This window comes from Sapajus apella, unplaced genomic scaffold (genome assembly GCF_009761245.1).
Source record: "Sapajus apella isolate SASKATOON/1434 unplaced genomic scaffold, GSC_monkey_1.0 scaffold271, whole genome shotgun sequence".
In the NCBI taxonomy this organism is placed as follows: domain Eukaryota; kingdom Metazoa; phylum Chordata; class Mammalia; order Primates; family Cebidae; genus Sapajus; species Sapajus apella.
The window spans coordinates 1-52633 of record NW_022437211.1 but is presented as its reverse complement, the minus strand read 5'-3'; the positions used below and the strand labels follow the sequence as shown (position 1 = coordinate 52633).

The 52633-nt window shown below is 42.6% G+C and overlaps 1 protein-coding gene and 1 pseudogene across 1 annotated transcript; both read right to left on the bottom strand.

Moving 5' to 3' along the window:
* Window positions 1-12672: 12672 nt before the first annotated feature.
* On the bottom strand, window positions 12673-32601 carry REG4 (regenerating family member 4). The gene is made up of 6 exons (XM_032271996.1): window positions 32418-32601; window positions 28777-28937; window positions 22273-22370; window positions 19057-19194; window positions 17848-17953; window positions 12673-13908 (listed from the first exon to the last, which is right to left on the bottom strand). The coding sequence occupies exons 2-6, from the start codon at window positions 28841-28843 to the stop codon at window positions 13847-13849; spliced, it is 471 nt and encodes a 156-aa protein (XP_032127887.1). The 5' UTR covers window positions 28844-28937; window positions 32418-32601; the 3' UTR covers window positions 12673-13846.
* Window positions 32602-46138: 13537 nt separating this feature from the next.
* On the bottom strand, window positions 46139-47042 carry LOC116545456 (annotated as a pseudogene).
* Window positions 47043-52633: the final 5591 nt, after the last annotated feature.

Sequence of the window (52633 nt, the reverse complement as noted above, 5' to 3'; positions counted from 1 at the left end):
AAAATTACACTATAAAAAAAAAAAAAAAAAAAAAAAAAAGAAACTACCCATCAACAATAAAATAAACAATTAAAATGTGTTATTTGCAGAATGAAGCATTATATGGCATAAAAATGAATGCTCTACAACTATACAATGACGTGGGTGATTCACAAACAATACTGCTGAACAAAAACGAGTATATGCTATATGATTCCACGTATATGAAAACACATATTGTTCACATTGGGCTGAGTCGGGGTAGTGGTTGCCTCTATCTATAGAAAGGGGCACAAAGCCAGCTTTTGGGGTGCTGCTGAGGTTCTGCTTCTTGATCTGGGTCTGGTTCCATGGGTGTGTCCTGTCTGTGAAAATTCATTCAGGCGTGTACTTATGATATGTGCACATTTCTGTTTGCGTATTATATACTCAATAAAAAGTTAAAGCAACTTTGACAGTCCTGCTCTTCCTACAGTGCCTCCTTATCTGTCAGGCCAATCAGGGATGCTTCTGCTGTCATCTGTCACCTGCTTCCCCGCTGCACCCCGCAAGCCCAGGGGTCCTGCTGCAAACATGTGCCCATCTCTGTTCTGCAGGGCTTCATGGAAGGTGCAGTCTTCTGCTATAACTGCTTCTCTCTGGGAGGGCAGCCCTACCTAACATTCTGGCTTCCCTGGTTCTTCTGCGGTTTTGTAAGTGAAATGTCCTTCATCTCATGGTGTTTTCAACCTGAGGAAAATATTGGAAAATATTTGGAATTTTGGAATCCAAAATTCTCTCCCTATGGGATAGACTAGAAGAGACCTAGTAGTCCACTGACTTACAATCCAAACCTATTTCTTCTCCTTCTTTCTCTCAAGGAAGTTACATGCTAAGTACGATGGGTGCTTGTCTAGTGATTGCCTTTGTGATATTTGTGCTCACGAAGTTGCCCTCAGGTCTTTGCCTGTATTTTCTCAGTTCCTGCTGTTTTCAGCACCTGCTGCTGGTGGGTAAACACTGCAGTCCCCAGCCCTCAGGTAACACTCTGACGCATGTGTCTTGTGTGGGCTTCTTGAGTTCCCAGAGGGATGAAATCTCAGGAAGTCCGCAGTTTATAATTTATTAACACGTCTTTTCTTAGCTGCCTCTCTCCTCTATCTCAGTTCCCCATTCCACTGCAGCCCTCCAGGCATTTCCTAGGATCAGCTCCCAAAAAGACCAGCTCCACTTGAATCCCTGCCTTAGAGTCTGAACCAGGGAAACTCAACCAAGGCAGTGATCTGCCTTTGCCATAAACATACACATGTGCCCCTGTGCACCTGTACACGTGCACACACAATGAATTTTATTGGTGTTGTGTGGCAGACACACCCTAACATTACCCCCAGTGAGTCATGCCCTTTGTTTAATTCCCTCCCCCTGAGAGTGGATGGAACCGGTGACTTAATTGTAGCCAAGTGAATATATGATCGCTCCTGTGATTATGTTACATTACAGCAGGCTAGAGAAAGATTCCCTCCCGTTTTGAAGAAGCCGGCTGCTATGTTTGAGTAGTCTATGAAGGTGACGGGACGAGAGCTGTGGCTGGCCTTGAGGAGCAGGGTCTGGTCTCTAGACAACAGCCAGCAGGAAACAGGGGCCTCTGTCCCACAGCTACCAGGAGAGGAATTCTGTCAACAACCCAAGTCTGGAGCAGATTCTTAAAGCCTCTGATGAAAACATAGGTGACTGACACCCTGACACCCTGACTGAGGTCTCTTTATGAGACCTCAAACAAGAGGACCCAGGTAGGTTATTTGTACACTTTGGATGAGAAATTCAGAGATAATAAATATGTGTTGCTTGAAGCTGCTACGTTTGTGGTAATTTGTTATGCAGCAATAGAAAACTAGCATGTTCTCTATGTGAACTTCTGACCAGACTTGGGGCATTGTTTGTCTCCACGCTTTAGGACTCTGTTGGCAGGGATCAGACCTCAAGATGACTTTAGTGCCTTTCTCTCTTTCTTCCATTCTTCCCTCCTTCCCTCCTTCCTTCCTTCCTTCCTTTCTTTTTGTTTCTTTCCTTCTTTCTTTCTCTCTTTCTTTCTTTCTTCTTTCATCTTTCTTTCTTTCTCTCTCTCTCTCTCTTTCTTTCTCTTTCTTTTCCCTCCCTCCCTCCCTTCCTCCCTTCATTCCTTCCTTCCTGAGATGGGGCCTCACTCTGTTGCTCAGGCTAGAGTGCAGTGGCATGATTGTAGCTCACTGCAGCCTTGAACTCCTGGGCTCCAACAACCCTCCTGCCTCAGCCTCCCAAGAAGCTGGGACTACAGGTGCCAGTCACCAGGGCTGACCAGTAGGCCCAGGTCACTTTGCTCTTTGATTTGTTTTGAGAGCAGCCAATATTGCCACCCTTTCTTATTCCTCCGGAACGATCTTTACTGAAAGTACGTATTAGGATGGCCCAGTAATTCTCTGATGAATATGAATTTTTTTAATAAGGCTTCTCCGTAATTGTTCCTGTATGGCTTGCCAGCACGGCCTGATAATTCCAATGTCAGGACCAGGTCAAGGCTCACAGGACCTTGTTCCGTGGCTCATTTCAAAAGTCTGTTGGGTAAAGTTCTGTCCTTCCTGAACACAAATGACAGATATTTAGCTTATGAATCTGCGCAACCCTCTAAAATGCTGTAAGGCTGAAGCCCTCTCGTCTGCTATGAGAAATTTACCAGCATTATTTGGCAGCTGTAGTTACAAACACTGTTTTAGACAGGTTTCCAAGTACTTCCCTGCAGCGGCGCAGACATTTTCTGGAGTGGGACCACGTTGCCTGTTCTTGTTCTTCCTTTCTGATATCTGCACGCTTTCCAGTCAAGATTCGAGCATTTCTTCCTTGGGGGAGTGATGGGGAAAGCTGCTTCTGGCATGTTGGCATTTCAGTCTGGCCAAGTAGAGCTGCCCCTGGCTGTCCCACACGCCAGCCTTGATCTCTCTGTGGACTGACTGTCCTCAGCTTGAGCAATAGGCACGTCTCTGTAACCCTGGCCAGGGTGGGGCCTCATATCGGCAGGTTCCACATCTGCGGATTCAACCAAATGTGATTGAAAATATTGAATATTACCTTGTTTATAAAAATAAGAATATAGCAATAAAAATTAATACAAATTTAAAAGCCATACAGCATAACAGTTATTTATACAGCGTTTACATTGTGTTAGGTATTGTAAGTAATCTAGAGATGATTTAAAGCATTTGGAAGGATGTACGAAGGTTATATGCAAATACTACACCATTTTCTATAAGGGACTCAGGTATCTGAGGATTTCGATATCTGATGAGGATACCGGAACCAATTACCCACAGATGCTGAGGGATGACTCTACTGGCCTCAAGATTTGTCCTTTGAGAAATTTAGACAAAGTTAGGATCTTTAAAAATTACTTTCTAGTTATTTCCCTTCTCTATTATCACACTGGAAGTCAGAAAAAATAATATCCTATGAAACTTGTAGTTACTTTGTCGTCTCTTGTGAATAATTTTCAAACCATATTATATTTGCACTCATTTTTTAAAAGTCTGAAAGTAGGATCCTTTCAAACTTGGGCTCATCACAGTCCATGGATATTTCTAATATCTGAATGTTCACACTAACCACAGACCCTTCACAAGGGCAGGCTGCTCTCTCTAGTGCTGGACTGTTGCTGCTGTCACTCTTGATTCTGATGATCTGAGTCTGGTCAAGTGCATTCACTTGATGCCTTTGTTCACTGACACAGGAGGGGCGCATCTGGTCAAGGTGTTGGCCCATGCTTGGGCTCTAAGCTCATCGCCACTTCAGGTCCCCCTTTCATGCTCAGCCAGTATTCCCTGAAGCCCAGCTACTGTGCTGGGAGAGCTTGTTCCTGGTAGTTTGTCCCAGCCACGGGCTGGGCTGACAGCACGGCACCCTCACACTCTCCAGAGAGCAGGGTGCTCCTCCTGCTCTGGAGCTCCTGAGGCACAGGACCCATGTCTCCCTGTCACAGCTTTGCTCACCGTGACTCTCAGGCATTCTAATCAAGCCTCAAAACTTTCTGTTAAATCCTTATCCCAAAACAATGACTGCCTGGGACAATACATAGTTGTCATAGATTGAGAGCAGCCATTCAATTGTTCTTTCTTTTTTTTTTTTTATTGCATTTTAGGTTTGGGGGTACATGTGAAGAACATGCAAGATTGATGCATAGGTACACACATGGCAGTGTGGTTTGCTGCCTTCCTCCCCATCACCTATATCTGGCATTTCTCCCCATGTTATCCCCCCCAACTCCCCATCCCCTGCTGTCCCTCCCCTATTTCCCCCCCCCACAGACCCCAGTGTGTGATGCTCCCCTCCCTGTATCCATGTGTTCTCATTGTTCAACACCCACCTATGAGTGAGAACATGCAGTGTTTGATTTTCTGTTCTTTCTTTAAACAGCAGACTCGCTACAGGGGTCTAGGGACACATGTTACTCTGCTCCTAATTTAATGCCTGTGCTGACACACGATTGTTCCACAATCATAAAAACGTCATTCTGCTCACCACCCCCCTCCACTTTTTTAGGTGGGAAAACAGCCTCAGAGAGGTTAGTGAGCTGTTTAAAGTCACAGAGCTATTAGTTGCCGGGCCTGGGATTGCATTCGACAACAAATCCCCTGCTTTTTCCCTGTTTAGAATATAAAGTCTTGCCACATGCACCTAAACATCTCAAACTGGAGCCTGCACACCCCCTGTGCTCTGTAGAAACCTGCTGGGGAGTTTGCTTTGCTACTGGTTCTCTGGAAAAAATAATTAAAAATTAAAAAAAAAACTTTTGTGGGTACATAGGTATATATATTTATGGGGTGTATGAGATATTTTGGTACAGACATACAACACGTAATAATTACATCATGGAAAACTGGGATATCATCCCCCTCGAGCACTTATCCTTTGTGTTACAAACAAATCAATTACACTTTTGTTTTAAAATGTACAATTAAATCATTATCGACTATAGTCTCCCCATTATGCTATCAGATATTGTCTTATTTATTCTTGCTAAGTGAAAAAAATCTTAAAATGTATTTTCTTTCTTTCTTTTTCTTTCTCTTTCTTTTTCTCTCTCTCCCTCCTTCCCTCCCTCCCTTCCTTCCCTCCTTCCTTCCTTCCTTTCTTTTTTTCTCTCTCTCCCTCCCTCCCTTCCTCCCTCCCCCCTTCCTTTCTTCCTTCCTTTCCTCCTTCCTTCCTTCCCTCCTTCCTTCTTTCCTTTCTTTCTTTCCTTCGCTCCCTCCCTCCCTTTCTTTCTCCCTCCCTCCCTCCTCCCTTCCTTCCTTCCATTCTTTCTTTCTTTTCTTTCTCTCTCTCTCTCTCTCCCTCCCTTCCTTCCCTCCATCCTTCCTTCCCTCCTTCCTTCCTTCTTTTCTTTCTTCTGACAGGTTCTGGCCTGTCGTCCACGCTGGTGCAGAGTTGTGATCATAGCTCACTGCAACCTCCAGCTCCTGTGCTCTAGTGATCCTCCCACCTGAGTCTCCCAAAATGCTGGGATTACATGGACACACCTCCACGCCCAGCCTGTATTTTTGTAAACCATTTTATTGAGGTATTACTGATATTTAAAAGCTATAGATATTTAATGTATACAAATTAATGCGTTTGGAGAAAACTATACACCTGTGAAAACATCATCACATACATTCAATAAACTTAGCCATCACCTCCTGCCCCCTTTGTTTTTTAAAAGTGTATTTTCATTTGGATGATAATATGTATTTCAAAACTGAGTTTTCTAGATAACATGCTTGATTACTTCCTGAGGAATGCCTTGGGATTTTCATGCTGCATTTTGCAATAATGTTAGAGGTCATTGCCATCAAGTTGTACAGTAAGTGAGATAATGGGAGACAGGGCAGGCTGACCTCCTTGGGAACAGGGTGTGCAGCAGAGGCCAAGTGCTACAGCGTTCTCAAAGAACAAAGATCTTGCATTAACTCATCTTTAAATAAAGAAAAGTAAAGTAATATTTCAGCCAAAAAGTGACTGTTAAACCCCATGAGAACCTGAATCATGGCAAGGCATTCCAGGCTTGTTTTGTAAGCCAAGTTTAGTTGCAACAAAACCACATCATCGGTTAAATCAAACTTACTTGACTTTGAAGTTTAGTAGATGTATAGTTTATTTCCATTTAACATGTCAGTTTCTTGGTTTTATAAGAGCTACAAGCACAAAAGACATATACTTACTTAAAGATTTGTATGAATTTAACATAAGAAGATAATTTTCTTAAACAGTGGGGAGCCACAAGAATTTTTCTCTGTAAAAAATATGATCATTACTCATGTTTGAACGCAATATTTTTATTAAACTATAATAGCTTTTTTTTTTTTTTAGAAACAAAATATCCATGTTAAAGGAGTTGACTCCAAAAAATGCAAAGAGTAGGCTGGGCGCGGTGGCTCATGCCTGTAATCCCAGCACTTTTGGAGACCAAGGTGGGCAGATCATGAGGTCAGGAGTTCGAGACCAGTCTGGCCAACATGGCAAAACTCCGTCTCTACTAAAAATACAAAAATCAGTTGGGCGTGGTGGCATGCACCTGTAATTCCAGTTACTCAGGAGCCTGAGGCAGGAGAATCGCTTGAACCCGGGAGACGGAAGTTGTGGTGACCTGAGATCCCGCCACTGCACTCCAGCCTGGGTGACAGAGCAAGACTCCATCTCAAAAAAAAAAAAAAAATGCAAAGAATAAATAAAAGAGGGGATCTCAATCCCACCACTGCAAAAATAAACGTCGTTAACAGCTGTGACTTAGCTATCTACATATATGCAAATAGAAGAAGAGATAAAAATAATTTTAGATACAGGGATATACCAGATGCAGCATTTTAAGATAAAAGTATCAGCTTTGCTTTTTATTTGAAATAGGTACCTGTTGTGAAACTAAAGGAATTGCCTGTCTTCAGATAAATGTTGTTTGCAGCAGAAAATATTAGTATCTGAAGAAGCATTTTTTAATCTTAAAAAGTCAGCTATTTTTATTATAATAAGTAATACATGTTTCAGCTTTAGAGAGTATCTATTACTACGTTACTTCAAGATTAGAAAATTCATGTATTTATACTTTATTCTATCTTCTTCTCCTTTGTATTTCCAATATTATTGTAATTTTTTTATATTGTCAAACTTTAGAACATTGCATTCTATTGCCATAAATTTCAGTTACTCAGCCTTGGCTCTATAATTAATTAGCCACCAATAATTTTAATTTTAATTAATTCCTACTGTAATTTTAATTATGTTTTTTCCATGCCACACAATTTTCTTAGTAATATGATTTCTCCATTTAATTATTTTTATTGGCTCATCTCAATGCTAATTTCTTTCTTTCTTTTTCTTTCTGCAGTTCTGCCAGATCCCCTTATTATTTCTTCTCTGAGCTCTTTTTCGGAGTGGGGGACGGAGTAGATATCATATTATCTGTAATTTATTTGAATGAATGGAGAACGATTTTTCTGATCTCACCGCCTTGTTCCTTGAGCTTTTCTTGTTGAGCTGTTGATCTGCTTTTCTTTTTTCTGTGTTAATCCTCCCCTTATTTTTGCTATGTTTATTCATAGGTTTTGTGATGATTCCATTTTAATTCATAATACAAAAATATCTGTTTCACGAAAATCAATGGAATGTTTCCTCTTTCTCTTGCTCTTTCTTTCCTTCCTACCTCCCTGTCTCTTTCTTTTCTTTCTTTCCTTCTTTCTTTCTTTCTCTTTCTTTCCCTCTCTCCCTTTCTCTTTCTTTCTTTCTTTCTCTCTCTTTCTTTCTCTTTCTGTCTTTCTTTCAACAGAGTCTCTGTCACCCAGGCTGGACTTGGAGTCCATTCATGCCATCTGGGCTCACTGCAACCTCTGCCTCTCAGGTTCCAGCAATTCTCGTGTCTCAGCCTCCTGAGTAGTTGGGATTACAAGACACCCACCACCACACCCGGCTAACTTTTGTATTTTTAGTAAACACGAGGTTTCACCATGTTGGCCAGGTTGGTCTCGAACTCCTGATATCAGGTGATCCGCCTGCCTCAGCCTCCCAAAGTGCTGGGATTACAGACATGAGCCACCATGCCTAGCCACCTGCTTCTAGGTTGTCAGATTCTAGACCTGTTCATTGGCTTAATTTCTGTCTTCTTAATTTTTTGGAAGTAATAATACTTTTAAATAAGATATGATCAATCACTAAGGGACAAATTTATTGTGACACAATACTACATTCTAGAACCTTAAAAAGATTTAAAGTCAAAGTCATTACTCCTAAATCCAAGCTTCCACCTGCAGATTCCTGTTTGCTCCTCTTTGTCCCTAAAATTTCCTCTCCAGCCGTCTTCATGGGATCCTTGGGCTGCAGGGTGGAGCCTTTAGGTTGTTCATAAACTTGTATTTTCATAACCTGCTCATATGTCTATACAGTCTGTTCCTTGGTTCCAACATAGCCTGAAATGACTGTCCTCACGTAGGATACATATCTAATCCATTATTACTGTGCATATTCTTTTGTTTCATATTCACTTACTTTTGTCAAAGTTCTCACTGACTTTGGAGACTGATTCTTGACTGAGGGGAGTATATGATCCAGATATAAACAGAACAAAATAATGCTGGAGCTGGAAGGGATTGTTTGTTCCAGGGTTGTCAACTGGCCCCATGGGCAAAGGTCAACAGACCTGTTTTGCTTGACTCACACGTGTTTGAAAGAAATTGATTTCGTGCTCATTTCCCAGTTCAAATGGCCCTACACGAGACCACTTCACTTGTTCACATCTAACTAAACCCTATAAGCACTGGAATTTAGCTTAAGGCCCCCATTTTATAGATAAATAAACTGATTTGGAAGAGAGACATGTATTTGAGATCACAAACTTGTAAAATGGTAACAGTAACATGTGCTAAGCACTTACAGCAGGCCCCATTCCAAATGCTTCACATATCTTATTTAATCCTCAAATCCTGGAGAAAAGAAAACAAAGGCTCAGACACTGTAGGCTCAATGACACAGCCAGTCTGAGGCAGGGTCAGTCAGTTCCAGTGTGGCTTAACTTTTTTTTTCTCCTAATGCTATCCCTCCCCAATCCCCCCCCCCCCCTACAATTCCCCGCCTAGCCCCCTGCCCCCCAAACCCCAGTGTGTGATGTTCCCCTCCCTTTGTCCATTTGTTCTCATTGTTCAGCTTCCACTTATGAGTGAGAACATGTGGTGTTTGATTTTCTGTTCTTGTGTCAGTTTGCTGAGAATGATGGCTTCCCGTTTCATCCATGTTCCTGCAAAGGACATGAACTCATCTTTTTTATAGCTGCATAGTATTCCATGGTGTATATGTGCCACATTTTCTTTCTTTTTTTTTTTTTAATTGTATTTGGGCTCTGGGGTACATGTGCACATCCTGCATCCTGCAGGATTGTTGCATAGGCACATACATGCCATGGTGGTTTGCTGTCTCCATCCCCATGCCGCTCCCCCACCACCCCACATCGCCTACATCAGGCATTTCTCCAGGTGCTATCCCTCCCCATCCTCCCCGCCCCCCTTTGCTGTCCCTCCCCTCCCCTCCCCTCCACCCCCCACCTCACCCTGTTAGTGTTGTTCCCTTCCCTGTACCCGAGTGTTCTCATTGTTTATCACCCACCTATGAGTAAAAATATGTGCTGTCTGGTTTTCTGTTCTTGTGTCAGTTTGGTGAGAATGATGGTTTCTAGAGTCATCCATGTCTCTACAAAGGACACAAATTCATTGTTTTTTATGGCTGCATAGTATTCCATGGTGTATATGTGCCACTATTTTTTGTCTAGTCTGTCATTGATGGGCATTTGGGTTGGTTGCAGGTCTTTGCTGTCGTAAACAGTGCCACAATGAACATACATGTGCATAGGTCTTTATAATAGAATGATTTACAATCCTTTGGGTATATACCCAGTAATGGGATTGCTGGGTCAAATGAAATTTCTATTTCTAGATCCTTGAGGAATCGCCACCCAGTGTGGCTTAACTCTTAAAGCGTTGCCCTCCCCATCATAATAAACTGCCATGGGCTGCAGCTGGAGTCATATAAATGGACACAGCTCAGGAAACAACGCCTACCTGAATTTTCTCTTTCTCGCATCAGGTGCTTCTCCAGTCTCAGCTGGGACTGACTCCTGTTTCTTAATTCTTGCAGTAGGGCCTTAGGATAAAATTTCCCAGAGCATGGTCCTTGGTCTCCTGGATTGAGAACCACTCTGCCCTAGTTCCCTTCCATGTACAGTGGGCCACAGAATAGGATGCACACTATACAAGAGTACACAACTCAGAGGGCGAGAAGGGGCTACGTTCCAGCCTGTCTTCATTCTGTGAGTCCACTGGGCCACGTCTTCTTAAGAAGAAGGGGCACCTTTTTTTTTTTTTTTTTCAATTTCTACAAAGGCACCATATGGATGAGAAGGGTCCTGTCCTTCAGGTGAAGCTGTGTAAACTCCTGGGCTTTAAAACAGTTGTTACAGTTGATTACTTAGCTAAGTTAATCATCATATCCCATCCTGCTCGCTACTTTAATTGGTTGGAGAATGAGCACATAGCTCATGTAGGGTTTTTGCTGGCCAATGAGGCTTAATTTGGAGGCTCTCGTTTAGGGGTTGTGGACCTGTTTCCTGATAGAGAAGAGATGGCTTCAGCCATCTTGCACTAGATGTGGCCAGATAATGAAGCTAATCCCCAGCAAAAAAGGCCACAAAATAGAGAAAAACTCCCATCTGGTAACTCTGTTGACCTGTTGGTCAAGTTATACCTGAAGCTCAAATAGACTTAGGGACCGTGGAGTGACATAAACCAATACATTCTTTTTATGCTGAAACAGTCTGGCTGTCAGTTGTGACCAAAGAAGTGGGGGAATCACAGCACATATTCCATACACACGCCAGCACACGCCTGCTCCCTCTGTGCCTCCTGGCTTTGTGTTTGCACCACAGGTCTTGTCATCACCTCACAGTATGTCCTCTCCTTATTTAGTTTGCTGTTTGTCTACATCCCCTCCCCATCCCTGATGAAATGGATACTCTACCATTGCAAGGAATTTTACTTGTTTTGCTCACTGATGGATTCTCAGCTTCTAAAATGAGTTCTTGGCTCACAGCATACATTCAAAGAGAATGTATTGAATGATATGTCCACTCAGTGAATTATTGAGGATTACTACCATTTTACATATATAAACAAAAATCATGAGAGTTCTATCCCAGATTTCCAGACTATCCCAACCTTCCAGTAAGGTGGGTGACTGCTTATCCACGCCTTTCCCAGCATATGTGCACATGCAGACTGTCAGCATTTCAGCAATTTCAGGGAGGGAGCCTTGTTATTATAATATCACCAAGATGGTCTTAAGTTGTTGATGCTTTTCAGTTGGAACTATTTTTAAATATATTGTAAATATTTTTATATATTTACAGAATGACTGTTAGATTTTACTTTATCTTAGTAGATTTGCTATCTATAATTTTTTGAATTTTTATTTTGTTCATCTCTACTTATTTGCTATCATGAGGTATTTTTCCTCTTGAAAAAACAAATAAACCAGGAGAGGGAGGTGGGCCATGGTGTTTTTTTTTTTTAACTTTCACATGTGCCACAGTCAGAAAAAACTGAGAGCTTCTACCTTTATGAAATATTCTCAGCCATGTTTCCTTTGCATTTTTTTTCCAATTCCTACAGGTAATCTATAGAATCTGGCACTTGTTCCAACAGGATTCTACTGTTGTTCTCAACGGTCTGGCGTTCCCAATTCATCTATCATCTCTATCATGCAGTCTGACACTTTTGTCTGTTTCTCTGACAGTGACTTACCCAGAACCCTCTTGGGCGTTGGTGGTTGCAGTTTTGCTGAAGCTAACTATATGCTTTGAAAGAATGAGCCTTTTCCTTTCGCCTGTCACTTGGTCTGAAATAGCACTATTAGGAGATTTATCTTTTGGGTTGACTAGACTTTTTATGCTTGAGAGGAGCAACACATTTTTTTCTGGTGTTTTCCTCTTTGACAACCAAAAGAATGACAAGGGTGTGATGGAGGAAGGAAGAAGAAAGGAAAGGAGAGTGAAAGGTTAAGTGATTAGGGCCGAGGCTCCATGTCTTCCACTTCGCCTTTCTTTCTACTTTTCTTTTAGCCAGTACTCAATTGCTGGTCTTAGCCTGCTAGGATGAGAGAGGAGTGTTCTGAGACTAAGGAATAAGACTTGTTGTGCTTGCCAGCTGGCAGTACATCGTGAATGAAGCAAGTGGCCATTCCCATAGCCTGAACTGCACGTCTGAACTGCATGATCTCTCCCTTTGGTGGTATTTTCCTTTAAGGAATGTGAATGTGATCATACCACAGTCATATGCTATAATCATTGAGTCCATATTTGTTTCTTTTTACATGACAATTCAGATTCGTGACCTAGGGTGTCCTATATCTGTTTGCCAGCAAAATTACCTCCTCATGATTGAAGTAACTACAACATAAGCCATTACGAGCCTCACAGAGCACAGAGAGTCACACGAGGCACACAGGTTATCAGTGGCAGTGGGGGAGATGAGTGTCCAGAATCCAGGTCAGCTCTATTATACCTGCTGTGACTGTTATCCCCCTCATAAGCCAAGAAGCACTCACAATTAAATAGCACCCACTCACCCAACCCCGCTCAGAAATTGGCAGGCATGTCACCTGCAGCTCTCCTCCCCTTGAACCAGTGCGACAGCAGGGATAGAGGAGGCAGAGACTCAGATGAAGGAGATGAAGAAGCACTTGGCTGTATTTCTTGGTCTTATTTCACTTTTCCACTTCTACCACTACTGAACTGGAACACAGCAACCCCTTATTTATAAGACAGTTTATTAAATGAATGTATAGCCCACATCAGTCTAGCAAGGATTCTACTGGCAAACCTTCCCATGGCCAAAAGAAAAACGAGCAGGAATTGACTGGGCATGTGCAGGCAATGGAGAGAGAGCAGAGGGGTGTAGAAGCGGAAAGGGGCTAGAAGCTTACTCCTGAGTTTCTTCCTCCTGCCTTCAAGTCTTTACTTCTTATGGCCAAAGACCCAGCTGTTTCACTGCCTGGAGAAGCACTTTTCTAACTGCTCGAGACAGCCAGAGATAGGGGAGGAGGGAAGAAGTGTCAGGTCTGACCCACAGACACTGACCCAGCAATGGATGAACAAATGCAGATGCACTCAGACACAAATAACCAGCGGAAGAGTGGGTCAGGGGTCTGGGCAGCTTACAGACACCCAGAGAAGGGTCTGGTCACGAGTTAGCAGCCATGACCCTGACTAGTCAGTGAAGTTCACGCTTATTTAGTACAGATTAAATGACAAATGTCTTGACCAAACACCGCTAATGGGTAATTAATTTTGCCAACTCCCTGAGTAGAGAGCAGTTCCTTGCACATAAGATCAAAGGTTGGCCCACCTGAGTAAACAAGCTATTTAGATAAACTCCTTTACATTCCTATGTATTAACACCATAAGCTTTTAAAGAATTCAGCTGCCTTTGGCCAAACCTTTTATTGAAGCTATGCAACCCCACCCCCCTGGCCTTCCAAGAAGGTTTGTGACTATTTCCTATAACTACCTTTATAATGTTTCCTCTAAAATTTTTCCCACCACCCTGACTCAACTCCCACAAAGAAGGATACTCTGGAAAGGGATGGCAGGGTGAACATTTAGAGCTAGAAGTCACTACTGTGCCAATGCTAAAGTTTCTGTCTCTAAACCTAAAAAAGTCAGTGCAATAGGGGCCTTAACGTTCTTATTTTGCTTGGTTTCCTCTCTTAGATAATGAGCAGATTAGCCCAGCTAGCAGAAAGAAAGAGGACGCGCTGTGCAGGAGTTAGCAGAATCTTGATTCTTGCTCTATGGTCAGTATTTGCACAGGAAGTGTTGGCGCTTGTCGCATTCGTTGCTGTTCCAAGTTAAAAAGTGTGTAAGAAAATAAACAGACATTTAAATCCATTTCGTTTTGTGCTGAGCTTGCCAGAGTTATCTGGACATTTTTTTGGAGTCACAGATAAGACGATTATGACAGTTGACTTAATGTGTCAACTTGACTAGGCTATGGTGTATAGTTGTTTGATTGCTGTGAAGGTGTTTTTTAGATGTGATTAACATTTAGAACTCAGTAGACTGAGTAAAGCGGATGACCCTCCATCACGTGGCTGGGCCTCCTCCAATTAACCTAAGGCCTTAACAGAAAAGACCGGTCTCCCAAAGAGGAAGAAATTCTGCCTCCAGACCATCTCTGGACTCAAAACCACACATTAACTCCTGCAAGAATTTCCAGGTTGCTGGCCTGCCCTGTGGATTTCAGACTTGACAGCCCCCACAATTGCATGAGCCAATTCCTCAGAGTAAATCTCTGTCTCTCTATATATACATTCAATTACTTCTGTTTCCTTGGAGAAACTTAATACAGATACTAACTTTGCCAGTGAGAGAAAAACACTTTAAATGTCATACACCATGGCAAAAGCTCCACTCCAGCACTGCTTTTGAGGGAAGGCAGGGGTTGACATGAATCAAATGAGAATGAGGGGCTCTTGTGTTTAAGCAGGATGCAGTGAGGACCTGAGGGTAGCCTTTCCTCAAGTCCACAGCTGAGGCTCTAAGAAGCTCCTGTTCCATGTTCAATGAACTGAAAGCTTCTAAAGCCAGCCACATCCCAACAGGCCATCTGCTTATGAAAAAAGGCTGAGCGCAAGGCGGAGGTGGCATTTTGAAGGACTGAAGTATTTTTGAGGTGAGATCCGACTATTTCCCTCCCAGAAACCAAGCTCCACGGCGTCACTTGACATCCTCGGGTGTCTGCAGCAGAGTGAAGAGTTGTTTCCTGGCTGGGTGTCTGCTTGGGCCCTGACCTGCAGATCTGGCACTGTTCCCAGTGTGTGTTGGATGGGTGAGAGCCCTGGGGAGAGGAGGGGGTGAGGTGTGCCCCTCCCACTCCTTGTTCTTGGGAGGCACAGAGAATGGGGCCTGCTCATGCCTGCCTCCATAGGGCTCGGCACAGTGACCACAGAGTGTAAATGACACGGGGCCTGCAAGCTTGTGAGTATTTTCACGGTGTGGGGCAAAACGAATACAACACAAGGCCATGGGCCAGGAGCCAGGTTGGGGAGTCTGCCTGCATAGGGTGCTGCTTGAGACTGACTCTCTTATTAGTGGGTTTTTTTGAAGTTGCCCCCAATGAGCCTGTGGATAAGCTAGAACGGCAGCTTCAGACAATTAAGCACAACACAGCTCACCACAGTCACTACGCAAGAGAGGTTACTGTTTAACTCTGCTCCTCCCTCCTCACCAGAGGCGGGGTGCAAGGAAGGGTGAGTGAGAGACTGTCCTGCATTCCCTCTCCTCCAGGCCACAGGAGCTGCGAGCCCAGCTTGCACGTGATAAGCATGCTACAGGTATTCGGATGATTAGGGCGATTATGTTCTCCTTTTCCTAAGGAGGCATTTGAGGCACAGAGAAGTCAGAGATGTGCACAGGGTCACACAGCTTGGTTGGGAGGAGCTGGGATTCTACACTGGGCATTCAGAATGCAGAACCCATGCTCTTCACCACAATGGATACTGAATATACAATTTCTTTTCAAATTGCAAAACCCCAGTTATCATGATTAAACGTCTCCAAGTGGACCAGCAAAAAGTCAGGAAACAGTGCAAGCTGCAATTTTCCAGAGTCACAGAACACATTTTGACATAAAGGGGAGAGTCAGAAAGGGTAAGAGAGGGACACACATAGTACAATGCTCTGGAGTTCTTTCTAAAGAGATATAAAAAAGGAACAAGCCCTGTCACAGAGAGAGAACAGGAATGTGTGCGTGGCTGTGTATTGAGGCATTAATATTCTACATTTTGAATTAAAAAAAATTAGAAGCTGAGTGGGGCGCAAAATCCATTACATTGATGTGGCCGAGGGGGATGTGCTTTTAAATTCTACCTTCCACCAGTTCTTCTCAAATCCTTGCTTCATTCCTTGTGCTTTTCTGCCTTGAGAGCCTGCGTTCTGAGAGCCAGGAACTGGGTGAGTAACCATGGGAGAGGAAGGGACCCAAAGATATGCCGTTCTCAGAGAGCTTCAGGCTTCTGGTTCCCATCCATGTAACACAGGCAGCTTCGCTCCTGAGCCTTGCTGATGTGATCACTGACTCACAGGGAAAGGACTTTTGTTTGGGAACTTTGTCCAGTGGGAATGTCAGAATCTGGGGAATGAAAGGGATTTACGGAGGCATCTGGTCTACTGCTCCCAGAAGCAGGTCCAGCCACCTGCCCCAGAGATTCTGATACTGTAAGTCTGAAAAGGTAATCGCTGATATCGGTATTTTTACAACGTTCCTCATTTGATTCTTTTGTGACATGGAGGCTCTCTGCTAACACTTTCAAAGTGTCAACTGCAATAAAAACAACCACGTCCACATTTGCTTGGCTAACTTCAGTGACAGATTTCTCACTGCTTCCTGGGGTAGCTCATTCTGTGTTTGAACAGTGTAACGGTTCAAATGTTTTCCTTGATCTGAGTAAAAATCCAGTTGTTGGTAGCCTCTACGTATTGGTTTGAGTTGTGTTCTTTCCAGCTGAGCCCACTTCGGCTGTGCTCTCACTGGTCTGTGACAGTCCCTCTCTGACTGTTTAACTCTGAGGGTTTTCCTCAGAGTGTGTCTCCTCATGTCTGCCCGTCGCCCCATGCTGTTAGAAAGTTTTCTTACTCTCTTTTTCCTTCTTATACGTTAATTCCTCAGACAACAGTAAACTGCCCCTATGTCCTGCTGGGGGTGGCCAAGTCCCTCCCTACCCCAGCCCAATAGCTGAGACCTCAGCCCAGGCCTATCCCAGGCCGACTTCTTGGCTGGCAGGGAGTCCTGGTGTCCCTATGATGGCCTAGTAGACCCACTGGAATGACCTTTGGCATTGAGTATTCTTGAACATTCTGTGCTCTTCTATAGCTAAAGTTTTCCACATTACTAACTAATCATGTTTCTCATCAGGGGGTGCATTTGCCCCCTACAGGAGAAACTGCAAGTTTTGGTTGTCACGACCTGGGAGGAGGAGTGCTCCTGGCCCCTACTGAGTAGAGACCAGGGATGCTGCTCAAGCTTCTGCAGTGTACAGGATAGCCCACAACCAAGGAGTGTCCAGCCCAAGACGTCACCAGTACGATGGCTGAACAGCCTAACTCACGAGCATAAAGGCAAAGAATGAAAGCAGGCTGGGAGAAGGAAGAGGCTCCTGTGAGTGTGTGCAGACTGCACTGAGCTTCTGCGGACAGGATTCAGGGAAACAGACAGGAGGGAAGAACTCAGGCAAAGACCAGCTTTCCAGGGCTCATGGCAAACTCTCGTTTTAAAGAAGCCAGAAGAGATTTATCTGTTTCTACCACATATACTTACTCCCTGTGGTCTGGGTTTCCCAAAATGAGATATATAACCCCCCTCACGGTATAGAATATGTTTTTTTTTTTTAAAGTGGGGTTTCACCATGATGGCCAGGCTGGTCTTGAACTCCAGACCTCAGGTGATCCACCCACCTTGGCTTCCCAAAGTGCTATGATTACAGACATGAGCCACCGCGCCCAGCCAGAATATGATTTTAAAATAAGTGTATTTCAGAAAAAAAAATGAGTGGATTTAAAGGAAATATTGAGTAAATAACAGAACAGCTGGTACGCCGATATGGCAAAGACTTAAAGGGGTCACAAAGGACTCAAGGTTGGTGACCAGTGTCTGTGGACAGGCCACTGCCCTGCTGGAGAAGAGTTGCTGGTATGGAATGGGGACAGTGGGGGTCCCCTGCATCCATTTTCGCGCTTACCAGATAAAGGGCAGAAGCTGTGTGTTGGGAAGCGGTGAGGGGTGGTGCGTTAGAACTTACTGTTGCTGGGGCCCATCTCAGCACAGTGCTTGTTCCCACCCACGGACTTGGCAGACCAGGATCTGTACAGATACGTGGCCCCGTCAATCCACTGCCATCGCTGCCTCTGAAACAACAGGAGGTGGAGAAGCGCACAGCTCAGAATGCGCCGGTCACAGCCAAGGAAGGCCCCGCAAGCCCCTTTAAAATGTGGTTTTCATTGCAAACATTGGGAAAGTACAGAAATGCTTAAAGAAGGAAAAATAGAAAGTCATTCCACTCAACCACTAATAGAAAAATATTACCAACATTACTGCAAAAAATAGAAATAGATGTAAGTATTTATTCTGTCTGAAGGACGGGGTCCTGATTGAAAGCAATGTGAATACGTAAAAAGGTAAGATTTCTGATTGTCAAATAAATGATATTAAAAATGAAATAACTGTATAAAATACTTGTAACAACTATGGCAGAGGATTATTAGTTTTGCTGTAATATAATGTTCAAAAAGAGAAAGAGCCATATTTATAGAGCAATACTAAAAGGTAAACACATATTCATGAAAGAGTGTGAATGAATGTGTCGTATCTTCAGCAGGTTTATTAAGCAGGAATTGTGGGGGTTCCCACTTTATGTCCCCTATGCTTGTTTGAGTCAACTAAAGACGCCCCAACAAGAATCTCTGAACTGAAGACCCCATATCTAGATCTCACCAACCAGCTGCTCCTTACAGAGACCTCTCATGCCATTTCTTACGATAAGACATTGATGAAAAGAACAGAGTTACAGTGAAAAACATCAAGGATAACATGAAAAACATTACAGCATCTAAAAGAAAGGCTAGCCAAAAGCTTTCAACTTTAACTCAAGATCCAATGGAGATTTGATTAATCTGTCTTGTAACAGGTCTGTGTACACACACACACACACACACACACACACACCACACACACACTTTTTAGGTCTAGAAAGCTGGTAATTTTGTGTTCTATGATTCAGGAGGACCTTAATTAGACAAAGGTCTATACAATGGAGTCATTTAGATCACATCCTCCACTGAGGGTCAGAACCGGGCCCCTGACCTTGAGGACTTGGTCTTGGTCAGTTGGAGGCATATCTGGAGAAGATCCACCGCTGTGCCCTTGTTATAGGCCGAGAGGTCATTCCCCAAAAACAGGATGCCAGCCTGGCTTTTCCAAGAGGGCCTTTGTGGCCAAGTCTGAGGCTTACCTTCTGTGGGTCGTGCAGGCCAATCCATACGGGCTGGCTTCTCTGATAGCCGCTTATGTACTCTGCTATGGTGCTGGCTTCCTTTAAATTCAGGATAGATGCCAGGTGGGCTCCGTTTCCGTAAGACTGACACTCGAGCTACACGCAAGGAGAAATCCGGTTAATGATGCCTGGATGTTTAAAGCCCAGCCCTCTCAGAACGCTAGTGTGCCAAGCAGGAGGGACTCACACAGCTCCCACTTCCTCCGCACATCGTGCTCTAAACCCCACAAAAGACCTCCTGCCACCCTGGGGGAAAACACAACTGCCCTGCCACAGCGTTCGGTCTCAGAGGAAGAGGCAGTACAGAGATTTAGGGTCCAAGGACATGCCTGGGGCCCCGGTCTTGCCTCTCAGTGGTGTATGTGACCTTGACAAGTCACTTCACCTCTCTGAGGCTTAGTTTCTTCATCTGGAAAATAATTACTGCTACCTAGGACCTGTCATGATGACTAAACGTATTATAATACTCCATTTCAACAAATCTAAGGAACGGCTGATTGTACAATGTGCCATTATTTTATGCCCCGTGAAGAAAGAAAACAAAATCACTGTCAATGAATCTACGGTACACTGTGACGCAGTGTGTTTGTAGCACACACCTGATTTCAGAGGCGTCAGAATGTGAACACAATGTGCATCAAGAACAGACGATATGGCAACGCTCTTTGCGGGGCGCCTCTCATACACCAGGCACCTCATGGGCACTATCCCATTCAGTCCTAACCGAAGCCTAAGGAGGTGGGGCCCACCTTTTGTTTACGGATGCAGAGACGGAGGATCAGGAAAGGGCAACTGGACACAGGAAAAGAGCCCAGCTCTGCCTAATTCCTGAGCCTGGAGTCTGTCTATGCTAGATTACTGTTACCCTATGTTACATAAGAATAACACATTGTAAACTGTAAACAGAGGTTTGTAACTTATTTTGACTTGCTACTGAATAAGTATGGATCAATTGCCTAAACATGTGAGGTGGTCCTCCAGAGGAGTGGAGACTGCTCCCTGCACTGGTGTAGAATCCCTGCTGACTGAAGATGAATGTGACCACCCCATTGCCTTTCCTCAACAGTAGCCATGCCACCAAATCTGGTTGGATTTGGGGCTATCTTCTGCACTAGACGCAGATATGTAACTGTCTGCTCTGTTGCAACTTATAAAACTTTCATCTCTAATCCCCAGTCTGTTTTACTCCTGTATGTCAGCAGATCGATCCCAAATTCTTCCTTCTTCCTTTGCAAAAGTGCTACCTTCTTCCATATCCAAGGGCATGCAATCTGAATGTTTCTTGTGGGTGAATAAATGGGAATCACTCACTCTTTTAAGGACTGTATGGAACACATGATATGATAAATTCTTGTTCTGTAACCAGAAACCTATTATTCAGTTAAACAAGGCAAATGTTTATATATGTGGGTGTGTGATTCTCAACTTTATTTTATTCTCTTCTGGGGTTGTGTTACATGACAAGAAACTGAATTAATTCAATAAAATTATAGTTTGGTTTGCTTAGGTTTTTCACCGCTCCCATTCTTGCTTTTACTAATTTACCCAAGATTAGATCTGATTACCATTTAATAATAATTTAGTCCTCACACTTGCAAACCACTTACAATACCAGCAAGCTTCTATTGCTGTAATTCTGTTTAATTCTCAGGTCTGTGAGACATGCCAGACAGATGACCAGACTGCATTTATTGAGTGCCTACTTAGTACCAGCCACAAAAGATCCTTGTGTCAGAAGGGGAAACAGGCTTGGAATATGTATGTGATGGCCCCCCTCCCAGTCCACACAGTTGGTAGCTCTGGAGCTGCAACTAGAACTCAGGCCTCTGCCTCTCAAGATCAAGTTCAGATGTCCACGTGCTTCTCACGTTGCCTCCATCAGCTTCCAGGCGTCTCAAGAGCCAAGAACAGCAGCAACCCTGGCGAGGAATCAGGGAGCCGCACAACCCACGTTGGGTGGGAGGGGTCCCCTTTGGGCTCGCCATCCCAGCACCCTCTCTGCAGCTTGGTCCTGTTAAATCTGTTAAGGTTCAGTGTCAATCCTGGGCACTGTTCTTTCTTGAGATCCTAAATTAGCATCTACCATGTGATTTATGCAAGCTGTTTTAATGAATCCTCCTGACAAGTCCATAAGGTAAAAAGTATTATCCCACTTTCCACTAGGGAAACAGGTAAACGGAGGCACCTAAAGAGTGGCAGAGTTTGATTTAAACTAGGGTTTCTACTACCCATGGTTCCCAGACATCTTCCTTTTTGTTCTCTTTGTTTTTACAGAGAAAGTCTATTCCTCTCCACAAGCTCATTTTCTTTCCAGGGACAGAGTCTGGGAAACTCTTTCTTTGCTGTTTCACTCTCCTTTCTATACAATTATTCAGGACTCAGCTCAGACTTCGCTGGGGTTGCTGTGTCAGTTACCCTCAGTGTAAACTTGGAAAGTCGTTTATACTCACGCTGCATTTCAGTAGCTGGCATCTGGTCGGTGCTTCATTCTTTTGTTTGTTTTCTGTTTTTCATTGTCAAGTTATATATAGGGATTCTAAGACCACATGGGCCCAGATCACGCCAAACGTACCCACGCGGCTCCCCCAGTTAATCACAATTCACAGAGACAGCAGCACCGACTCCCCACACGCGGCTGAGATAACTCACTCTGATTGCCTATTTGATTATCCCTAAAACCTTCAGTGAAATAAAACGGACATGTCTGTGGACTGTGTGGAGCAGTGGAAAAGTTTCCACATTTGCTTGGGCTGTTTTGCCTTCTGTCAGCGGCTCCCAGGAGTCTGCTCCACGTGCGTGTACACACCTCTCTTTCTGGTAAATGTCAGAATGCAGAAACAGGAGCTCAGTTATCCTTTCAGTGAGTTTCTCCTTTGATTGACATATTTCTGTCTCCTTTACTGACAGTGAGCTCGCTGAGGGTAGGGGCTGTTTCCTATGCATCCATATATGCTTGTAGCCCATCTAGAGTCTGGCATACAACGCCTGCTTCAGCAATGCTTACAGAACTGAATGAGTTGAACACAAAGCCCTCTTCTCTCCATTTCACCACCCAACGGGCTTCTCTTCAGAGTGCTCAGGAAGAGCCCTGGATCCCGAATCAAATGAGATCTGGGGCTCCGGCTGGTCCCTTGCTCTAGAAAGGCCAGGCCAAGCAGGCTGCTGATTTCTTACCTCGGCATCAGACCAGCTCCTCAGCTTCCGGAAGTAACCATAGCAGTTGGCCCTGTGGTAAAACCATCCAGTAGCACAGCTGGGTCTCATGATGATATCTGCACATAAACAAAAATCGATTTCACGTTATGATCACAAAAACAATCAATTCCCAGACTTGATACAGCCTGCAATCAGGAACCCTTTGAATGGAAAGAGTTCCCTCACGAAGATCACTGCTACACTGCCAAAAATGTGTAAAGTTTACCCTTCTTCTGGCTTTTTCCAAATTGACCTGCGACCTGTGGCTGTTTACCAGTGTGACTCTGTTTCTATGATTACTGGACACTGCTTCTGAACTGACACTAATTCCAAGACAATGTCACTGCAGTCCTCCAGTCAGAGCAGGAATTATGGAAGTCATGTGATCAATGAAGTTTTAGCTTGATCTGTCTCACAGTGGGTCCAGTGAGCCCAGGGGGTCCCCCAAACCCATGCTGTGGTTATTTCCCCAACTTTGGAATGCATCATTGGAATAGACAAACATACATAATTGGAAAAGATAGACACACATAACTGGAATAGATTCTCAGCATCTCGCAGAGTCTTGTGTTAGTAGTGAGGGTCAAACAACTATAATTTAAGGCATCACAAGAGTGGATGAGGGACATAAATTGGTAGTTTGGGGCGTTACAAGGAGGGAGAAGTCATTTTGGCCTGGGAGACAAGGGACCGGTCACCTGGCAACTTGATTGGAACTTGAGTGTAGGTGGGCCATGTGTCAGTACTGGGGAAGGGAACATTTTAGGAAAGGAGGCAGGAATGTGAAGGCATGCATAGAAACACACGCACTTAAGTCTGCCTTAAGTACAGGGTGTCTGTCAGACGACTGCAGCAGAAATAGGAAAGAGCCAGAGCCTGGAGGCAACGGAAGCATGATTCAGGGAGGCACACGCTTTTCCTGCTAGTCAACTGGTGAATGGGCCGTGTCACTGAATGTGAAGGTTATAAAGAAGGGGAGATGGCTGGATGTACAGAGGCACCAGGTGATCCAGGGGACGTCAAGCTAGCAAGTGTAGGTTCTGTGACCACATGGCTACCCTGGGACACCATGATGGCTGCAGAAGTGTTTCCTTCCCTAAGAGACGTCCATAGACCGCAGCTGTCATGACCGCATTTTCTCTCTCCTCATTCAAATGATACTATTGTCACGTGTTTGCCCTGCTCTTCTGTTTTATTTCAGCCCCTGCCTATCAATCTCCCAGGGCTCCCCATTGCTTTCAGATGAGCTCTCTGCTGGTCTGGCATGTGGGAGACTGTATGACCTGGTTGTGCACCCCTGTCCAGACACATCCTTCCATGCCACAGTCCCAGCTCCGTCTTGGAACACGATGCTCTGTGTAGCTTTAGACCCCTTCCACGTGCTATTCCTGGTACCTATGAATAATGGATAATGACTAACCCAGCTGAGGTAAGGCAGGAAACGTTTCAACGCATAGGTCAAATATACTATGAATAAACAGCAAAGACATTCATGTATTTAAATGCTTCATCTTCTACTACATTCAGAAATATGAACATAATTATATGATAAATAAAAAGCAGCCTTTATGCCATTGCTGTTACTACTAGTGCCACTGTGACCAGCTTCTGCAGATAAGGTGCCTGATCCATCATCTCTCCGTTCGTTCTGTCTTTGTGCTCTCTGTCTCCATCTCTGTCTCTTTGTCTCTGTGTGTCTCTCCTTGTCTATGACTCTGTTTGCTGCTGTCATTCTTTTTCCTCCCCCTCCTCCTTCCTCATTTTTCTCTCTCTCTCCCCTCCCCCTTCTGCCCCTCACCCTGCAAGATGCTTTCTTGGTGCCAGGCACCGTGTTAAGTGTTTTACCCATATTGTATTTTTATCATAATCGCTTGAGGAGGTAAGGAAACAGATTTAGGGTGGTCATCTGCCCAAGGTCACACAGTAAGAAGGAAAAGCTGCTTTGCAGATTCAGCTCCTTATAACTTAAAAATCTATGTTACTGCCACCAACCCTCCCAGCCTTTATAAATATGAAAGAATGAAAAATTAGAAACTTAGCAACAGAACTAATTAGCTGGACTGCCTTGATTATTTTGTCAGGGGGAAAAGAAATTTTTATACTTCAAGTAAAAATGGATCTTCTTAAAAGAAAGCTGGCCATTGATTAGCAGAGGGCAGATAATGACATGGGCGTGAATTTCGGAAAGGGACAGCTGGAAAATATGCCTTCCAACTTAATACCGGTGAGACTGTCCTGAAAGCAGTGACAAAGAGGAGCCCAAATCTCTGGCCTTGGGCCTGAGGACAAAGACCCATGACATCACACCCTGTGCTTTTGGTTTGCTCTCATGCACTCTGGAGCAACTCCCCTTGGCAGCCTGTGAGCAAACACGTTAGGACAGACAGAACATCCACCACCATGGGTTTTGTTTCCCCTGGATCCAAGCCGTGAAAGCAGAGGGCCTAGAAATGTCACACGCAGAGGACTTGGAGGGTCAGCATGAAGGAGACCCATGGCCATACACGAGCCCAGACAGCCAAGCTCTCTTTCTGTTTCTCTCCTTTCGCTGTCTCTCTTTGTGTTTCTCTGAGCGTCTCTCTCTGAGCGTCTCTGTTCAGTTGTCTCTGTTTGTGCATCTGTCTCTGACTTTCTGTGTATCTGTCCGTTCTCTCCCCGTCCTTGTACTCTGTTTCCGTCTCTGTCTCTTTTGTCTCTGTGCCTGTGTGGGTCCCTCCTTGCCTACGACCATCTGTTCTCTGCCTCTCATTCTTTTCCTCCCCCTCCTCCCTCCTCACTTCATCTCTCTCCTCTCCCCGTCTGCCCTGCACCCTGCAATGCTGCTGCGATGGCCGTGAGCCCCCTGGTGGAGACATTTCAGCTCCTCGGTCTGCCACTAACCGCCACTCTGCTGCGCTGTGGCTCTGCCTTCGGCTGCTCTACTCCCAGCGCCCAGGCTGGAGGGCAACAGCACCATCTCGTCTCACTGCAGCCTCGACTTCGTGGACTTAGGTGATCCTCCCACCTCAGCCTCAGGAGTAGCGGGGACTACAGGTAAGCACCACTATGCCCAGCTAGTTTTCGGTACTTTTTATTTTTTATTTTTTTTTATTTTTAGTAGAGACAGGAGTTTGGCCATGTTGCCTAGGCTGGTCTTGAACTTCTGGGCTCAAGTGAACTGCCCACCTCGGCCTCCCAAAGTTCTGGGATTACAGGCGTGAGCCACCACAGCCGGCCTTACGCCACACATTTATTGAGCATTTACTATGCACCTGGTCCAGGTCCAGGCCGTTTACACACATTCTAATCGTCTTCATAATAACGCTGTCATTTTTCCTACGTTCCAGATGAAGAAACAAAGACAGAAAGAAAGTGTCATGTCTCAGGATCCCACAGAAAGTAAATGATAAAGGCAAGATTTGATCCGAGAGGGAGAGTCCAACTCGAAGTCTTAGTCATCTTAGTAACAGTGCTCATGTCATCGCTTTAAATCCTGTATGGGTCAAGCACATTCGTTGAGATTATTTTGTTTAAGCACCAGAGCCTCCCTGAGACATCCTGTGTGGATGACCATCTCCATTGTACAGAGAAGGGAAATTCCTCAGAGGAGTGAGTAACCTGCTGAGGTTAACCAGATGCGGGGTGCAGTGGAAACTTGGAGAGAGGCCAATGTTTCCATGGTGGCCTGAGAACCTTGACCCCACCTCACACGGTGCTCCATCCCCTCGTCTCTGCACATTCTAGCATCTTGCCTGGACCACTCTAATCCTCTTTGTACTCCATCACTTATTGCATGTGTGACCTTAGGAATGTCATTTAGTCCCTTTTAGCTTTACTTTTCGTGACTGTACAGTGGGATCAACAATTATGCCTTCACACAGTTGTCGGGAGGATTAAGACAATTCATGTACAGTGATCAGCACAGAGCCCAGTGTAGAGGAATTGTTCAATAAACACTAGCTAGTTAAAACTTGAAGCTATTAAACCCATTATCATTATTATGTAATATTTTTGAAAATATAAGCCAGATGAAGTTTTTTACTGCCCATAAATGATGAAGCCGTATGTCTCCCCTCGTTGAATCACTGGCATGGATTGCTTCAGGGGAAGGGCAGCTATCAGGACAAAGAAATCACTGTGGAAGCAATCAGAGTTTAATGTTCGCCACAAGGTTTTGCTGAGAGAGAAAATTAATTTCTAAATCCCCTCTATTTCTCTTAAGTATCGCAGTGCAAAAAACATTTAGGATATATCATAAGGGAGGCTCCCCCAAGATATTAAGAATAAGTAGAAAGTCCTTCTAGAGCTGGAAGAAAGAGCTACCCGGAAAAGAGAAATTGAAGGAGCTGTGGTGAATATCGTGTCTGTATCTCCCCCTCCCGAGAGAAGCCAGAAAGGTTAGTGAGATCCCAGGGATGGGAAGAGGGTTGTATCATATTCCCCAGGACATAGCTTGGGCAGATTTCAAGTTACATGGAGGAAGCCTGAGGTTGCAGGGAACCACCTGGCCACTTAGAAATGACCACATAAGGCAGTTCTGTAAGAGGGGCTCAAGAGTGGCCCCCCAGAGACTTGCACTTTCTTGCATGGCTGAGTTCCACAGGTCCTGAGCAACCTGAGATAGTTGAGTGAACTGGTGTAGGGTTGAAGGCAAAGAGCCATGGAGGACATATTAAGGATAAGCTATGATCAGGACCACAGACTTCAGCTATAGGGGCCAACATGATGCCTGGAGGACCTTGCTTTTCTTCATATGTCCTTCCAAATCATCCTACCCTTGGCTGAGGACATTCCTCAGGAGGAGCAGTGCTAAGTTACAGACAGCACTGGACCCCTCTGGAAGCCCTCTTCTCAACAGAGGAGACACTCAAGCATGGATTCTTCCCTCACTCTTACATGTCCAATGCCCAGCAAGGCCACATGGGACTGTGAAAAGCACTAAAATCCAAGCATCAGTTAGTCTTACTGTGTGACGTTGGGCAAATCTCTACCTTTCTCTGGACTTCATTTTCCTTGTAAATAGAAGGAAGGCATTACACCAGATGAATTCACATTTCACTGCTTTCTATTCCTGGTATTCTGTGACATTGTTTCTTTTTTTTTTTTTTTTCCATAGGTCTTTAGGGAACAGGTGGTGTTTGGTTACATGAGTAAGCTCTTTAGTGGTGATTTAAGAGATTTTCGTGCATCCATCGCCGGAGCATAGTATATACTGAACCCAATTCGTGGTCATTTATCCCTCACCCCCTTCCCACTCTTTTCCCTAAGCCCCCCAAAGTCCCAACATCTAGTCTTTTAGGACCAGCTTCAGTGTTGCTTTCCCTCAGAAACCTCCTGCCCATCCTCCTCTCCTCACTAATGTACCATATTGTCTGCTCCTCCCCTGGCTTCAGCTCACGAATGAAATGACACTGAGTGGCCCTCTTCATGTGTGACTCTACATTGTGTCATCTCAACCTGACTATAAAATCCTTCCGAAGAGGGGCAGCGTATTTTTCATCCAAAATGCTCCACTGCCAAACCAAGCTTAGTACATAGATTCTATATAAATGCTTGCTGTATGAATTAGAAACTCAATTTCACTAAATGCCCCTGACTTTTCAGATCATTTATAACCATGTGAAATTCCAGACATGTCCTGTGGTAGAATTTGCTGTCAAAAGACATTGTTATTTTGGCCTTTTGTTTTCTGTCTCCCAGTCAGCTTACCCACCCATAGCTGAAAGTCTTCCAATCCCAGAATAACTTAATTTTTCTCACAACCCTTGGTTTGGATCTTGTCAGAGGGGTTTAGAAAGTGTCAGTTTCACCCACTATTTTTACATATCCATTAACATCTCCAGGAAAACTTCTAGTTTAGCCTGAGCCCTTCAGGCTAAACTAGAAGTTTTCCTGTGACATTGCTTCTTATATCATTCATACAGTGTTCCTCCCCTGCTTTCTCTGTTGGTGGATTCGACAGCATTACTACTCACTTTGTTACCATGTTACTCTGCACTTGATGTGTGGTCTGTAAGTGTGTAACAGCCATCTCTCCAACTAGATTGCAGGTCCCCTGCAAACTGGAATCCCTAATAATGCTCAAATGATAAACCAGTGCATAAGCTTTGGGGAATTCTAATCATCTTCATAATAACCCTGTCATAATACCCTTCATGATAACCCTGGGGAATTCTAATTATGGCTATGACTTATTGACAGTCTATTAGGCATCAAGGGTTTTAAACACATTATCTCTGCCCTTCACAATAAATTTGCAAAATTAATATTATAAGTTACACTTAACCAATGATTTAAGTATGGCTTACAACCATAGAGAATTGGGTTTTGTTGGATTTTCGAGTCCTTGAATTTTTGAGTACCTATCTTCGTTTTTTATCTCTATGTTTTAAAATATTTTTCCTACAGGGCCTTAATGTTTTTGTGGGCGAATGGATGGCTGTCCCACGTGGGCTGAGTGAACACTGGCCATGGCTCAGCTCTAGCTAAGTGATGGGTACTCACCACTCAGGACTCCCGCGTTGGGCAGGCAGCTCAGTAGTAGGAGCAGCCTCATGCTTCTAGAAGTCATATTCTTCCTTCCCTAAGGATGTGGCTACTGCAAGGATCTCAGAGTTCTTACTGGCACGTCTTTGAAACTCCTGGGTTTTCCTTGATCTGCAAATCTGAACACATTTGCACAGGTGAGTGGGACCCAGGTATCTAAATGCTAACTCACACATGGAGGAAAAGAATACAGTATTTTCCTGATGAAATCCAGACTTTAAAGGAATCTCAAGTTAGATGTACAGGTTAGAAAATTTTAAGAGATTTTGTTCTCACTTTCAAGACCTCCTGGGCCAGTGCCAGAGATCTGACTATAGCAGGCTGAACGGTTTCATAGTCTGAATGCAAGCAATTTATAAACCACTGAGCACTCACCCCTGATAGGTTCAGGAGAGCCAGTAGAGGGTGCCCAAGGCAAGTTTCCTCATGGCTAAGGCAGTGATGGGCTTTCTGTCATCAAGAAAATCCAATAAATGGTGTTGGGAATACTGTCTAACAATGTGCAGAAAGCAGAAACTGGGCCCCTTCCTGTCACCTTACACTAAAATTAACTCCAGGTGGATTAAAGATTTAAATATAAAACCTAACACCATAAAAACACTAGAAGAAAACATAGGCAAAACCATTCAGGACATAGGCATAGGGAAGGACTTCATGACCAAAACACCGAAAGCAATGGCAACAAAAGCCAAGATAGACAAATGGGATCTCATTAAACTCCAGAGCTTCTGTAGAGCAAAAGAAACAATCATAAAGGCAAACCTGCAACCAACAGAATGGGAAAAAATTCTTACATATCAGACAAAGGGCTAATATCCGGAATCTACAAAGAACTAAAACAGATTTACAAGAAAAAAACAAACAAGCCCATTCAAAAGTGGGTGAAGGATATGAACAGACACTTTACAAAAGAAGACATACATGAGGCCAACGAACATATGAAACAATGCTCATCATCAATGGTCATTAGAGAAATGCAAATCAAAACCACATTGAGATACCATCTCACTCCAGTTAGAATGGCGATCATTAAAAAATCTGGAGACAACACATGCTGGAGAGGATGTGGAGAAATAGGAACACTCTTACACAGTTGGTGGGAGTGTAAATTAGTTCAATCATTGTGGAATAGAGTGTGGCGATTTCTCAAGGATCTAGAAATAGAAATTCCATTTGACCCAGCAGTCCCATTACTGGGTATATACCCAAAGAACTATAAATCATTCTACTATAAAGACACGCGCACAAGTATGTTTTTTGCAGCCCTGTGTACAATAGCAAAGACCTGGAACCAACCCAAATGCCCATCAATGATAGACTGGACAAAGAAAATGTGGTACATATACACCATGGAATACTATGCAGCCATAAAAAACGATGAATTTGTGTCCTTTGTAGGGATTTGGATGAATCTGGAAGCCATTATTCTCAGCAAACTGACACAAGAACAGAAAACCAAACACCACATGTTCTCACTCATAGGTGGGTGTTGAACAATGAGAACATGTAGACTCAGGGAGAGGAACATCACACACTGGGGGCAGTTGGGGGGGTAGGGGAGAGAGTGGGGGGGGGGGGGGGGGGGGAGGGTGGGGAGCGATAACATGGGGAAAAATGCTTGAAATGCTATACACCTAAAGTAAAATAAAATAAAATAAAAAAGAAAATCCAATAGAGTGGTTCTGACACTGAATTTTTAAATGTTCGAATTAAACATGAGCACAGTGTTGAATACCCACCTTTGACAAATGAGAAAACCTAAGGTCAGTAAGTATGAAGTCATTCGTTCATGGACACCAGCTACAAGCAGATCTGACTCCATCAGCACTCTTTCCTTTACACTTAGTCGACATCATTTTTTAAAAATAAATGGCTTTATTTTTCCCCCATTAGCAAACGACACACGAGCTATTAGCAAATCAATGCAAAACCAGAAAATAAGTAGTAAATCCCATCTCCAGGACATAGATAATTTGGTGAGTAGCCTACAGACTTCCTTCCATGCACCTCTTTCTGTGTACAATTTTATACAAATAAGATCATATAGTCCATAACCTGGTTTCGTTTCTCAGAAACAGATTGATTGTAATATATTTTCTTGCACTCACATAACTTTAATGCATTTTTTATTTTTCTTTTGTGTAAATTCTCATATACAGCGTTGTGGCATCACACAACATGCACATTTTAATTAATAGAACACTAAAATAATTGGTTCCCTAAGCTCCCAGTGAATGCTTAATTTTGCCAAAATTTTGGCTAACTTTGGTATATTAAAGAAGAAGCTTGGTGTTTTAAAATTTGTTATAATTACTAATGAAGTTGAACATCTTTTTATACAATAATTTGCTTTTTGTATTTGGTGAATTTTCAGTTTACAGTTTTGCACATTTTTCTATTTTATTGTTTTTTTCCAATTTGTGAGATCCTTTTTGTATGTTTATTGTCTTTCACATGTTACTAGCAGTATTAGTCAGTTTGTATTTTTCCCTTATTTTAATTTCTTGCCATTCTGAAATTTTCATAATTAATATATTTATTTTTATGTTTTTAAAATAATTTTTAAATTAATATTAAAAGACTGGCCATTACTGTCACATAAGGCATAAGGTTAAAGTGTTTATCAATGTTTCCTCCTATTTTTATTTGTCTGGGCTTTGTTTTAGTATAAGCATGAAATTGAGTTCTGGATTTCCCTCCCAAATAATTCTTAAACTGAGTAATTCATTGAATTCACATTTAATTATACTTTATGATTAAAAAGTCAAGGTGCACAATCTAACTCTCAAATAATGGATTGCTTAAGAGAATGACGTAAATGATGACTTTTCTGGAAAATTGATTCTGAGGTCCATAGGAACACTTTAAGGAAGGGTAACCAAGAAGGAGACAAAGGTTGAAGAGTGTGGATGTGACCTTCTCCACCCCTTACCTCTTTTTAAATCATTGTGTAAACTTTGCACTTTGCCAAACTTTCCTTCCAAAGGTAATAGTGTATTTTCAATGTCCTGAAACCTTTTTAAAACACAGAATTTCTCTGTCAAGATGACCATTCTGGGCGAAGGGAGAGGCAGCATCTGTTTTACTAATCTGTGAATAATTTTGTTTTTTTGATGTTGTTGTTTGCCAGGCTAGTCTCGAACTCCCGACCTCAAGTGATCTGCCCGCCTACGCCTCTCAAAGTGCTGGGATTACAGGTGTGAGCCACTGCACCCGGCCTTAATCTGAGAATAATTTTTAGTGAGCTGATATTCATCAAATGCCTATGTGTCATCTTCATAAATAAGCTGAACTGTAGGTCTCATAAACGCATGTTACAGATGAAGACACTGACACTCGTGATTGAGTAACTTTTCTGAAGTTTCCCAGCTACCAGACTACAGAGCCAAGGTTTAACTTGACAGTTTAACCCCAAAGCCAATGCTCTTTACAGTAGGGGAAGAAAAGAAGGTAAATAATTTAAATCAAATGACACAACAACAGAAAGCCTGACAAGCCTCTCTAGAGATGTGATTTGTCATTTCTGGCCTGGTTCATAGCTGACAGGGAAAAAAGGATGTTTGAAGAAAGACCCCCATCATCAATTGCAAGGATGATACCTGTTTTGCAGCCAAGACTCTGAGGACCCCGCCTTCTTCAACGTCTCCAGTGGTCCCAGCCAAACTTTCCCAAGCTCTTATATCTTCTTGCCTCAGGAATTAATAATCTTTACTTTAATCATAAAGCCATTATCTGAGAAAAATAATCCATTCATAAAAGCCTTATCTACAGTGAAAATAATGAATCATCAGAGAGATGGTTTGTGAATGTGCGTAAGATGTGCTTTGACTAGCCAGGAGAAGAACCTCTCCCTGTGTGCAAACAGAATCTTTTCTTTACATCCTGTTAGTAAAGCTGACAAGATCCTGTAATCTGTTATAAGCCCACCTTCCTCTCCCCTTTTGTTATTTTTTCTTGGCTCTCTTTTTATCCCTTGGTATTGTGGATTTCCTTTATTTCTCTCTTATTTCTAGAAGGATTCTCTGTCAGGATCAGGCACAGGTTATGACCCATGCGGTGTGACTTGATGCCCACACACAGATTTTCCTTCCTAAAGCACCGACTCCTCTCACCCAGCATGCATCAGTTTCCTCAGATATCTACTATTTGAGCTTCTTCTGTGAAAAAAGGGCGATCATGTCAAAATAGCTTACGTCAACAGAATGTGTTACAATAAAGTGTTTTCACTCAAGTCATCAAATAAGATGCTAACACAAGCCTTGTGAGCAGCATAGGACAGACATCCCCATTACACACTCAAGAAACCCAACGTTAAGAGAGATTAGAAGCCTTCCGAGGTTCACAACGCTGGTCAGCAGTGGAGGACCTGGACGCTGAACCTAGGCCTTCTAACTCCAAATTTAGCTGTTTGCTGAAACACAGTCCTACTGAAAAATAGGCTATTTGAAAAGAGTAACAAGATTTTTTTTTCCCCGTATAGATGGCAAAGGATTAGGTTGTAGGTGCCAGAGATGACTCAGCTTCAAACTACAGATTTAAGCCTGTAAAGGACCTTTATGTCTGGAAATTTTGAGTCTGGGAGGGACCATGGTAGTTATCGAATCTTACCCTTTTGCTCTATGGGTGAGGAAACAGGCCTAGAGAAACACTGTGACTAGTTTAATGCACAGACTGTTGTGGGTGAAGCTGATATCAGAAGCCAGCTTCCTTGCTGCCAGCTCAATGTTGCTTGAAACATGCTACTCAGCTTTCGCTGTTAGATTTTTTCATCATATGCATAAATTCATGGTAGGACACGAGAAAGTAATGCTTTCATGGTTTATAAAGGACATTTTAAAGAATCTTCCCATTCTGATGATGCTCTGGGAGAACAGCACATGGCTTGGCCTCCTGTGGCTGTTGGCTCAGGTCTGCATTCTGCTGATCTCTCACTGTGTGATACTGTGCATGCTACTGAGCCTTTGGAGCCTCAGATTAGATAGATCTCCTGTGTTCTTACCAGCCATCCCAACGCTCATGCTGCTACCTCCATGCCATTATACAAAGATTTATAGTCTTTAGGATCCTCAGGTTCCTAATCTGTACATGGAACGATGGTATTGCTACATGGATTTATTTGCTGCCCTAGTTGTTTCACGTACAAACCTCCTTCTCTTTAGGCAGCTGGATGGGAATCATCATTGCTTCCTGGCAAAATGGCGTACAAAGATGTTAACTCCAAGCCTTTCAACTTCAGAAGCCCTGGTTCAGATGTGAGACAAGTTTTGACAAAATGGGTGATTAGATAGGTGTCCTGTGTTTCTACCAGCCAAACCAATCCTAATTCTGCTACCTCCATGCCATTATATAGATGTAAAGACTTGAGATGAGAGGGAAGAGAGTCGAATAGATGAGAAAACTAGATGTTCATAGGACTTTTAAGAGGTCTCTCACTGAACCCTTACGTTGACTAGCTCCAAATGAGGGCATCGATAGGACTCACATAAACCTTTGAGATGTAAGAATATTAAGGACCAGAAAAATATCTGAATCAAAAAATGTCCACTGAATACTAAGTAAATTAAGTATAAAAACAGGTCTACATCTAGACACACCATACATGAAATGTAGAAAGTGAGAATCCCCAAAGCCCCAAGTCAGCAGTGGTCACCTTCAAAGTAACAAGGATGAGGATGGCACCATGATGGAGAAATAAAGTGGAAGCCAGGCAGCTTTCCAACACCAGCGGTATTTATTTACTTATTATTTTGATAGGCATTTGTTTTCATGAATAAGTTCTTTAGTGGTGATTTTTGAGATTTGGGGGCACCTATCAGCCAAGCAGTGTATACTATACCCCATAAGTAGTCTTTTCTCTCTCACCACCCCCGACCCTTTCCCCCTAGTCCCCAAAGTCCAATGGATTGTTCTTGTGCCTTTGCATCCTCCTAGCTCCCACCTATGAGTGAGAACATACAATGTTTCATTTTCCATTCCTGAGTTACTTCACTTAGAATAATAGTCTCCAATTCCATCCAGGTTGCTGCAAATGCCATTATTTCATTTGTTTTAAGACTCAGTAGTGTGGCCGGGCGCTGTGGCTCACGCCTGTAATCCCAGCACTTTGGGAGGCTGAGGTGGGCGGATCACGAGGTCAAGAGATCGAGACCATCCTGGCCAACACAGTGAAACCCCGTCTCTACTAAAGATACAAAAAATAGCTGGGCATGGTGGCACGTGCCTGTGGTCCCAGCTACTCGGGAGGCTGAGGCGGAAGAATCGCTTGAACCCGTGAGGCGGAGGTTGCAGGGAGCCAAGTTTGCGCCACTGCACTCCAGCCTGGGCACAGACCTTAAAAAAAAAAAAAAGACAAGAGTAGTGTGGAATACTTTCTTTAAAGTGCAGAGGAAAACAACTTTCAACCTGGAATTCTGTGCCCATCCAACCAACCATTAAGGGAGAGTGTGACATAAAGATATGTTAAAATTATAAGAACGTAGTCAGATTGTTATGCATGACTCATTGAAATTACTTCTTAGGCGTGTCCTTTGTCAAAAAATAAAAGAATTCCAGAAGAGATGTGTTACAATAAAGAAATGTGTTGACTATATTAAATAATTATAATAATGTTTAAAATAAACTTAATAGTCATTTTGTTTTATTTTTAACACAAGTAGGAACAAAAATACCAGACAATAACAACTAAGATTAAAGAGAGTTAGTAATGAAGTTAAAATATTCTTAAGATCTGATCATGATTAAATTGTGACTTCATTAGAAAATATTAATTTAAGTATATGTGTTATCAGAGTACTTTTTTGGCAATGCAAACTTGATGCTGTTGCACTTATGGTGAAATATTACAATTGAGCCCCTCTTTCACCAAGACTTTCAGCATAGCAGGAAAATCCTTCTGAGTCTTACACCTTCATGTCACTCTTGCCTCCAGCACTTAGACTCCATCTGCTCAAATCTGTGCTCCATCAACACCACATGTTGGTACTTCCTGGAACAACCCCATTCGAGGTCACACCTCCATGCCTTTTTGCATGTCATCCTTTCGCTTGCAATGCCCTTTTTCTCGTTCCTTGTTTGGGCTTGTTTATTCTTCTTTTAATTAATTCAATCAATAAATATTGAATGTGATTAAGTGCAAGGATCCGGGTATGTGGGTGTAGGTGTGAAAGGGAGGGGGACAGGAGGTGAGAAAACACTGAACACCCATCTGGTTCCTGTCCTGCAGAATCTTACCACAATGACAGCTTGGTTTGGTTTACAATGTTGCTTTGGAGACTTTTTCTTATTCTACTCTCTGACGGCAGTGATGTCTTCCACTGCGCTCACATACCCCACGCTTTGCACTTAAAGTTTCTGTTTTCTGGTTACCTACTTGATACTTCACTAAGCTACTTCAGATCAGGGATCATACTTCCTTCATCTCTCTCACTTTATGCTCAGTAATTTTTAACAGTGAAGCTAACCAGCAACCCAAAGAAAAGTAGCTGCTTCGAAACCTGCCTCTTTTCTTCTTAGATGTTTCCACCTAGAGGTTCTAGGGAACAAGCAACCTCACTCATATCTTTCTTTTCCCCTTCAGAGACAAACTTCACTTTTTTTTTTTTTTTTTTTTTGAGATGAGTCTTGCTCTGTTGCCCAGGCTGGAGTGCAGTGGCACGATCTTGGCTCTATGCGGCCTCAGTCTCCCAGGTTCAAGTGATTCTCCTGCCTCAGCCTTCCAAGTGACTGGGATTACTGGCGCCCGCCACCATGCCTGGCTAATTTTTTAAATTTTTTGTAGAGACGGGGTTTCACCATGTTGGCCAGGCTGGTCTGAAACTCCTGACCTCAGGTGATCTGCCTGCCTCAGCTTCCAAAGTGCTGGGATTACAGGCGTGAATCACTGCACTCAGCCCAGGAAAACTTCACTGAACATATTTTTGGAGAAAACATTCTTTTCTTTGTCAGGGAGAATTGCTTTATTTTCTCTCTTGGAATAATTCATGCTCTAAGCCCACTTGAAACACTTAACCTTCATCTATGTGGTGATTTCACTTGTCTTTCTAAAATACTCCAAATGGAAACATGTACATTAGTATATCCCTATGTAGACAGTACATTTCTCAAAGTGGTATGTGATTAAACATGTTTAGATAAAAGTAAATGTTCTGATAAAAAATTAAAATGTGATCTCTCTCCTAAGTCCTCAGATATTCAGTAAGCTCTTATCAGTTCTTAACATGCTGGTACAACTGTCTAATAGGATCCCCTAAGTCAATGGACATGTCCTAATCTGTGATGTCAGTAAGGCAGTCACTATCCACATATGGCTATCAAGCACTCAAAATGCATGACTAAGAATGGGGAGTTGAATTGTGAACTTTGTTTAATTCCAATTAGTTAAGCTTAAGTTTAAACAGCTGTGTGTGGCTAGTGGCTCCCATACTGTACAGTACAAACCAAGAAGATGGGGGCGAATTTTTTTGTGAAAACAAGTTGATGTGGAACAAAAGAGAAATTGTTCCTGTTTGCAGGGAAGCTTAGAGGCAGAGGGAACCCCGTGGAAGTAAGTTCTGAGACTGAAGGAATTGTGGGGAGTTCCGGGGAAAGCTATAGAACTTGCATTTGAGCCAAATGTAATTAGGTAGCCAAGCAGAAGTGTCTCAGCTGACACCTAGGGTACACTTTTGAAAGAAGTCTTTGTCATTGTCTGAAATGTGACAGACTGAGTCTGGAGTTCTTTTGTTTCATCTGCAGCATATTTTTCTTCCTCTGCTTTCCCTAGCTGAAGGTTGAATGGGATTCCTTTCCCTTCCTCTTCAGATGACTGATGAACATCATTTGGAATCAAATAGTGGAGCTTCTCCTTATTTCTTCATTTGAGGTCAAGGGTCAATTGCCTACATTTTGGTCTGACAGCAACTCACTTATGACCCATTTTAACTAATGAACAGTTGCTGTTTTACTAGTGTTTAATGCCTGTTGGAAGTTTTTTCAAAGGGTCAAAAGAAGAACCTCAGCCAGACGAGCAGCGGTGTGGAAAGTATGGAATGAAATGGTGTTAGAAAGAGGCCAAAGAAGGTGTATTTTGGGAGAATGTAAAAAAATGGAGTCTGGTAGAAGGATTTGAGGTGACTGTACAATACGAAGGTGAGTCTTGTAAATTTTCCTAATTTTAAATCCTAAGACACAGCATGAACTAATCATTATATTTAAAAAGAAGAAAAAAATTACTGTGATTTTGTCCCTGCATCCACAGGGTGCAAAGTTTTATGGCTTTGGACTCTGTCCTTTCATATTTGACAGAGATAGTGATCATGATCCCGATGCAAGCAAACTCTGTAACATCTCCTGATAGTGAAGCCACTCCTACCAGTGGGAGAGAGGAAGTGAGTCACTGTAGAGGTGTCCATTAACTTTTACAGCCAATTTGAAGAAACTCTTGTCTTGAGAGCAGCAGGATCCATCCCCACTCACTCACCCCACAGTGGGAGACACGTGGCATGGAACTAACTCTCCTCCACCACTGCATGGACAATCCATTATCTATTTTCATGAAAAGCTCTGCCAGCTAGAAAGCATCAGTTGATTTGCCCAAGAGGCACAATGGAAGTTCCACTACCAAGATGTAAAATAAAAAGCTTTCATCGGTCAAGGTTTCCAACTCAGGCTTAACCTCCTTCATGGACCCTTCCCTAAACCAGCCCCGTCCTCTATAACATTTCCCACAGTGTATGGAAATTATTTGTTTATGGGCCTAAGGTCCTCAGTGAGGTGTCTTTTCTCAAGAATAGAGATGTGACTTTACGTATTTGTCTGTATGTCTGGCACTTCAGTTATGTTTAACAAATGCTCACCAGACAAATCGCAGTGTATTGAAATGCCCAGGGGTAGCGCTTGACACTTAGAAGGCCCACAATACATGTAAGTTTCTTTTCTTTGTATTTTCTTCTACAGATTTTTACAGACTAGCTTGGGCTTTTTGTCTCAATAATTTATGCACATTTTACAGATGCATATGTAGAAGAATGAAACGCTGTTATAATAGCAGGCACCGCAATTCATTTTGGGGAGAATTGTCTTTGATAGAAAAAATACCTTGGTAAGTAAATTGAGGTGGAGAGTGAGACCTAGGAAAATTGATCAAGAGAATGCAAGGCAGTAAAATACGTACCTAAATCGTTCTGCTTTTGAGCAATAGACTTGAAATGTGATGGAGGGGAGCAGGAAGAGAAAGGTGAAGAGGAAGAGAAAGGAGACCACAGAGTAGCAAAGCACTGTGATGTGTTCCAGAAGCCTTTAAAAACATGTCTGTCTAACATTACTAAACTTGTGTTTACTCTCTTGTAAATTGTAAGCTTTCTAAATTCTGCTATATTCCCAGAGGCCTTGTAAGAGTGGAGCTTTTGGGTTGCTTTGCTTTTATTTTTTTACTAAAATTTCAGTGTTGTGTTTATTAAAAAGCACATTTTGTATGTAGACTACAACTTCATTTTTGTAAAAGAAATAAGCCGTGCAAGTATTCACAAGTGAATTAATTTGTATGCACAGAAAAACATGCAAATTGGGAGACAACAGATGCTGGAGAGGTCGTGGAGAAATAGGAACACTTTTACACTGTTGGTGGGAGTGTAACTTAGTTCAACCATTGTGGAAGACAGTGTGGCGATTTCTCAAGGATCTAGAAATAGAAATTCCATTTGACCCAGCAGTCCCACTATTGGGTATACACCCAAAGAACTATAAATCATTCTACTATAAAGACACATGCACACGTATGTTCATTGCAGCCCTGTGTACAATAGCAAAGACTGGAACCAACCCAAATGCCCATCAGTGATAGACTGGACAAAGAAAATGTGGTACATATACACCATGGAATACTATGCAGCCATAAAAAACGATGAGTTCGTGTCCTTTGTAGGGACTTGGATGAATCTGGAAACCATCATTCTCAGCAAACTGACGCAAGAACAGAAAGCCAAGCACCGTATGTTCTCACTCATAGGTGGGTGTTGAACAACGAGACCATGTGAACTCAGGGAGAGAAGCATCACACACAGGGGACAGTTGGGGTGGGGGGTAGGGGAGGGATAACATGGGGAGAAATGCCAGATATAGTATGCACCTAAAGTAAAATAAATAAATTATATTAAAAAAAAGAAAAAAACATGCAAATCACACTAATCTGTGATTATTCTTGGGCAGTGAGGTGGGAGTGGGAAAACAGAAGAATTTCGACTTTTTATGTAATTTTGTATTGTTTGAAAATGGTCACTAGCATGTTTTATTTTGTAATTAGCCAAACAAATACATGAAATAATCCCTTTTCCAGTCAGCTCACCAGGCTGCTGGGAAGACCAATTATGATAATCTACGTGAAAATTCTTTAAAACTGTAAAGTGGGCCGGGCGCGGTGGCTCACGCCTGTAATCCCAGCACTTTGGGAGGACGAGGCGGGTGGATCGCGAGGTCAACAGATCGAGACCATCCTGCTCAACATGGTGAAACCCTGTCTCTACTAAAAATACAAAAAAAATTAGCTGGGCATGGTGGCGCGTGCCTGTAATCCCAGCTACTCAGGAGGCTGAGGCAGGAAAATTGCCTGAACCCAGGAGGCGGAGGTTGCGGTGAGCCGAGATCGCGCCATTGCACTCCAGCCTGGGTAACAAGAGCGAAACTCCGTCTCAAAAAAAAAAAAAACTGTAAAGTGCTCTGAAAACTCAGAAGTGCTATAAACACATAAGGGATTAGTTATGACATTGAGCAAAATGCCCCATGACTTTGGTTTCTTACTTCCTTATAATTAAAATAACGGAGCTGACCTAGATGGGTTCTTAAACTCCTGCCAGGTTCAGATTCTCTGTGGTGTGTCTCTGTTCCCTGCTTTTCAGTTTGCTGACTCCAATGGGTTGCCATAAAGCTGGATTAGAGATCTATAAATACCTTTAATGATTACGATTATTTGAGAACTTGTCTGTACATCTTCTGGCTTGGAAAAGCTATTTAACCAGAGGACCACAGCCTGTGATTTTTGGTTGCTTGCTTTCTCTCATTTTTCTTTTCATTTCACTTTAGATTTTGACGGCTTCAAAATTTCTCCCTTCCTCCCATCTTCTTCTCTTCCTCTCTTCTCCCCGGTCCTTTAAGTAATTTTCTTTCTACAATGTATCCACTTTTTTCGTTGTTTTTTTTTTTTTTTTTTTTTTTGGAGCCGGATTTTCGCTTTTGTTACCCAGGCTGGAGTGCAATGGCTGGATCTTGGCTCACCGCCACCTCCGCCTCCTGGGGTCAGGCAATTCTCCTGCCTCAACCTCCCGAGTAGCTGGGATTACAGGTGCGCGCCACCGTGCCCAGCTAATTTTTGTATTTTTAATAGAGACGGGGTTTCACCATGTTGATCAGGATGGTCTCGGTCTCTTGACCTCGCGATCCACCCGCCTCGGCCTCCCACAGTGCTGGGATTACAGGCTTGAGCCACCGCACCCGGCCCCATTTGTTTCTTGTGGTTGGCACATCTAACCATGTCATCTCCTCAAAATGACTAGGTGAAAATGTGCTTTCCATTATTACCAAATTCCTTGTTTAATTTTGTATTTTATGAAGATTTTTGTGATAGCATTACTTTATTTGCTTTAATTTATACAGAATAAAATGCACACATCTAAATATTAAACCAGAAGGATTTTGAAATACCTACATACCTGTGTAACATTAATCCAGATCAAGATACAGAACAGTTCCATCACCTTGGAAAATCCCTCCCGCCCCTTCCCAGGCACTCTTCCCACCAATCCTTCAGCTATTCACCGTGGATTACTTTTGCCTTTCTGTCAATTTCATATGAATGAAATCATATCATATATCCTCTTATGTGTGGATTCCTTCACTAACATAATGCTTTTGGAATTCATCTACATTATTGCTGGTATTAGTTTTTTTTTTTTTAATATTGCTAAGTACTATTTCATTATATGAATGTAACAGAATTATTATTCATTCTTGGATGATGGGCATTCTGGCTATTTCTGGTTTTGGCTTAAAGTTACTATAAATATTCTTTTTTTTTTTCTTTATTTCCTCTAAAAAAACCTGAGATACATGTGCAGAATGTGCAGATTTGTTCCATAGGTATACCTGTGTCATGGTGGTTTGCTGCACCCTCTGAGTTCCTTCACGTCTACTCCTCTCCCTCAACAGGCCCTGCTGTGTGCTGTTCCCCTCTGTGTTCATGTGTTCTCCATGTTTAATCCCACTTATGAGTGAGAACTTTCGGTGTTTGGTTTTCTGTTCCTCTGTTAGTTTGCTGACATTTATGGGTTCCCACTTCATCCATGTCCCTGCAAAGGACAAGATCTCATTCCTTTTTGTGACCGCATAGTATTCCATGATCTATATGTGCTACATTTTGTTTATCCAGTGTATCACTGATGGGCATTTTGGTTGGTTCCATGTCTTTGCTATTGTAAATAGTGGTGCAGTAAACATATGTATGCATATGTCTTTATAGTAGAATGATTTATATTCCTTTGGGCATATACGGATTAATGGGATTGCTGAGTCTCAAATAGTATTCCCACCAACAGCGTAAGAAGCATTGCTATTTCTCCACAGCCTCACTAGCATCAATTGTTTCCTGACGTTTTAATAATCGCCAATTGACTAACATAAGATGGCATCTCATTGTGGTTTTGATTTCCATTTTTCTGATGATCAGTGATGTTGAGCTTGTTTTTGTATTTTGTTGGCCACATAAATGTCTTCTTTTGAGAAATATCTGTACTAATCCTTTGCCCACTATTTGATGGGATTGTTTGTATTTTTCTCATAAACGTGGTTAAGTTGCTCATAAATTCTGGATATTACACCTCTGTCAGATGACTAGATTGCAAAATTTTTCTCCCATTCTGTAGGTTGCCTGTTTACTCTGATGACAGTTTCCTTTGCTGTGCCAAAGCTCCTTAGTTTCACTGACCCCATTTGTCAATTTTGACTTTTGTTGCAACTACTTTTGGTGTTTTAGTCATGAAGCCTTTGCCCATACCTATGTTCTGAATGTCATTGCCTAGGTTTTCCTCTAGAGTTTTGATAGTTTTGAGTTTTACATTTAAGTCTTTAATCCATCTTGAGTTAATTTTTGTATAAGGTGTAAAGGAGGGGTCCAGTTTAAGTTTTCTGCATATGACTAGCTAGCTTTTCCAGCACAATTTACTTAACAGGAGATCATTTCCCAATTGCTTGTTTTTATTAGGTTTGTAGAAGATCAGATGGTTGTAGATGTACGGTCTTATTTCTGAGGTCTCTGTTTTGCCCCATTGGTCTGTACGTCTGTTTTGGTACCAGTGTCATGCTGTAGTGGTTACTGTAGCCTTGTAGCATAGTTTGAAGTTAGGTAGTGTGATGCCTCCAGCGTTTTTCTTTTTGCTTAGGATTGTCTTGGCTATACGGGGTTTTCTTTGATTCTATATGAAATTTAAAACAGTTTTTTTTCTAACTCTGTGAAGAATGTGAATAGTAGTCTGATGGGAATAGCATTGAATCTATAAATTACTTTGGGCAGGATGGTCATTTTCATGATACTGATTCTTCCTATCCATGAGGATGGAATGTTTTTCCATTTGTTTGTGTCCTCTCTGATTTTTTTGAGCAGTGTTTTGTAGTTCTCTTTGAAGAGGTTCTTCACATCACTCGTTAGCTGTATTCCTAGGCATTTTATTTTCTTTGTAGTGATTGTGAATGGGAGTTGCTTCATGAGTTGGCTCTCTGCTTGCCCATTGGTGTAAAGGAATGGTTGTGATTTTTGCACATTGATTTTTTATCCTGAGACTTTGCTGAAGTTGCTTATCAGTTCAAGAAGTTTTTGGGCTGAGATGATGGAATCTTCTGAATATAAAATCATATCATCTGCAAACAGAGACAACTTGACTTCCTCTCTTCCTATCTGAATACCCTTTATTTCTTTCTCTTGCCTGATTTCCCTGGCCAGAACTTCCAGTACTATGTTGAATAGCAATGGTGAGAGAGGGCATTCTTTTCTTGTGCCGGTTTTCAAAGGGAATGCTTCAGCTTTTGCCCATTCACTATGATATTGGTTGTGGGTTTGTCATAAATAGCTCTTATTATTTTGAGATATGTTTCATCAATACATATTGAGAGTTTTTAACATGAAGGGATGTTGAATTTTATCAAACGCCTTTTCTGCATTTATTGAGTTAATGATGTGTTTTTTGTCTTTGGTTCTGTTTATGTGATGAATTACATTTATTGATTTGCATATATTGAGCCAGCCTTGCTTCACAGGGATGAAGCCGACTTGATGGTGGTAGATACGTTTTTTGATGCGCTGCTGGATTCGGTTTGCCCGCATGTTATTGAGGATTTTCACATTGATGTTCATCAGGGATATTGGCCTGAACTTTTTTTGGGGGGGTTCTGTCTCCTCCCAGTTTTGGTATTACAATATTACACTGGCTTCATAAAAGGAGTTAGGGAGGATTCCCTCCTTTTCACTTGTTTGGAATAGTTTCAGAAGGAATAGTAGCAGCGCCCCTTTGTATTTCTGGTAGAATTCAGCTGTGAATCCATCCTGTCCTGGGCTTTTTTTTGGTTGGTAGGCTATTAATTACTGCCTCAATTTCAGAGCCTGTTATTGGTCTATTCAGAGAATCGACTTCCTCCTGGTTTAGACTTGGTAGGGTGTAGGGATCCAGGGATTTATCTATTTCTTCTAGATTTTCTAGTTTATTTGCATAGAGGTGTTTGTAGTAATCTCTGATAGTATTTTGTATTTCTGAGCGGTCATTGGTGATATCCCCTTTATTATTTGTTATTGTGTCTATTAGATTCTTCTCCCTCTTCTTTATTAGTCTACCTAGTGGTCTATCTTATTTTGTTAAATTTTTCAAAAAATAAGCTACTGAATTCATTGATTTTTTTGGAGGATTTTTAGTGTCTCCATCTCTTTTGATTCTTCTCTGATCTTATTTATTAGATCTGAAGTTATTTCTTGCTTCTGCTACGTTTTGGTTAGTTTGCTCTTGCCTTTCTAGCTCTTTTAATTGTGATGTTAGGGTGTCAGTTTGATAGCTTTTTAGCTTTCTGATGTGTGCATTTAGTGCTATAAATTTCCCTCTTAACACTGCTTTAGCTGTGTTCCAGAGATTTTGGTATGTTGCCTCTTTGTTCTCACTGGTTTTAAAGAACTTTTTTATTTCTGTCTTAATTTCATTTTTTACCCAGGAGTCATTCAGGAGCAGGTTGTTCAATTTCCATGAAATTGAATGGTTTTGAGTGAGTTTCTTAATCCTGAGTTCTAGTTTGATTGCACTGTGGTCTCAGAGACTTTGTTATGATTTCAGTTCTTTTGCATTTGCTGAGGAGTGTTTTACTTCCAATTATGTAGTCGATTTTAGATTAAGTGCCACTTGGCACTGAGAAGAATGTATATTATTTTGACTTTGGGTAAAGACTTCTGTACATGTCTACTAGGTCCACTTGATCCAGAGCTGAGTTCAAGTCTGAATATCCTCCTTAATTTTCTGTCTCGTTGATCTGCCTAATACTGACAGTGGGGTGTGAAGCCTCCCACTGTAATTGCATGGGAGTCTAAAGTCTCTTTGTAGTTTTGTAAGAACTTGTTTTAAGAATCTGGGTGCTCCTGTGTTGGGTTCATATATGTTTAGAATAATTAGCTCTTCTTGTTGAATTGGGTAAGCAAAATGTGGGTATCCATGCAATGGAATATTATTCAGTCTTAAAAAAAATGAAATTCTGCAATATGTCACAACATGAACTTTGTTTTTCATTCATGTATTTATTCCACTGTCAAAATAAGTCATAATTTAAAGCTATAACACTTTTAAAAGATAAAGGAGAATTTGTTGGCAAAGCTGTGTTAATAAAACAGACACCAGTCTAAAGTGCAGCACTAAGCAGGTGTTCTGTGTTCCCATGGTGGAATAAATACACACAACTACACGTAAGATTTCACTGAAGATAGGAGATGAGGCAAATAACCCTTTGAAATGAACTGCCCAATGAACAGAGTCAGGCTACAAATAATTTCTTTTAACATCTTACTGCAAAGTGGAAAAAAATCCCCGAGATGACTACTAAGTTGAACCCCTCATTTTATGCACATGGCCTTGGCTTCTGTATTCTTTCCACAGCCACACCCAAATCCACAAAGGCTCCTGCAGCCCACGGTCAAAAATGCAACCTCAAGTCCCTGAGGCACAGACTGACATGAATGAGTCTGTGTGCAACTTTAATCCAGACCCTCCAGGGAAATCAGGATCACAAACACAGAGCACGGCACCGTTTCTTTAAACAATGGCTTTAACTGTGGAATGAGCTCTGACAAGCCATATGCATTTCATAAACCAAAATATCGTCTTCGTATCTTCCTATTTTTCTTGCATTTTAAAGAATGTTAAGCCATCCAAGTTAAAAAAAAATTAACAATGAAAAAGGAAATTCAAAGGGTTTATGCCAAAAAACCAAACCAGTCCTCTGCAGCCTAACTCATTTTCTGGGCTGCGCGGTCATGTAGACGGCGATCAGGTAGGAGACGGTCCCTCCCACGTCAGCGCCATGGTGCTCCGGTAGAGCGTTTGGCCAGGCAGACCTCCTTTCAGGTAGATGAGCACACCATCAGCTTTCTGGAAAAACTTCTGGCCGGGCGCGGTGGCTCAAGCCTGTAATCCCAGCACTTTGGGAGGCCGAGGCGGGTGGATCACGAGGTCAAGAGATCGAGACCATCCTGGTCAACAAGGTGAAACCCCGTCTCTATTAAAAATACAAAAAATTAGCTGGGCATGGTGGTGCGTGCCTGTAATCCCAGCTACTCAGGAAGCTGAGGCAGGAGAATTGCCTGAACCCAGGAGGCGGAGGTTGCGGTGAGCCGAGATCGCGCCATTGCACGCCAGCCTGGGTAACATGCGTGAAACTCCGTCTCAAAAAAAAAAAGAAAAAAAAAAAAAAAAAAAAAAAAAAAAAAAACTTCTGCAGCTCGGACTCTGTTTTTCCCAGCATAATCATACACTGTGGAATCGGAGGTCAGTTTAGTTGGTGTGGCAAATATGATAGGTGGTGCTTCTGTGGGAACCACAGGCTTTAATCCCTGCGGGCTACAGGCCTCCGAAGCCCATGCTCCCGCCAACTTCTGCGTGAAGCCCCTAAATTTGTAGTACCTGACGCCCGGGCCCGGCTTCCTGCATCCGCTGCTTGCACAATGGCTCCAGAGAAGGCTTTTTTTTTTTTTTTTTTAAGACGGAGTTTCGCTCTTGTTACCCAAGCTGGAGTGCAATGGCGCGATCTCGGCTCACCGCAGCCTCCGCCTCCTGGGTTCAGGCAATTTTCCTGCCTCAGCCTCCTGAGTAGATGGGATTACAGGCACATGCCACCATGTCCAGCTAATTTTTTTGTATTTTTAGTAGAGGCGGGGTTTCACCATGTTGACCAGGATGGTCTCGATATCTTGACCTCATGATTCACCTGCCTCGGCCTCCCAAAGTGCTGGGATTACAGGCGTGAGCCACCGCGCCCGGCCAACATGGATGAACTTTGAAGATATTATGCTTAATGAAATAAGCCAGTCACAATAAGACAAAAACTATGATTCCATTTCTCTGAGGCAGTTACAGCAATCAAAGTTACAGAAGCAGACGGTAGAGTGGTGGTTGTCAGGAGCTGGGTGAGGAAGATAGGGGACGTTATTGTTTAATGGGTACAGTGTTTCTGGTTTCCAAGGCAAAAAGAGTTATAAAGGCAGTGGTAATGGTTGCACTTTATGACTGTATTTAATACCACTAAATGGTACATTTAAAAATGTTAAGATGATATATTTTATGTTATGTGTATATAACCACAATAAAGGAAAGAAAACGACAGCTACTCAAAGAAAATGCCCCAGTCCTTCTTGAGAAGATAAGTCTTCTGCGGAGGAATAAGTATCCCCCTTACCAGGCCTCAGTTTCCTCATCTTTAAAACAAAGGGGTTGGAGTGGGTGATTTCTGACTTCACTTCTAACTCAAATAATGGATTTAGAGGGAAGCAGATGAGTCTGGTTGTCAGTGCCCTGGCTTTGGCATCAGAGACTCAGGTTCTCATGGGGTTCTGCTGTTTATTAGCTGGGGGACTTTGGGGTAGATATTTAGCTTCAAGAATCCTCTGTTTCCCTTCTAATAAAATCAGATCAGATATTAATTACACATCTGTCATAGGGAAGTTGTGAATATTAAATAAGATAATGAATGCAAAGTGTTTAGTATAGTACTTGGCACATAGTAAGAGCTTTATTAAGCTCTTAATATCATTTTTAAAAAGTGGACACTTCGGAAGCCAACATCGACAGATCATGAGGTCAGGAATTGAAGACCAGCCTGACCTATTAGAAATCAGAAAAAAGTGAGTGTAAAGTCAAATAGGTGGACTTCATGCTTTCTGGCTGAGGGAGGCTTGAGCCCTGGTACTGACATTAGGGAAATGAGGAGGCCATGTTTGTTTCAGGTCCTCCACAATGTAGTTGGGCATTGGATTTCATGTTATGCAGTGCTGTGTACTGAAAGATAGGCCTTGCGGCTCATGATTTCAAGTGAGAGCCATGGGTGTCGTTTGCTCCGAGAGTGGGAACTGGTGGTGGTGTGTCAGAGGGTGTTTCTCAGTTGTTTCAGCAATCTTGGCCTGGACTGACATTGACAAGCCATCTGGAAGCCCCAGAGCCAGAAAGTGAAAGCCGAGGAAGTTCCCGTGAGGATGTGGCGCTAAGTGTCAACTACAGGGTGCAGCCAAGTTGACACTGTGACCTCGGCGATAGCAGAGGCTCATCGCTCTGTTTCAGCATCTACCACAGTGCCAGCATATAATAAAGGCTCAATGTATGCTTACTGAATACATGAGGGAAACATGGTGAGAATCAATGGGTTTATGAACCAGCTGGGCTAGATTCCCTTTCCGGGCTTCCTCCTCTAGAGAGACTTCCAGCCATCTGGAGTTTATCCGGCAGTGGTCAGCTTGGGTAATAGAGGCAAATCCACGTCTCCTGCAAGAACGGGTTGGAAGCAGTCAGGAGCCAGCGTTTCAGGTAGAAGACTGTGTGGGCTAGACCAATTTCATGTAAAAACTAGGACACAGGATTTGTGTTGCTCCCCAGAGGAGAGAAGCTATTGATGTTGATACTCAGCTCCATTCTCATGCAGGGAGAGACCAAATCCCCTGAGAGTCCCTGGCCATGACATTGGTTACTCCTGGACTGGCTTTGTCAGGTTCTCTTCAAATTGATGACAAAGAATGGCTTTATTTTGGGCCAGAAATTGGTGTTCTAATGAATATGGTCATAATATAGTTGACCGACTATGTGGATGGTAATTTCCCTCCTTGTGGGGTCTCCAAAGGCTCAAGGTATTTCCTTATTCAAATTTTTGAACATAAAACAAAGTTGAAAGACATTTACAAAGGTGGGTTGTTTTTACCTGTATGCCTATCCTTTAGATTCTATCATTAAGATTTACTCTAGTTGCTTTATCACATATCTGTGTATTTGCCCAGCTCCCAGTCCATCCATTCATTTATCTTAGCTTTTTGATGCATGCCAAGGTAAACTGCAGACATCAGTACACTTTCCTCACTAAATCCTTCAGCATTCACATCTTTTACTGAAGTTAAATATTTATCTACGGTTTTTTTCTTTTGAGGTAAAATTTATATGCAATTAAATACTGAAATCATAAGTGAATATTAGATGAATTTTGACAAATGTTTGTGAAGATATGAAACATTCTCAACACCCTAAAAAGTTCCTTGCGCCATTTTTCCATCCATTTTGACTCCATCCATAGGCAACTACTGTTCTGTGGGGACTTTTTCCACGAGAACGTCTGTCGGTGGAATGAAAGAATATGTATATGGCTCCTTTCACACTCAATCAAATGTTTTCGATAGTCATCTATGTTGTTTTGTGTGTCAACAGTTTGTTCCTTTAGCCATTCCATGGAATGAATGTATCAGAGTTTATCGCTCCATTCTCATCTTGACAGATATTTGAATGTTTCTAGGTTTTGCTCTTAGGAGTAAAACTGCCATAAACATTCTTGTGTAAATCATTTTGCAAACATATATTTCAATTTCTCTTGGATAAATACTTAGAAATTACTGCATCATAGCATAGGTAGTTATTTAGTTCTATGAGAATCTGCCAGACATTTTCCCACACAATGCTTATACTTTCCAACCATTAATGTATGAGAAGGGAGAAAGCTTTCTCAACTTTGAAAGAGGCATCTCTATATATGTGTAAGTTTTTCCATCTGGGGATGTGCCTGATGACTTCAGTGACATGAGTGTGAGATACAGGGACACCGGCCATCACAACCACCTTGAAGCTGGGATTCAGGAAGAATGTTAATCATATAAGGAATCCTGTGACCAGCATGAGCTCCGGTGAGGCCACACAGGGTACTCAAGTGATCAGGGCATAGGAGACTTCCCTGATCACTTGATGGTAATCACTTTGACAGTAAAAAAGTTTCTCATTGGTGAAAAATTTTTCCATAAAGCAGCTAAATAAATTCTTTGTTCCTTCTTGGTAGTCCTTGAAGATAAGGATGGTCCAACAAAATCATAGCATATCAGCAGAAACACAGATCTTGGTAAGATTTACTACTTGGAAATCCAGTGTTGATGTCAAGTAGCAGCCAGCAGTTGGGATCACATGTGAGCCTGTGGATCACGGTGCATATTCAAATACAGAGTGCTTTTTGAAAGATGCTACAATAGCTCTTACAGGGCAGAGATGGTGGCTTAATTTTGCTCTTTATTCTAGCCCATATACTTAGCTGAGAAGGTTTCTTCATATCACTTTAAATAATGATGTCCCTTGTTCAACAATTTTCGAAACATTCTTTAGATAAGAATTTTATGGTCATCCTTTATTGCATTAGGCTTAAAATTAATCAATCTTATGGTTTTATTGCAAAGTCTTGCCTTGTTTTGTTCTTAAGATGATACAATTTACAACATGCAAGCTTGCTGTCTGTTTCCTCCCTTTATGTACATATAAAATGAGCAAACACATGGCCATGAAGCAGATGGTCATGGAATTGGTTCAGTGTTTGTGAGTTCAGCAAGGCAAGAGCGTCTCATCTGAAGCACCACCAGCAATGCCTGGACACAGTAGACAAAGTTGGTTCAGCTGGTCACCTTGGGATACATGCGTCCAGAAAGAAAGGCACTGAAAAGAAACCAGAATGACAGAATATCAGAACCAGGGGAATATGTGGAGGTAATTCAGTACCTCTTCCTTTTCAACCCACCAGGGAGGTAGTGGAGCAGAAGCAGAGGCGGGCCTGCCTGCTGTGCTCACATTTCAGTGGAGATTGTTGCAGTGAAGAGTTTCATTTATGATGAAGGAGAAATAAACTCCAGTCAGCTTAAATTCAGCAGGCTTATTGAAAAGGTGAAGAGGCATCTTGCAGAAGCAAAGCATGGCTGAGGCTTGCGGGCTCCGTCTGAGAAAATGAGCAGCTGAAAGTGGCTGCTGCTGCCCCTGGCTCTGGGGCCGCATGGTCTGTTTTCCCCCGTGAGCACCTCCTCTATTCCCGTGTCTTCCCTCGGCCTGGCAGTCTCTGTGCATTCATTAACACATAACTGAACATGGCTCTGCCAGCCTCAATGCTACCTGGCACTTTAGGTTAAAATAAAGGGGCATTTCCCCAGGATCTGTCCTAGCCCATGAGGAAGAAAGCCTCATACCAAGTCCTCCCCACAGAGCATTCATGATGAGTCATGAGGATGCTGAAGCTATTTTCTTCTGTCAACTCTGACTTGCTTTCTTCTAAGTCTGTTTTGTTCCTTCACATTAACTGATCTCTATAAAATAAGAGAATAAATGACTAGACTCCCATGAGTCTTTTACCGATAAACTCTAGTTCTGGGGATAGGGGCCTGATGGAGAAACATTCGTGGGAATTTATAAACTGGCATCCAGTTCAGACCTGGAGCTTCTTGACTGAGGGGCGATTGGGTCCCTTTGGGGAAGAAAGAGGCCCTGGGTGTTGTCACAAGTGTATCCTGTAAATCTTCCTTTAGGCCTTCTCCAAAGGGACCTGATATATGACTTATGGTACAGTGACCCCAAATTCAGGGTGTTCTCATCTACTCTAAGGCATGTAGTATCTTCTTCCTCAGGATTCAACCTACTGCCACTTTTCGTGTATAGCTGTGCATCTTCATAGACTGCAGCTAAGTAGATGCAAACAGCATCCCCAGTTCAACCATCCAGGCATCAACCATGTCAGCACACAGGCATCCCTCTCCCTCCCTTTCATTCTTGTTCCCACTCAAACAGAAAGCCTTCTCCATTCTATTTGTGTTAGTTCCCTGTTGCTGCATACCAAACTACTACAAGCTTTACAGGCTTTAAATAGCAACCATTTATTTTCTTGGAGTTTCCGCAGATCAGAAGTTCAGGCATGGACGAGTAGGGTCTTTTTCTCAAGGCCTCACAGGCTGAAATGAGGCTGAGTTTCTTTCTCGAGGTTCTGGGAAGAACTTCCTCCCAGGTTCCCTCACGTTGCCAGCTGAATTCAGTTCCTTGTGACTGTAGGACTGAGGTCTCTGCTTTCGTGCTGGCTGTCAGCCAGGGGCCTCTCGCTGCTCCTAGAGGCCTCCCATGTTCCCACTGCACACTTCCTCCATCCTGCAGAGGAGAGCCGCCCTCCATGGAAACCTTCCTGCACGTCCCATCACTCCAGAAAGACCTCAGTTCCTCCAAGAAGCTCATCTTCATTAAGGTCAAACTCATAAGAAATAATCTCTAAATCTTAATTTCTACTGATTTGG

Excerpts from the sequence above, each read along its gene's own strand:
- REG4 (XM_032271996.1), bottom strand. The coding sequence starts at position 28,843 with ATGACTTCTAGAAGCATGAGGCTGCTCCTACTACTGAGCTGCCTGCCC. Across the intron at positions 19,195-22,272 it reads GGAGCTGGTCTGATGCCGAG|CTCGAGTGTCAGTCTTACGG; the intron begins GTAAGAAATCAG and ends CCTTGCGTGTAG. Across the intron at positions 17,954-19,056 it reads GCCTGCACGACCCACAGAAG|AGGCAGCGATGGCAGTGGAT; the intron begins GTAAGCCTCAGA and ends CTGTTGTTTCAG.